We start from the raw sequence: 72,089 nt of genomic DNA on the forward strand, positions 1-72,089 counted from the left end.
TCTGGATAACATAGTTGGAACAGAGGCAGCTGCTACAGCCATGTTGGGGTGTTGTCCAAAGAAACAAGTTGAGGACCAAGATAAAGAGAAAACATGGAAAGAACCTGTATCCTTGAAGATATAGATGAGCTGAGGAATTAACCTTCCTTGAAATTTCCTACCCCTGGAGTTCCAGCTATGTGAGAGAATGTTTTGTCATCCTTTAAGCCATTTGAGTCAGGGTTTCCTGTTTCTTCAAGCCGAAAGCATCCTAGTCCAATTCCCACCCCAAAGAGGAGCCTCAGATTTTCTTCTTGCAATGGATCCCAACATTTCCATCCACTAAGAGCTTTCCCAAAAGAGAAGTGGTCAGCTTGGCGTGAACCTGGTATCTGGCCTCCTCTTGCTTGGTCTTCTCATCGGAGAGAATAGAAGGTGAACACCCCAGCAATCAACAGAGGATTTCAAAGTAAACAGTAGAGTTTGGGATTACCAAGATGGTTTCCAGATTATAACCCAAAGAAAAGTGGGATAAGGCTGTAATTATGGTAATCATGACAATCAGGTCTATCGATACGATGCAAGTAACAGGAAGCCCATTTCAGATTGGCTAGGCCATCGTGCCTGCTCTTTACCTCTCACCTCTCAGCTCCCAGATCACCCTTTGGCCCTGTGGTGCTGGAATGGTACTCTGCAAGCCGCATTTCACAGACTGTCCTTCCAGCTGGTTTTCTGTGAGGTTCCTCCAGCAAGAGGCACTAGAGGGAGATTTGGAGGCAGGAGAAGGGGAGAAGGACTTCATTTCTGACTCTCAGTTCCTGATGGTGTCTCTCCAGCAGGCGTAGACAGTGGGCTCACTTCCCAGCTTCTTTTGGCACTCCCAGAGTCCCCTTACCGTGCCCCTGAAGAGGGACAGACCATCAGCCCTGATCCCTTGGGAGGTGGTGTACCAGCTGCACTAATTTGCTCATCCACTGGGCCATGTGCTCTGGGCCATCAGAGTAGCCACCTTGGGGGTGTGAGTGTCCATCAAATCTTGCCTCCTCTCCCTTTAGTGGTCTGAGAGCTTCAAGAGTCTGAACACAAGCCATGCAGTTTTCCTCCAGGAGCCCAGCACAATCGCATGAGACCCTCTCTCTCCAAGCTCGTAAGCTCTGGCAACCACCCTCTCTCTTTTTCTGCTGGCCCAGGACTTATTAATCTCTCAGCATCCTCCTTTTGATCTCTTACTTGTGTAACAAATTCTTTTATTAAGTCCCTGTGTTTTGAAATATCTCGTGTGGTTTCTCTTTTCCTGACTAGATCCCAACCAATCTAGAAAATTTACTGGATCACGTAACCCAAAAGTTCAGATTGAGAACAGTCTTCAGGCACAATTTATTCCAAAGGGTCTAAATATTCCAGAGGGGCCCATTCTGTTTTCTAACATTTTCTCCGCACTGATCTCTTCTGTATGTGGATTGTTTTCAGAATGGCTACCTTCCAGGTAGCAAAAATGGCTGCAGCAATTTCATTCTTCACATCCATAAACATGCTGTCTCCAAGGAAGGGAGAGAATACCTTGGCCCCCAATTTCTAAATAAGAGCCTGAACTTCACTTTGCTTGCACTGGCTTTGGCCAGTTGCCCAGCCCTGAGGCAATCGCTGTGGCCAAGGCCCAGGCCCACTGACTGGCTTAGCTAGATCACACATTCCCTGCAGGCTGGCTTTAACAGGGAGCCCACAGATGGAAATCAGGGCTTCCTGGGAAGTGATAGACTGAGGCCAGAGAGATGAACAATTGTTCCCTGCACTTCATCTCAGATTGTCCAGGGTAGCCCCAATTTCATACTCCTTTGTTGTTTTTTTTTTAATATAATACTTTTTATATAGCCAAATATATGGTGATGACTTTTTAGCTACAACCCCAAAAGGACACTCCATGAACTTCATTAAACTTAAAAACCTCTGCTCTATGAAAGACACCATCGAGAGATTGAGAAGACAAGCCACGGACAGGGAGAAAGAAATTTGCAAAGGACACATCTGAGAAAAACAACTATCTAAAATTTACAAAGAACCCTTGAAACTCAACAATAAGAAAACAAACAACCCAATTAAAAAGTGGGCTAACAACCTTAACAAACTCCTCACTAAAGAAGACATACAGATGGGATTCAAGCATAGGGAAAGATGCTCCACATCATAGATTATCAGGGAAATGCAAATTAAAACAACAATGAATAGCACTACATACCTGTTAGAATGGCCCAAATTCAGAACACTAACAACACCAAATGCTGTCAAAGATGTGGAGCAACAAGAGCTCACATTCATTGCTGGAGGAAAAGCGAAATGGGACCACCATTTTGGAAAACAATTTGGCTGTTTCTTATAAAACTAAACATACTCTTACCATACAATCCAGCAACTGTGCTCTTTGATATTTACTCAGAGGAGCTGAAAACTTATGTGCACACGAAAACTTGCACACAAGTGCTTCTGGCAGCTTTATTAATGGTTGCCGAAACTTAGAAGCAACCAGGGTGTCCTTTGGTAGGTGAATGGATAAACTGGGGCACATCCAGACAATGGCATTTTATTTAGCACTAAAAAGAAATGTTATCAGGCCATGAAAAGACATGGAGGAGCCTTAAATGCATATTACTAAGTGGAGAAGACAATCTGAAAAGGCTACAGACTCAATGATTCCAACTGTATGCATTCTGGAAAAGGCAAAACTATGGAGAGGGGTAGAAATATCAGTGGTTGCCAAGGATGGGAGGGGAGGGATGAATAGGCAGGTCACAGAGGATTTTTAGGGCAGTGAAAATAGTTATGTTATAACTATAAGTAAATTATAGTTATGAATACATGTCTTAACACATTTGTCTAAACCCATAGAATGTACAAGCCCAAGAGTGAACGTTAAGGTAAACTATGGGCTTAGGGTGATTATATGTCAATGTAAGTTCATCATTGTAACGAATGTCCCACTCTGGGTGGGGGGAGGGGAGGATGTTGATAATGGTGTAGGCTGTGTATGTGTGGGGGCAGGGGTATATGGGAAAGCTCTTTCCTCTCAAATTTGTCATGAACCTAAAACTGCTCTGAAAAGATAGTCTTTAAAATAAAATAGAATATATATATATACACACATATAGATTCATACATCTTATATATACACAAACATATATAGACTCATACATCCATCTATCTATATATTTATTCCTTTTTCAAATCTCTTCACAAATGAGAAATAACCCTTTAGTCAACTCCATGTCCCAGTTTTGGTTTCAGAAGCGACATTCCTCAGAGCTGTGAGGGAAACACAGACCGATGAGTTCCGAGCCCCAAATAAGTTGTCTCCGTTCTTTTGTGGTCAGAGAAGTGATAAGGAAGATGTTGACCAACCACAATTTCCAGGAAATACTTTTTTATTTTTAACTTACATTAATTCACATTCATTGGAAACATAACCCGAGAGAGCTCATTTCTACCATCGAGCAGCCACAAGCTCGTCCCCGCCACTCAAGGGTCTGAAAGATCATAGAGAAGCCATTGTCCTCCAGAATCAACTTACAAAGCCACTGAAAGTCATTCAGACCCTCTGGTCCTCCTTAGGAGCCAAGTTGTTCTGTGCAATAAGACTGTATTATTTTCTTTTACTTTCCCCCCTTCTCTCTCCCTCTTTTTTTCACTGATGAGAGAATTAAGGCCCAGAGAGATTAATTGGTTTGCCCAGGGTCATACAGCCCCGCCAAGAATCTAAGTGAGAACACGGAGTCCCATCCTAGGCCACATCCCAGTGCAAGGCTATCTTGTTTTCCAGATGTTTCTTGTTTCTCTGGAGACTCCCAGGAGCTTCGGGACCCTTTCAAAGGCAGCATTTGAGCATCCTGAAATGTATTTTATCTCGTTATTATCTTGCACCTGCACTAACTCTGCCAGGGAATAACATCATCTAACCCTCACACGGCCTCTACCCTTTGCCAGGCAGTTTCCTAAGCCTTTTACAATTACTACTGTTTTAAAACAAAACAAAACAATTATTAATGTATTTCATCCTCAAACAGCCCTGTGAGGTAGAGGCTATCATCATAGACATCCACAGTGTACAGATGGGGAAACTGAGGCACAGTGAGGTTAAGCCACAGCCCCATAATTGCTCATCCAGTAAGAGTGAGCCCTGGGATTCAAACCCAGGCATCAGGCTGTGTTTCTGGAATGCTACATTGCTTTTGAGACTTAAAAGGAACAAAAGCAGACTTGTCAGAGGAAGGATAAAGTGAACTAAAAGAAGGATGGGGCAAGCAAGGGAGAGGGGCACAGGGGAGGGGAGCGGGAGGGAAAGCCTCGAGCATTGGATTCTTGTTCTTACCTCTCTGCAAGCCCATTTTTCACCCAAAAGTTATGCTTCAATATCTTCACTCCCTCTTAGTCAAAGTTCGAGACTAATTCTGGCCACTCAGAGGGTACCGTGAAGGACCATGTCACAGGGAAAGCCACAAAATCCATCACCAAGAGCGGACCCTTCAGACTCTAAAGGATCATCAGCGGGCACGTGCAGCATCCGAGCGGAGCAAAAGGAGTCCTGCTACAGGGAATCTGCGCATGCGCCGCCCTTGTGCAGCGCCCTTGTCCACGTGGGACACAGAGCTGCTGGATCCCGCTCGGACACTCAGCGCTGTGGGCCACCAGCCGATCCAACTCATCGGCAATGACTCAAGTGCAAGACACTCTCATCCCTTTCCCTGATCCAAACAAACTCAAACAAGATGCGGAAACTGAGTGCTTCCGTGTACATTCTGTTCCATGCCCCTATTTGAGCTCCTACTGAGTGCCCGGCACTGCTGTGGGGCATCGAACCTCTAAAATGCGTGGCACCCGTGTCCCTGAAGACAAACCCCACTGGTTAGAACTCAAGTGTTAAGAGCTGAATAGAACAGCTTGATCTTGCTTCTCTGTCATTTAGAAATTTTGAGCACACGCGCCAGCTCTGAGTACCGCACACCCTCCTGGCGGTTCATCCTGTTCCCTGGATGGACCCTCTGACCTGGTAAGAGGGCCTCCGCAGGGTGCCTCATTAGGCTTGGTCTTACGGAAGGAGCCTGGGTCTTTAGCAAGGCTTCCAGTGTCCTGGAGTAGTGACAGCCAATGCCCCAGGCACTCCATGTGACTCCCGCGTGTCACCCCAAGCCCTACTCAGGGCGGGTGCCAGGGCAGGCTCACCCTCGGGGCCCCAGTCTTGGTCTGGTGGAGACCAGGCATGTTTCCCCGCTGGCCTCTCCTTTTCTCCTCTTTCTCCTGCCTGCCTCTGGGCTGGAGAGTGTGGAGTTCACGCCCGTTCAGCCACACACTTACCCTACTTGGTCCCAAGTAGGGACCCAAGCCCCGCTCCCCGGAAGCACGTGCCTGGCCTCCGCGCACACATGCAGGCCAGTCCTGCAGCCTGCTGGACCCCCCACTCATCCTGCAGGGTTACGGCCCGGATACCAGCTCCTTTCCAAGCCTTCGGGGCAGCCCCCTTGCAGTTCTTGAAACAGAGCTCCCTTCAAAAGACGTTCAGCCTTCAAAAGAAAATAATAGACCATTTTAAGCAACAATTTAATTCTTGGACTTCGAATGTAAGGCATCAAAAAAACCAAAACAGCACATATGTGAAAAAGCTTAGTGAATATTGACAGTTATTTTCCAAACATGAAATAAATGGAGAAAGAAAAAAACAATCTCAACAATTTTAAAAATGTTGCTCCAAAAGACAATTTGAGACACTGGCACTCATTAACTAGTATCGGGTTGCTGTCGGCTTTGAATACTCTTTGCTCAGAGCTCATCATGCTGGATTCTGTAGCTTCCTTCAGCCTGAGTTTTGAAGAGAAAAGTCTGCCCGCTCAGTTCTGGGCGTTTTCTTCCATGGAAGCTTCTGAGGGACAGAGCAGAGGGTGGAGAGAAACAAGACCTCCAGTCCATTCCTGCCCCTTCACTCACTGGGGATGTGCCTTGGCTCAGGCCGGGTTCCCTCAGAGGGTGACCTCGAGACGAAGTGTGAGGGCACATAACTCATCCGAGCAGGGATGGCAGGGAATGCCGGGAGGGGAAGGGGGGGCAAGAGGTGGGGAAGGGAAGGAAGCCACTCCAGGATCCCTGCCTTGAGGAGCTGGTTACCACAGGAGGCAACTGAGGATTCATCCCAGCCGGGTCCTCGGGGAGACTGCGTAGCCTCGCCTCACAATGGCCCATTCAGAGGGTGAGGCCCCCCAGGGCCCTGAGCCCTCAGGCAGCTCCCAGGGGCACAACTCCTCACACCCTGGCTTGCCCACAGCCCGGGCTGAGCCACTGCGGGGCCAGAGAGAGCCCTCAGGATGGGGACCCTGGTGTTTATAGTAGGAAGCCAGCAGGATGGTGAGTCCCCGGGGGCAGAAGAGGCGGGCCGTAGCAGCTCCTGCCACACGCTGTCAAGGACACGGTCAGAGGAATAATAAAAACTGGAATGCTGGGCGCCTGGGTGGCTCAGTTGGTTAAGCGACTGCCTTTGGCTCAGGTCATGATCTTGGAGTCCCAGGATCGAGTCCCGCATCGGGCTCCCTGCTTGGCAGGGAGTCTGCTTCTCCCTCTGACCCTCCTCCCTCTCATGCTCTCTGTCTCTCATTCTCTCTCTCTCAAATAAATAAATAAAATCTTTAAAAAAAAAAAAACAAAACTGGAATGCTAACTTCAGTGTATGGCTGGAAAGCTCAGTGAGGTGACAGGTGCGAAACCACTGTGTCAACTTAAAAGCAGCATACAAATGTTCCATGTGATGCAAACACTGACTCATCAGCTCGTTGACTTGCCCCACATCCCTCATAGGAATCTCTGATCAGAGCCTGGGTCCCACAGAGATCTGAAGCCTTTACTCCGTAACTTTCCAAGGTGACTGGAAGTGACATGTCCTCTATTGGGTGGACTTTCTCTCCGAGTGAGAGGTGAAATCCCGCTCGGGATTCCTTCTCACTGTCTCTGAGGGACAGAGCAGAGGGTGGAGAGAAAAACAAGACCTCCAGTCCGTTCCTGCCCCTTCACTCACTGGGGATGTGCCTTGGCTCAGGCCAGGTGGATTTTCTCTCCGAGTGAGAGATGAAATCTCTCGGCTTTCAGCAAAGAAACGGGGGTGACTTGGATCGCTAACATTTTTTAACTCAACTTTTTGAATAGCTTATATATTTGCATGGGGCAAAATTCTGAAGAACAGATTGAGTTGTACCATGAAACCATCCCTGGCCCTCTATCTCTCTAGAGCGTGTGTGTGTTTGTGTGTGTGTGTGTGTGTGTGTGTGTGTGTGTGTTGTGTATTTCTATTTACATTGATGTGAACTGAATTCTGATTTTCCCTTGTTTCTTGAAACAAAAGATATCAAACAACACACGCTGTTCTTCACCTTGCTTTGTCATTGAGTGCTGCACCCGTGAGCGGCACGTAGAGAACTCTTTTTTTAAACAGCTCTGTAATAATCCCATATAACTTTTTTTTTTTTTTTGCAGAAAGCAATAATCCCCAGCAGTCAACAAGCCTGCTATGGGCCAGAACCATGCACGTGCTTTATGCTCGTGATCTAACTTAACCCTCACAGCCCCAGCAGGGAAATAGGAGCTGCAGGTACCACCACCATGCTGCTGTAAGGAACTGAGGCTTACCGAGAGATCCAGTACCTGGCCCAAGGTTAGACAGCAGCTAAGTGGCAGACCAGCCCTGGAGGGGAGCCCGGGCTTGGCCGATGTCAAGTGTGTCCCTTGCGCACCGAACCACCCTGCCTCTCAAGGCAAGACTGGAGACGGCCATGAAGGCAGTGAGCCATACAAAGTAAGATCGATACCAAATTGGGTATTTCTTTGGCAACATACCATGGTGCACTATGAGTGGTTTGTTTTATTTGGGTGAGTGTTTATATATAATTTCCGGCATTTTTGCCTTTAAGGATGCCGATGGAGGAATGAGGCATGAATGAAGGACTGGGAGATACTGCCTTTTTAAAGGACAGGCCCAGGGCGCCTGGGTGGCTCAGTTGGTTAAGCGACTGCCTTCGGCTCAGGTCATGATCCTGGAGTCCCGGGATCGAGTCCCGCATCGGACTCCCTGCCCAGCAGGGAGTCTGCTTCTCCCTCTGATCCTCCCCCCCTCTCATGCTCTCTCTCTCTCTGTCTCATTCTCTCTCTCAAATAAATAAATAAAATCTTTAAAAAAATAAAAATAAAAAAAAATAAAATAAAGGACAGGCCCAGGAAATTGTGGGTGCTGCTGGGGGGGGGGTGCAATAGAGCAGCTGGGCTGAGTGAGCCGAGCACTAGGGAGCCAATGGGAGGGGGTTCACTGTGGGGCTGGGGCTGTGCTGAGGCCAGGGACAGGCCTGGGGCTCTGGGCCAGCGGCAGAGTTAAGGGAAGAAGCTCGGGGGTGGATGGGGGGAGCTGGAACCAAGAACGGTGTGGAAGGAGGAAGGGTATCTGGAATCATCTGATCCAAGACCACTTTTTTCAGGTGGGGAGACAGACCCACCTGCCAAGTTCACAGTGAGTGGAAATGAATGAGAGGCCAGGTCTCCTGACTTCGAATCCAGTGCCCCTTCTGCTACCACTTTGAAGACAAAAGCAAAGAGGGGGTGTGGGTGGGGGGCGCGGGGGGGTTGCATGCATGTGTCTGTGCGTCTGTGTGTGTTTATACAGCCGTGGGCACGGGAGAAACATATCTGTGCATAAAACTCTGTGTTTGAGCATACAGCACAGGCTGAAGCATGGAGTAAGAGGAACTCAAGCAAGGAAGAAAAAAGGGGGAAATAAAAGAAATAAAACTCAGAAATCCTTCCCATGCACATGCAAGTTCCAGAGATTTCTAATCTGGAACTTTGCCATCTTCAATTCCATGACAATGTTTGACAATATTACTGGTGTTCGTTTGGGGGGTTGTTTATTTTTACGATTTTAGAGTTCTCAGACTCTTTGGCAGCTTCACAGAGCTCTCAGTTACTCACGGCCTCAGTCATTCCACGTGGGCAGGGACACATCGCCATTGTCTGCCCAGCACCCACTTGCCCCTTTGCAGGTAAAGTGATACCAAGTGATGTGGACTGAAAGTGGAGGGAGCTTCCCTAAAGAACTTTTGCTAGAAGCACTTTATCTTTCATATGGAAGTATTTTCTTATATTCATTTCCTACATTCATGTTACATTCATTTCCACTCTTTTTTGGACACAAATATGCTTTAAATATTTATAAAAATGATAGGATGCCTGGGTGGCTCAGTCGGTTAAGCATCTGCCTTCGGCTCAGGTCATGGTCCCAGGATCCAGCCCCGCATCGGGTCCCTTGCTCAGCAGAGAGCCTGCTTCTCTCTCTCTTCTTCTGCTGCTCCCCCTGCTTGTGTTCTCTCTCTCTCTCTCTGTCAAATAAATAAATATCTAAAAAAATTTAAAAAATAAATATTTATAAAAAAAGAAAGACCTTTTGCTAGAATTTTGGTGGAGGGACTGTTCTTGCCTCTGTAGTTGCTTAGCATCAGAATGTAAGCCTGGAGATGAGGAGGCCTCTTCATTAGAAGAACATCTGAAGGTGAAAGTAGAACACAGAGAGTGATTCCAGTTGATACCTTTTGAACACCTGGATCTAACTGTGCCTGAAGCAAGCGCACTTGGACCTTTGCATTATAGGAAGCATTAAATTATCTTCTGTGTGTGTATGATATACATTAGTGATTGAGAATCAGGCCACCTTGGATCTGCCACTTGCTAGTTATATAGCCTGGAGCAAGACACTTAACCTCTCTGGGCCTCAATATTCTCATCTGTAAAATGGTACCGTAATAGCATCTATCTCATAGGGTTGATATGAGGATTGAGTTAACATATGAGAAGCTTTAAACAGTGCCTAGCATATAGTTAGTATATTGGTTGCTATTTTCAAAAATCATTTGTATCAGTCAGTATGTCATAGTAATAAACATGCCCAAAGTCTTAGTGACTTAAAACCACAAATTTTCCCATTTTGCACATGCTACATGTCCACTGTGGATCGGCAAGCACCATGCTTATCATAGTTACTCAGGAATTTACACTGTCAGAGTAGCTGTGGTCTCTCGTGTGCTGGTCGTTGTGACAGAGGAAAACAGAACTTAGAAAGGGATACACTGGCTTTTGTGCAGGACAGGTACGCCTCACTTCCACTTCCATTTCATTGGTCAAGCCAAGCCACGTGAACACACCTAGTTTCAAAAACGACAGAAGGGCAGGCGCACCTGGGTGGCTCAGTCAGTTACATGTCTGACTCTTGGTTTCAGCTCAGGTCATGATCTCAGGGTCATGAGATCAAGCCCCACCTCAGTCTCCATGCTCATTGCAGAGTTGGCTTGAGACTCTCTTTCCCTCTCCCTCTGCCCCTCCCGTTTGTGATCTCTCTCTCCCTCTTTCTCTAATAAATAAATAAATCTTAAAAAAACAACAACAACAGGGCGCCTGGGTGGCTCAGTCATTAAGCGTCTGCCTTCGGCTCAGGTCATGATTCCAGGTCCTGGGATCGAGTCCCGCATCGGGCTCCCTGCTCGGCGGGAAGCCTGCTTCTCCCTCTCCCACTCCCACTGCTTGTGTTCCCTCTCTCACTGTGTCTCTCTCTGTCAAATAAATAAATAAAATCTTTAAAAAAATAAAAAATAAAAAACAACAACAACAACAAACAAGTGAAGGCCTTCCTGCCATGTTCCCAGAAGGGATAGCCCCACTGACCACCCCATTCCTACTAGTTATGTTGTCATTCAGCCCCCGGTCTGTGACGTTCTAGCCACACTTCAAGGCCCTATCAAATACTATGTCATAAAGCCTTTCCTAATCACTCAATACAAGATGAGCTTTTCTTTCTTTGAAACCTCAAAGCCCTTACTTTCTGGAGTGGGTTCCATTTCATGAATTTGAATTATCTCTTACGTGTTATTACCTAAATCTTTTGTGATCTCTTTAGGTGGAGTTGAGTCTTTTTCTATTTTCAGCATCTGGCAAACACCCTGAATAATAAAGACACCTGATTAATATATGTGTGATTGAGTAGCTACTTCTGTGAGATTAAATGTCCGTGCATGATAAAAGCCTTTGTTTTATGTACATCATCCGTAACTGGTATTTGCTGAGCCCTTGGTCAGTATGTGCTGTGCATAAAATATTTTCTTTGCATTAGTAATCTCATTGAATTCTCTTGTTAATTTCCTTCATCCCACAGATAAGAAACCGAAACTCAGAGAGGTCAAGCAACTTGCCCAAAGCCCAACAGATAACAGGTGAGCAGATTGGATGAGGACTCAGGTTTGTCCAAATTCAGAGCTCACACTCCTCACCTCAGTGATGCAGTTATAATAGGAACAGACATAGGCTTGCAATCAGAAGACGTGGTTTCTTTTTTAAAAAAGATTTTATTTATTTGCCAGAGATAGATCGAGAGAGAGAGAGAGAGCACACAAGCAGGGGGAGCGGCAGGCAGAGGGAGAAGCAGGCTCCCTGCTGAGCAAGGAGCCCGATGCGGGACTCAACCCAAGACCCTGGGATCATGACCTGAGCCGAAGGCAGATGCTTAACCGACTGAGCCACTCAGGTGCCCCAGAAGATGTAGTTTCAAGTGCAGGCTCTATCACTCACCTTGGCACAACACTGAACAAAACTGGCAGAGACTGGCAAGCTGCTCATTCTCTTTTCCCCCAGGCAAAGAGCTAGTCCAGTGCTTCTCAGGTGTCAGTGTGCATGTGACTTACCTGGGAGACCAGCAGAACACACCCACCCACCACATAATGCAATGTAAGGAATTCTATTATAGAAATATGCCCTCAGTAGAGAGAAGTAGGCAGGAACCTACCAGAGGTGGGGATGGAACTAAGGAAATAGTATCCCCGAAAAGCTTACCCTGGAGCTGAGTCTTAAGAGATGAGGAAGAATTGGCTGGGTAAAGAAAAGAAAGTGAAGAAAGAGCGTTCATTTCAGGTGGTGGGTTCAGCACGTGCAAAGCTAAGGAGGAGAGAGGGTCCACAGGGGCATCTGGGGGAATCGCCAGTGGCTAAATAGCCCCAAGGTAGAATGAGGGACCCCTGACGAGAGCCAGGGCTGGAGATGAAGAGGAGGGCAGATCCAGGAGGCATGGGCATTATGTGCAAGGATGAAGGCTACCACAAAGGAATCTCAAGGTGGGTGGGTGACAGTGTCAACCTGAGCCCCAGAAATTTCCCTCCAGCTGCTGTTAGAGAGACTGTATCTGAGGGGCCAGAGTTAGGGGCTGCTGAGGTTATGTTAGATGAGGAGGATTTCTGGGTCCCAGCAAGGCTCACTGCCCGGGACCCCAAAGCAGACAGTTGTCCCTAGGATTTAGATGACATACCCAGGGCATTTCCAGAGTCACAGGGCCACAGGATTGCAGATGGCCTTGGGGACACAAAGCAAGCACCTTGGAGAAGGCCCCCAGCATGTGGAGTAGAAGCAGAGGCTAAAAATTGAAGGGGAGGGTCCCAAGGCAGCCCCACCCTGACATCACTTCTCCCTCCCTCCCCAGTCTTAGTGATTTCTTTACTAAGCCACCGGCTTGCAACATTTCTCCTGGGGTGACACACAAGGCACTTGACCTTCACTGGCCACACCCATGTCCTTGATATGCCCAGGGTTCTACACATTTCCTGGAGCCACCAATACCTGCAATTGAGAGTGACATATACAGAAGAAGAACCACGAGCTCACTCTAATTTACAAAAGAAGTAAATCACACAGAATCCTTCCTGCCTTCCCCACTGCTTCCATAGATTACAAGCTTGGAGGTCAGGCAATCTCAGGTTCTGACCCCTGCACTTAATAGGCTGTGTGACCCTGGGTGGGTTACTTAGCCTCTTTGAGCCTTAGTATTGCTCATCTGCAGAATGGGTATGATAATAGAACTCCTACCACGAATGGGTTTTGTTGTTAGGATTGGATTCTATTACGGTACATGGTAAATAATAGATGATAACTACCTTATCATTAACGCTTTCTCATTCTTTTAGCAATGTGCCTCATGGTTGATGGGAAGACACCAGTGTCTGAGGATGCTATGCAGCAGATTGATGTATTAGGGAAAGGAAAACCATTTCATATACATGACTCTGAATTGACTTACCTTTATCCTTGAAAGTCATCACACTGTTTCTTTGAAAACGTACCGCAATTCACAATTTGATCTAATTCACCAGCCTTCCCCTCTGCTCCTAATCAGCAAAACTCTTAGGAACTAGTTGTTCATAGGCTCCATGCCAAAACTCAGCTTTAACTTCTTATTTTAGACCTGTCATCCTCAAGATCTGCTGAGTGAAAACCACATCCATGGTGGATCAGAAGGAGCTAGAAATGGCATCTTGGGTATTGCCAATAGGATAATTAGGTCCTGAAACAATCTTTCAGCGGCCCACACGCCTGGGCTCCATGTGGCCTGTGGTCTTGGCCTTTCCAAAAACGTGTTTCTTTTCACTACCCGGGGTGGGGATGGGGGGGGTGCAGAAATAACTTGATTAGGGCGCCTTCTAACAGTCTCCCCATCTGAAAAATGGGAATGCTGCCCACTCATCTCTCAAAGGATTTAATTAGTTCAGTTGTTGGCAGGTCCCCCAAAGATGAAAAGAGCAAGAGATTCCACTGCCTGATCCAAGCCAGCATCACCGAGCCAATAGCCTTCTAACTCATCCCACAGAGCCCACTCTGAACCTCCAGCATGTTCTCCCTACAACAGAGAAATCCCCCCAAAACGCAACCTAGCCTATCCCTCCTCAGGTCAGGAACTCTCAATAGCTTCCTGTGGCTCTAGGAACAGGATCCTTACCAGCTCAGGAGACCCATGTGCCTGGTTCTTGCCAATCCAGCAGCCACACTGGGCTCGCTCTGTGCCCATTCACACTAGTCCCCAAGCAGTCCTTGGAATGTGTGGACTCCCCATTCACCACTGTGTGTGCTGACATCTTTGCTGGAAGAGCACTTCCTCCGTACCCGTCCCACCTCTACTCACCTTCAATTCCCACTTCTAATATCCCTTCCTTTCGGGTCGGGGCGGAGGGGAAGGGGGCATCTTTGACCCCCAAATAGCTGCTGTGATCTCAGGGCTCCTTATTTTTGTCCCCTGGAGGCTTTATCACTGCCTCCCCAAGTGGAACATCAGCTCCATGAGGGCAAGGACTGTGTTTTGTTTCCTCCCTTTTCTCAGCACCTATGGCCCCCAGTGCCTGAGTGGTATCTAACAGAAAAACAAAAAACATTCTTTAAAAATAGCATTCCTATGTTAATGTTGGAGATCTCAGATGAAGAGCTGTTTTTACCAAGAGAAAAAGAGTAGGAGAGTTCGTTATTCCATTGATTTGATTGTTGTAGATTGACTTACTCCAATGACAAATGCAGATCTGCTTATTCCTCGAAAACATGATGATGCTGTTACTAAGGGAGTTACTTCTAATCTTAATGTTCCCTTCATGTCCCTCAAACTCATTCTTCCTTAGGAGCCACTGTTCATCAGTTCTTCACCCATGCAATCTCGGGTCTCTGGCGGTAATTTTTTTTTTTTTAAAGATTTTATTTATTTATTTATTTATTAGTGAGCAAGTGAGAGAGAAACAGCATGAGAGGGGAGAGGGTCAGAGGGAGAAGCAGGCTCCCCGCTGAGCCGGGAGCCCGATGTGGGGCTCGATCCCAGGACTCCGGGATCATGACCTGAGCCGAAGGCAGTCACTTAACCAACTGAGCCACCCAGGCACCCTGGCAGTAATTATGTCACAAAGAGAATCTTGGCTGAAATCAGATAGAATGGAGACTATCGGGGGAAAAAGAAGGATTTTTCTCTCTCACGTGATTACCATATGCAACCGTCTTGGGTCTGAGAGTGGGGGTGTTTGTAGGGAGAAGGAAGGGATGCCCTAAAACATGCTACCCAAAATTTCACCAAGCCTGGCAAAGTTCAGAAATGTTTAGCACAAAATGGAATTGGCTCCAGTAAAGTCTCGAAACTTTTAGGGCAACTTGACTTTGTCACGACATCCAACACATGATCAATGGGCCTGTGTCAGTGAACAAGGTAGTAGGGGCCAGTTTGGATGCTGTTAAACTTGGGTGGTGAGTCACATGCATGAGGACCATGAATTTTTCCTCAACGTTTTGGAAATGTTAAAAACCTGGTTCTTCACCAGATAGTTTGAAAAACACGTTATAAAAGATGATGTCGCCCTAGTCATGTTGTAAGGAAAAGCCAAGCCTTAAAGAAATTGAAACCAAGAAACATCTAAAGGCAGAAGCGCAAAGGAAAGCAAGGGAATGGTCGGTGTCCATTGCAGTGAAGCAGGGAAACATTCCCTGGACATGAATCTTGAGTTGGGTCTTAAAAGAAATTGTTGGTGAACAGTGAGAGACAAGGGGTAGGTGGGCATTTCAGGAAAGACGTAGCACCAAGCTAAGGCATAGAGGGCCCACCCCCGTCTTTTCCTGCCTCCACCAGCCCTTCCAGCTGGAGGCGTTATAGCTCAGCCTTTCTCACTCCAAATCCTCTCAGCCAGCTTCCAGATTTACACCTTCTCTCCCCTTCCTGTGTCTAATGTTCCTTTCAGACTGCACTTTGAGAGTTGATTTGTGTGGCCCGATGCCCCTTGAGATCTGGGGCAGCATTGCAGGGTTCTGCCCAGTGTCCCGGACTTGCCTACTTTGCCAATCCCTGCTTATGCCCCAGACAGATCAAAATAGTTCACATTAACTGAAGGCCTACTCTGTGCCTGGCACTGCACCTTATCATCCCAATAACCTAAAAGGTAACTTCTATGGTGAGTGTCATCTAGTCTCATGCCCATCTCCACCTAAAGTCCCAATGGCTGCAAAGCCCTACTTCTTTGACTATAGGAAGTGCAATATTTAGTGGGTTGCCGTCCCTATATATTGCTGGGAAAATTCGGCTGCTTAATTGTGCCCATGGATCCCTCTCGGTTGTCTCCTTACCTGAAGCTCACAGAACTAGGATTTTTGGCCTCAGGGCCTCACTGTTCCATGGAGGGGCCACTCCAAGCTGGCAGTCCCACCTCTATCTCCATTAGAACTGAAAATACCTATACCTCAATGCCAGAGATCTTGTCACCCCTGAAATAAATAGGAGAATGCTCCTTTTGTGTTCCACCCAATTGGAGCGGGAGTTAGGAGGGCCCACAGGCTGCTCAAGCTCTAGGGCTATGGCATTTATGTCAAAGTTTTTTAATTGCTGGGTGGGGCCAAATTCTAATATCAGCCACAATATATTACTGGGGCCATAGCTCTTCTCCAACACTCAGGCCTGGTTGCAAGGCCCATCTCTCCACACGAGACCACTTCCCTTAGTGCGAGTTCTTTCCTAGCCCTTGTTGATGCTTTGTACAAACTGAACTTGCTATAGATCTGAGCTAGAGGTCATGAATATAAAAAAGGGTGTTGCCTATCACCACCGGCTGAAATGGCTGAGGGCCAGATCCTGCCCCATCAAGATACCCTGTTTATATCTGACGCTGAAAGAAGCTTCTTAGGGTCTTGTATAGGCTCTCACATGGAGGGACAAGATCTGAACCCATGTCTGCAGGACTCTTTCCAGCGCATAGCTTTGTCTTCCCTTCAAAGCGGAGCATAGCCAATAATTTGGTAAATGGAGCCCTTCTTACTCAAGGGATTGTTAGCTAAATGAGGCTTTCCTGGACCAGCCTAGGATTCTGGAAATATTTTGGGCAAGTGTTCATGATGTTGTTGCTACTGCTGTTGATGATGATTTCATACTTGGATTATTCAGGCCACTTATTTTTTCTTTTTTCCTAGTATCTCTTTCCTCACAAGCATTTTATTTACCCAAAAGAAGGTAAAATCAAGAGTGGCCCATTTTTATATGGTTCTGGAAAATGCTTGAGGGAGGTAGGAGGAAAGGTTGAAACTACTGGCAACATGGTGTTATAGAAAGAGCGTGGGTTTCAGAATCAGACAGGCCTGGGTTCAAATGTGAGTTTGTTACTTACTATTTGAGTAAATGTTCAGAATTTCAAGGCCCTCATCTGTAAGACAGAGATAATATCATCCAGCTCTCAGGGTTAAATAAGAAAACCTATTTTTAAATCATCAGTCTTAAAGACAGGCTCTATAAATCTTAGTTTTTCTTACCTTGAATGACCTTTTCTGGATTATATGAGAATTTTAGCTATCTATATTTTTCTATTCCTTCTTCTTATGGACAACCCTAAAGCTGGCTCAAAAGTAGGCCTCGTTTCCATGGAGACATACTTAAGGTAAACAAATTTGAAAAGGGGAAGCACAGACACCCGTCCCCTACGCCCACTCACAACCAATGCACAGCCTCAGCAGAAATGTTTCCAAAGAAATGTTTCACAAAGCTTTCGGGGAAGGCACCAAGTGCTCTTTCAAAGTCTTTACATGCTTTTTCATTGTAGGGCTCTTGAAATGAACAATAATTTGAAACAGATAATAATGAACTTCACAGAGCAATGGATCAAAAGTGGAATTACTGAGCTCACCATTGTCTAATATAATTAGGCTGACACGCCGTTGAATCCAAATGCACGACTTCTCTCGCTCTCTCTCCTGTATATTCACATTTATTTGAAGAACTTTTAATGGGCAGAATATTACAAGATTCCTGGGCCCCACATGGTTTCAGTTCTAATCCAAGTAATTTACTTTCTTCTGAAATTCTGATTTTCCTTTCTTTTTTTTTCCTTTTCTCTTCTCTTCTTTTCTTTTCTTTTGTCTTCTTTCCTTTCTTTCTATCTTTCTTTCTTTCTTTCTTTCTTTCTTTCTTCCTTTCTTCCTTTCTTCCTTCCTTCCTTGGCATCAGTATTTTGTACATTTCAAAGGAGAATTGCTTCCCTGAGTGTGCATGGAAATATAAGCATATAAATCACACACCAAATCTACTTAAAAGAAGGAATAATCCCACTGACATTTCCCACTGAACAATGCCTTCTTAGGAAAAATGCTGCAGGTACTTTAGAAGACCAAAAGGTATCCAATCAAATGACTTTTTAAAATTCCACAAAATAATTTTTCTGCTTAAATAGCTTATTAAACATAGCAACAATTAGATAATAGATATTTCTTAATTAGTTTTAACTTTAGATCTCTCTTCTATCATGGCAGAAATCAGACTAGCTTTACAGGAATGTAAACATCCATTTGAAAACCCTAATAACAGAGTAGTCTCCTCTACTTTCTGTCTAGCACAAGGGCCAACTTTAAAGTGTGAAAATTAACTCATGTCTTACCCAAGACATCTGTCCACAAGATGTGACACCTAAAATGATACGGCAGGAACATAAGTCACCAAAGACAACAACTCATAAAATTACGGCTAACAATGGTAGACAGTTTTGTTGTTGCAATCCACCGCAAAAAAAGAAAGAGAAAAGGCATCTAATAAAGCCTTTATTAGTTGCTTTATTAGTCACTAGTACATGTAGTGAATTTTCCAAAAGCTCTAACAAAAGAATTGACTTGGCCCATGTTGCAAAACCACAGGCAGAAGATTCTGTGCTACCAAGGATGTACACCAAGGTAGGGAGAAAGATTAGCAGAACAATTTTCCCCAAATTAGATTGTCTAGGTGCCCCTGAGCAGTCAAGTCAAAGCAACCACCCTCAAGCGGACTCTGAGTCTTAGCTAGTGGGATATAAAGAGCTACAGCTACTGGAGGAAGAAGGCCCAGCCAGGCAACTGATGATTAACATCACTAGTTCCATCCGTCAACAACAGATCCAAAGAATAAACGAAGAGGGAGCTAAGGGAGACCTTCCCTTTGTCATGTGAACAAATCTATTTGATGAGATGTGAAGAGAGTTCAGCAGCCACAAAACCGTAGACTCGCTGAACATTGGAGCTGGAAAAGTTGTAGAAGAGAAACTGCAGCTGAAGGTGATGAAATGACTTGCTCAAGGTCACAGAGGAACCACTACCCCCCTTCACCACTTGTGACTTGAATGGAAATAGTCTTTTTCTGACACGAAAAGAAAAGAAAAAACGAGTGAGTACACTATGTGTCAGCAAAAGTTATACCACACGCAGCTAGATCATTGCCCAACAAAGGAAATGTGGATTCACAGAACTAGCTTCCTACTTCAAACACTATTTTTCCTGTAATTGGGTATGGCTGGGGGCAAACTCTGGTCAAACACCGCAAAGATAATGGGAAGCTCTGTGTTCTTAGACGCATCCACTGTAGGCCCAGTTAAGACATCTCAACCATTCATCGATCCAGAGTTGCTTGAGGCAGACCCAACATGGGCTCAGCGTTTTGGAAAATGCAGAGAAAGCATGACAGGATCTTTTCCCTCAAGAAAAATGTGGACGACTATAGGAGATCATCAGAGATCAAGTGCAAAGACTGAGTATTGACAAAATTCCCAACAGGAGTTCAGGAATGGGAGAAATCACAGGGTACTGGACAAATAGTCAAGGATGGCTTGATGGAGCTGATATCCGTGGGACCTTGAAGGCTGGGTGGGGTAGGGGAATAGGTTAGAGGAGGAGACAAGTTGGGGATATCTAAAACAAAGCGGGAACACTGTTTCTGAGGTAGAAATTAATATGGCTCCAGAGAGTCTAGTGAAGAGACGCAACTAAGTGGCCTACAAGTTGGGTTTAAGGATAGAATGAAAAACAATCCATAGGGAAAGCACGATGAATGACTCACTAAATCATCTGGCTGAGGCAACACAAAACAAAGCACCAGAGTTTGGACCCATCTCCTTGTCTCATTGGTGTGTTAAGAAAAAAATCAAATCTGCAATGTCTAGATGTACATAAGCCAGAATCATCCAAAGGTTATATCCTTCATATCATGAGTAATATCTTGACCTCTGCACAAAATACAAAGTTGGTTTGAGCCATACGAGGGATCATTGACCCTTCACACCACCACTCCTCAAGAGGAAATTGACCAGATAGTCTTAGAAGCCATTTTTAGGCCCACAGGATACTGACTCAACAAAATAAAGTATTGCCAAAACTACTAAAGACCCGGATAGCTATCCAAGTGCTTTTATATGCCTTTGAACATTCTTTCTCTTTGGCTTTAAAGGCGTTCTTAAATTTATCAACTCCTCCCAGTGGAAGGCCTGCCCATGGCCTTCCAATTATTACCTCCAATTTCTGGGGCGGGAAGGTAAACTGAGATGCAGAGGAATTATGGAGTCATCTAAATGGAAGAGTATTTCAATGTCAAAACATGGCACGCCCAGACGCCTGCTGTACACAAAGACTATTTATAAGTCTGATCTTACACTTGGATTTACAATGAAGTTTGAAGCAGAAAGAGCAAGATTCCAGATTCAAGAAAAATTACAGCTGGAAAAATAATTTTAAAATAAAAAAAACCAAGGAAGCCTTCCAAGAAGTTACTCAATCTGGGAATTTAAGGAAGATGGAGGTTTGGGTCCAAGAGGAAACTGCTTTGGGGGACATAGAGGAATGGAAACTCTTGCCTTCAGCCTATTTTTGTAGCCCTCTCTTCAGGCATACACACATCTGAGGAGAGAGAAGACATTCCTCTTCACTGCTTCCAACAAGGCACACGCGAGCAGAGACCTCTGGTCGCACTGTGCACGAGCCACATGCAAAAGCTCCAGGCATGGAGAGGCTGTGTGTGGGGGGAGAGAGGGCTACAAAAATAGGCTGAAGGCAAGAGTTTCCATTCCTCTATGTCCCCCAAAGCAGTTTCCTCTTGGACCCAAACCTCCATCTTCCCTGACCCTTGGCCCCAAACAAACATACACCCTCCTTGCCTATCTGCACAGCATGGAGCCCCAGGTCCCACAGGAGTTGTGTGTGTTGACGGTGGGAGTGGGCATTTGATGGGCAGAAATCCTCTTCCTCTGCGCTTCTTGCCTTGTCTTAAGTAGGAGAGAGCTTTGGATTCACGTTTAATAGCTGCTCAGTGTACTTATTTGCTGTCTGGAGGCTGTAGAGTTTCACTGTGGTTTGGTAAACACGTGGGATCGATGCTGCCACCCCTTACTCACCTTCCTGTGGCAGACATCACGGATCAAGCAGAGCATTCTTCTGCTTTGAGCAAAGACTCAACTTCAGAATCCTTCTCAACCCAATAGTCCAGGCTGTCTTCACCAATTACAGTTGGCAAGTGGTTTGCAACTTATTTGCCAGCCCCAGGGTAGAGAGAAAGAAAGAGAAAAGGAAAGAAGGAAGAAAGAGGAGAGCAGCATTTAACTCAGCACCAACTACGTACCAAGTAGGGGCATATCAGGGAGGGTGGGAGTCGGCCGTGATGCAGAAGGGTGTTCTATCATTGGCATTGCACAGTCATAATAAAAAACAGACGCCATCGGCTTTATGTTGTGCTTAAATTCTCCACAGACAATGCACTGGTATTGTCTGCACTGTCCCCGGACTGCTCCCACTGAACCCCTCTCCTCCTCGACCAAGAACTGCATTTCCACACAGCCCACGTCTGAGAACCTCCTGGTGAGGGAACAAGGAATTGGAGTAGGAAGGGCCAAGCTTTTATCCCTGCTCTACCTTTAGTTCTGAGCTTGTCAGAGGAATTACTTAAATGTCAGGTTTCTTTCTTAAGTTACCAACTAAACTGGACTGCCCTTACTGGAGTTCTAAGATTATTACAGCATTGATGGATGCAATTCATTATATACCCAATATGACTGTCAGATTTAGAGAAAAAAAAAAAAATAGAGGGTTCCTGGTTAAATTTGAATTTCAGATAAAAATATGAATATTTTCAGTATAAATCTTTCCCAAATATTACAGGAGACATACTAATACTAAAAAATTATTCAGCTTTTGGGGCGCCTGGGTGGCTCAGTTGGTTAAGCAACTGCCTTCGGCTCAGGTCATGATCCTGGAGTCCAGGGATCGAGTCCCGCATTGGGCTCCCTGCTCGGCAGGGAGTCTGCTTCTCCCTCTGACCCTCCTCCCTCTCATGCTGTCTCTCATTCTCTCTCAAATAAATAAATAAAATCTTAAAAAAAAAAAAAATTATTCAGCTTTTAGCATCTGAAATTTAAATTTAACTTGCTGTCCAGTATTTTATCCGGCAATGCTCGCACCCAACCCGGAGGTGGGGAATGGATAAAGGAATGACTCTTTAGAGAACAATTTGTCATGCTGAAAGGAATGTTTCTCAAAATGGATGATTTTGCAAGCTTTCAGCCACTACACACAGTAAGAAATACGTTTTGTACTTCCATTCAATGCATACATATGTATGCCAGTTAACAGAAATAAACATCTCACAAAACCTTTTCTGACAACAGTGCAGTCTGACAGTTTCTATCTTCTTCATTCTCCCATTTTTCATTTCTTTTTTTTTTTTTTTTTTAATTCCTGGTCTAGCCTCTCCCTTAATTGATTTCCTGATGCCCTAACGCAGAGGTCAGCAAACTACAGCCCAAGGGCCAAATCTAACCAGCCAACTGTTTCGTGCATGGCCCGTGAGCTAAGAATGGTTATGTCATTAAATGGCTGAGAAAAATCTAAAGGAGAATTATATTTCATGACATGTGAAAATTTCATGAAATTAACATCTCAGTGTCCATAATAAAGTTTTATTGGCACCCAGCCACACTCATTCACATATGCATTGTTCATGAATGTTTTCACACTATAATGGCAGAGTTGAGTAGTAGTGAGTTGAGAGTTGCATATTAAGCATGACCCACAGAGCCTGAAATACTTACTATTTGTGCCTCTACTGAAAAAATTTGCCTACCCCTGTCCCAGTGTCCTAATGTGTCTTCACCCATAGTTTGAAAAGCTCTGCTCTAAACGGTTTTGCTCTGAAAGCATCTATTTCTATTCGTCTGAGTGGGCAGCTTTTTCTAAGAATTTCAGGTCAACCTTATTCTTCTCAGTTCCTCATAAGACAAACCCAGATGAAGACTCTGGCCAGAAAATTTATTTTCGGCTGCCCTTAGAGTATGGGTTAGATTCAGTCAAGGCCCAGACTTAGCAAGAGTCACTTGAGGCATTGATGGCTCCCAGAGAAGGGAAGGATTATGAAGAACATGGAGAATAAAACATCAAGTTCTTGACCTTGAGCCATTGAGGCTCTTGACTCTTACTACAGAATTTAGAGCTTCCAGAGCAAAGGTTTGTGATTTGCAAGAGCTAGGTGTAACTGAATCTAAAGTGAATCTAAACTGAACTTAAACCCCAAGTAAGTGAGACATAAAATCCACTATACACAAGAGAATGGACAGAGAAGTGAGGGTGGTTGCTCTGGCTAGAGAAAGAGGAGAGGGGGTAAGGGAGCCGACAGGCTGACAGATCCCTGAGGGGTTGTGTACCTTGCCTTCTCCCACACTTTATGACTTTCAGAGGCAGGGTAATAGATCCTCAAGATAGATTTAGGTGGCACCAGGACATGAAAGAATGTGTACCTTGCTCTCTGAAAGCTACCTGGAGTTAGGAGGGACCCCACAGAAAAATATATGCAGCCAGCAAACTACCACCCAAGGGCAAAATTTGGCATGCTACCTAGTTTTGTAAATAAAGTTACATTGGAACTGAGCCATGTCCATTTGTCCACAAATTGTCTTTGGCTGCTCGTGCTACAATGGCAGAGTTGAGGATTTGCCTAACATATTTCCTATCTGGCCCTTTACAGGACATAGTTTGCCAACTTCTGTCCCATATACTAGGAATAACAGCCTAGACAGGGCACCAGGGTGAAGCAGGCAGAAGGGGCCTGAGAGAGCCCTTGGATTTTCCCATGACCAAAAATCTGTAGGACAGCATCTTCCCTTGTTTGCACCCTCCCCCATATGGACACAAAATGGCTAAAAGAAGATCAGAAGAACTGAGCAGGGGTTGAAGTTGGGATGAAGAGGATACATCAGAGATGGAAGGCTCCCTAACAATTGAGACCTGGGCAGGACGTCAAATATGGCCATTGGGTGCCAGTACGAATAGATGCCAAGGGCTACAGACCAGGCCTACATCAGATTTAAGATGCCTGTGGACCAGACCACCACCATCCCTTCCTCACCCACCCCAGCACCCCATTTCCTACACTTAAACAGTCCTAAACCTCCAGGATCTTAGCTGCAACCCCAGGAAGAAGGGAAGGGAATAAAATGTTGGATTAAATGACTGGAACCAGAAATGACTGCATAAACACCGAAGTGGGTGATTTTACTCTGGAATTCCCTCTATATTAAGTTTCCTGCCACTAGCAGAATGTGGGCTTAAACTAGAAATTAGGTTATAGAAAAAAGAAGAAAGTTACATTCCATGTACACAATAGGAAGAACAGGAAACTGACTTTGCCGCTACCGGAAACTGGAATTTCATTCACAGCAATTCAGGAGACCACAGCAACTGAAGTCCCAATGGTTCATGACTCAGCGACTCCATACTGAATTCTGTTTCTGTCTACTCCTCCCTAGAGAAAAACAATTTAAACCAGTCTGACTCTCTCATCTTCCCCCATTCTACCTTCGACTTCAGAGAGAAATCCTGGGCGAGCTTAAGTTCTCACCAGTAGGTGGCGCTAACACGGAGCGTGCCATACTCATTATGTGATGCTGAATTAGCCAGACACTAATTAGAGCTCCTTTCATTGACTCCTCTACTGCACACTCCCTCCGGTCTAATTGAACCTTGTTATTAAGTAGGCCCTGAGTAGTTTTACCTCTAGGCTAAATCTGCCTCTCCTGAGTGGTATAATGGAAAGAATTCCAGAGTTAGGAAACATGGGACATGGATTTGTGTTGTCCTACTAATTAGGTGAATTGGCCAAGTCAGTTAATCTCTCTGAGTCTTGGGATCTTCATCTTTAAAATCCATGTGTTGGAATTGTTGGATTTTTGTTTTCCAGGTTTAAAAAGCAATTCGATAACCACAATGAGATCACACTTTTCACCCATCAAATTAATAAATTTTGAGAAAAACTTAAGATTCCCAGAGAAAGACACTTGGACATAGTGCTGTGGAGAATGCACACTGGTACAGACTTTCTGGGGGGCAATCTGGCAATATGAAGTCCAAGTCCTAAGAATGTAAATATCCTTTGCCCACCAACTCCTGATGTAGGAATTAATCTTAAAGAAATAAGTACAGACATGTGCAAAGACATAGCTAAAAACATATTCAACAAAGCAGAACATTTCAGTTTCTCTGGAGACTCAGTGTATCTTTGTTAACTAGTTTCTGAATCTTCCTATAACTCTTAGAACTACATTACAATACTTGTATAAGGCAACAAAGCAAACCATTGTTTAATCATATAAAGAGAGAAACAAGTAGAGCCTAGGATTTCTTGAATATTTCTTGAATGACAGGTGCCATGCTAAATAGTTTTCTTAAATTCTGCCTTTAAGTATTCTTACAATAACCCTATGCAAGAGGTATTATTACTCTTATTTTACGGATAGAGACTGTGAGGTCAGGCAAGTGAACTTCTTGCCCAAAGTCACACAATGCTGGAACACAATGGAAGAAGAAGTGCATCTTCTGCTTTGTAAAGACCCAGTTGCCTGTGGGCTGGAAGAAAACTTTGCCTATAGTGGAGGTAAGGGGAGGGACATTCAGTATGTGGACATTAATCCCGACTGAGAATTGGATCCAGGCTCTTCAGAAGCATTAAGTTAGAATCGTAATTTCAAAGCTTCGGCCAATTCTTTGTGCTGCTAACAATGGAAAGCCAAACTGGTCTGTGAGAGATAAGGCTTTCTAGTTGGGGAGAAAGCACTTAACTGGACTTTTAACTGTAGAAAAAAGGGAAATTCCATCCTGGAACAGGAAAGCCTCAAGTTCTGTGTATACCAAAGTCAAAGGTGGGGAGTTGTTCTGATGTTAATGGATTTGGGGCTCTCTCTGGTGGGATGGAGGGACGAAGCTGTTGGGGTCCAGCATTGGGGGAGGAAAGAGATGGTCAAAGCGAAATTCTGTGCAGAGGTGAGCAAAGAGCAGGGTTGTACTCAGCAATATGTTGGAACCTGAAGATCAAGGAAGACCAGTAGGGACTGGGTGCGATGCCATATGGCCCAGGGCTTTGGGGTGGGGTTAGGGCCAGCACTGAACTTACATTTCTTCTCTGTGCACTGAAATTCCTTCAGATTTTCACTCAAGCCAGAAAGCCTCACGTTAGCACTGCCGTAGGGGCGATGGAAGGCACCGAGTCCATCTGGGCGGTCAGGAGCACCATTCAGATGGAGAATGACCACCAAAATTATGTTTACACTCCCCAAAGAGCCCTCAGTTTTATTTGCATATTTTAAAAGTATGACCCCAGAAGGTTGTAATGAGCTCAGGGACACATGAGTTGGATGTAGTGCTTGTGTTTCAGGGAATGAGACTCAGGCTGGTCTGCAGGGCAGCTGAAACCATGTCGTTGGATGCCCGTTAACAGGGCTCACCTGTTGTGGGGCCTCTGCCGGACCACGAGCACTTGGCTGCCGGCAGCAGGCTAGGTGATTACAGCATTAGATCATGCTTATAATGGGAAAAAGGCTTCTCTCCTCCGGCTGACTAATCAGCTTGCCATTTTTATTGCATGATCAGTAGCAAGAGACAGCGATTCTGAACTCTGTCAGCATCCTGGGTGTATGCTGGCATGACAGAAAGAACAGTTAGATTAGCAAAGAGAACAGGTGAAGGGCTTAGCGATCTTGCTAAGAGGGTCAGGAGAGCTTGGTCCCCGGAGGCACAGTTAGAGGCTGCCAGCTCCCGTTAGAATGAGAACCGCTATTACAGAGCCCCCATCCGCCAGGTCCTCTACAGACACTCTGCATTTGCCTCTTGCTTATTTTAATGTCAAAAGTATGTCATGCTCATTGTCAATCTGTATTGGTTCCCTAGGGCCCACAACAAATCACCACAAACTCGGTGGCTTAAAACTGCCGAAAATTATCCTCTCCCTCTTCTGGAGGTCAGAAGTTCAAAATCCAGGTGTTGGCAGGGCTGTGTGGGAGGGGGGATTCTTCCTTACATCTTCGAGCTCCTGGTGATTCCAAGGAAATCGTTGGCATTCCTTCATTTGTAACTACCTTATTCCAGTCGCTGTCTCCATCCAGCATGACCTTCTGCTCTTTTCCCTCTGTGTCCTCATATAAGGACACTTGTCATTGTCCTTGGGGCCCCTGCACAATCCAGGATGATCTCGTCTCAAGATCCTTCACTTAATTACATCTGCAATGACCCTTTTCCAAATAAGGTCACATTCAAAGGTACCAGGGATTAGGATGCAGACATATCTTTTGAGCGGCCACCACTCAACCCACTATAGTAACTAATGAATGAATTTAAAGGTGGGTAAAAGGAAAGGATAAAGTTTTGGAAAACCTTGTCAATGTATTTTTCCCTTTCGATAATCTCAGCTCTCATTCTGTAGCCCTTCCTCATTTGTTTCTCACCTCAGCAAATGTTGTGAAGCAGAAGAAAAGGAGGATAAAGGGTAAAAGGATAAAAAGACAGAAAGGGAAGAGAGAGTCCTCCCACTCCCAGGAGAGGTCAAGAAGGGGAGAGAGGAGGAGGAAGAGTTTCCATCTGGGTACCCCCCTTTCAGTTAGAAACCTAGGTGGGGAGGAAGTGAGGGGAATCAGAAAACCCAGACCAAATGGGAACTCCAAGTGCAAGAAGCTTGCTGCTCACCCCTCAAGGTATAGCTCCAGACCACTGGAAATCCCTTGAACAGGGTGCTGCCCAGAGGGTGGTTTAAAGAAGGCTGATCATGGGGCACCTGGGTAACTGGGTCCGTTAAATGTGCAATTCTGGGTTTCGGCTCAGGTCATGAGCTCATGGGTCCTGAGATCGAGTCCCGCCTCTGGCTCTGTGCTCAGCAGGGAGTCCACTTGAGATTCTCTCCCTCTGCCCTTCCCCCCAGTCGAGGGCTTTTGCTCTCTCTTAAATAAATAAATAAATAAAAATAAAGAAGGCTGATAGAAGGGTACACATGCACATATGGAGGAGCCCCCCTGGGTCCCATGGCCTGTTGTACTGGAGTTTCTGTGCAACTTCCAGGCGGGGACTGATAGACCAGGAGAAACCCAGAGACAAAGGGGACCGGAAGGCCTCTAGGTGCAGGGATCTCAATAAGGCGTGAAGACAGGGGCCCATGGACTTCTGCAGCAGGGCTCCCCAAATCAAGAAATGAGATTATTGAGCTATGCCCCAACAGGGATTTACGCCAGATGCCTACAGATGGAATAGGACCAGAAAAGATCACTTTCTGTCCCATCCCTCCTGGAGGGCAGCAGGGAGGAAGCCAGGGCAGATGGAGCTCCTGAGGGGAGAGGAAAAGAACAATAATGAGTTTAAACTCATTGTCAACATATGGCGTCAGCTGGAAAGCAAAGCGGCATGAAAAAGCAGTGGGTAATAGAGATGACAGAAGTGGCTTTAGTGGGTTGTGTGGGATCAGGGAGTAGGACACAACGCCCACCATGGACACACTCTTTTCTCGAGTTTATCCCCTTCCCTTGAGGTAACAAATTTCACTGGTTGGCTGTGGAGCATCCCACCCCTTTGCGCATGCTCACATAATCATATGCACATACAGATAGATATATGTTCATTTTTAATTTTTTTTAAGTTTACTTTTTTTAGTAACCTCTACACCCAACGTGGGGCTCGAACTCACGACCCCAGGATCAAGAGTCGCATGCTCCCCCCCACTGAGCCAGCCAGGTGCCGTAGATGCGTTCATTTCTTTAAACAACGGGAGTAGATTATGCCCAGCTACTTTTCTTAGGTGACATGACATCATAGTGAACGTGTCTGTGTGTGTATAGTAAATGTGTACGTATGTATAGATGTGTGTACGTGCTTCTTTTAATCCCATAGCATGCAATATCCATGAATCTTACCCCACAACTTGCTATCACCACCACCTTCATTGTCACTTTTGCCCTTTTTTTGGACCATCCTAAACAATGTTTCAATAGACACACTCGTTTTCTCATCTAATCCTCACGAGACCCCTCTGAGGTGAAGGTCTGTTCTGAGACTCATGGCGCAGTGACAGGCCTGGGCATGCCCTGATGGTTCATGCTCTTTCTTCTGTACCACAGACATCACATGCTCTTTCTTCTGCATCAGAAATATCACTCCCCAGGACTGTCCACAGTGTGTGGAAATCCCACCTTCAGGGATGTTAGTTTCCTAGGGTTGCTAACAAATTACCACAAACTGGGTGGTTTAAGAGAGTGCAAGTTTATCCTCTCCCAGTTCTGGAAGCCAGAAATCCAAACTCAAGGTGTCAGCAGGGCCACGCTCCTTCTGGAGGCTCTAGGGAAGGGTCTTTTCTTGTCTCCTCCCAGCTTCTGCTAGTTGCCGGCAACCCTCGGCCATCCTTGGCTTGTAGAAGCCTCACTCGGTCTCTGCCTCTATCATCACATCATGTTCTCCCGGTGTAGCTCTATGTCCAAACTTCCCTCTTTGGAGATGGACACCAGTCCTTGCATTAGGACCTGCACTAATCCAGTATGACCTCATCCTTAACTTGATTCCATCTGCAAAGACCCTTTTGCAAGGGTCACATACACAAGTTCCGGATGGACATGAATTTTGTCAACCCCGCACAAGGGGGATGTTCTTTTGAGTCCAGATGTGATTTCTTGAATACTCACATTCAAGTTCTAAAGTACAAATGGCTTGTTTGTCAAGAGCTAAAATGTCCAGCACCACGTGAATGTGGATGACAGGGTGTGCACGTTGCTGGGACTGGAATGTTAACAGGCACCTTGAGATCAACCCAGACTCTTGACTCCCTCCCCACTGAGCTCACACCTGTCACCAATCACTGTGTTTGGGTCCCCTATCCTCACTGTCTCTTCTTCAAAGGTTGGGCCACTGAATTCCTCACCTGAGGAGCAGGAACACCCTCTGGGAGGAATTTCTTCACCTCTAGTCTCGCCCTCCTCTAATCCATCCTCTGACCTTCAATCCCAGTGATCTTTCTGAGTTAAAATTAAGATCATGAAAAGCCTGTTCACTGCCTTCAGGGCACAGTCCAAGCCTGTTGGCCAGCACACAGGCCCTTTGTGGCCAGCAGATTGCTTCCCAAGTAACCTCAGCTCTTACCCTACCCCCAGAACCTTGTGTTCCATACTCCATGCCATTCCCAGAACCAACCTGCCCTCCCACACCTCCTTGGCTTTCTGTACTCTGCGCCCTATCTAAAAACTCTTTCCCTCCCTCCTTCACATGGTGTAGTGAGTTGAATGATGAACACCAGAAAGAGATGTCCATGTGCTAACTTCCAGAATGTAAGAATGTGACATATTTGGAAAAAGGGTCTTTGCAGCTATAATCAACTTAGAGTTCTCAAGACAAGATCATTCTGGATTACCTGGGAGGCTAAATCCAATGACAGGAGTCCTTATAAGAGGAAGGCAGAGGCAGATTTGACACAGAGACACACAGAAGGGAAGCCCGTGTGACGACAGAGGCAGAGAATGGATGATGCGGCCTCAAGCCAGAGAATGCCTGGAGCCCCCAGAACCTGGAAGAAGCAAGGAAGGATTCTCTCCTAGACACTTCAGAGGGAATGTGGCCCTGTCAACACCTTAATTTTGGACTTCTCACCTCTAGAACCCCGAGGAAATAAATTCCTGTTCTTTTAAGCCACGCAGTTTGTGGTAATTTGTTACGGCAGCCCCAGGAAATGAATATTCATGGGTTCTCCCCATGGATATGAAAGGCTCTGCTGGCTGCTGATGTCACAAGGCCACCTAGCTGAGAGGGTGAGTAGGAACTACATCCAGCTTACACTCAGCCTGCCAAGCTGTGCGCTCCGCATGAAACTGCCTCTTGCCCAAAGGAGTGCTTTTCTCTTATTCACACAAATAGCAGCAGCCCTAATTCCTGGGTGTTGTTCAAGGTTCTCTTCCTGGGTTGGTCCTCCAGGAAGCCTTCCCTGCCTCACACACCCTCCCTCAGACTAGTTTGGACAGACTAGTTTGGACTAGTTTGGACACTTCACCTGCTCCAATAGCACCTAATCATACATGTATCCTGCTGTAAAACAATTGTCTGTTCCCATTTCTGTCCCCTCCTCTGCACCTTGGAAGCAAGGACTATTCTTATCCTTCCCTTTCCCCTATACCTAGCACTTAATAGATGTTCAAAAGAGGCCTACTGAATGAATGAGCAGGAGCACACAATGGGGCTTTAGCAAGCTTGAGGCAGCGAGAAGGAGCAATCAGCAGGGGCAGAGGTGGGATGCTATTCCCAAAGGCGGGCTGGATATGGGCGATTTTATGCACATCACAATTTTGCCTAAACTAGCCATCAAAGAAAACCAAAAAATAGACTTAAATAGAGAGCATCACCAAGACATTAATGTTTTACAGATGCCATATCTGATATTGTGTCTTTATCTTTTCCCTAATTGAAGCATCAGTGCCTAAGGATGTTTCCATTTGGGCCAAGCACGTGTTCCACACATCCAATGGGATGCAGTGCACTGCATTCCATGCAGATACACACATGAGCTCATACAAGTCCCAGGGTGCTCATCTGGTCCAGATTTGAAGGAAACTATGTAGCTGGATGGAGAAAAACACATCATGTATCAACTTAATACCAAACAGATTTTATGACATACTGAAACTTCTTTTGATAATCAACTAATATATCAGAAGGGCTAATGAACCAAAAAAGTACCAGCTAATCATTATATCTTTGAGGTCTGGACAATGTCTGTGTGGGTTGCAGGGATGACAGAAAGGCAAAAAGATGCAGGGAGCTTTAGGGAAATTTATCCAAAAGGACTCCTGAGAGGCAGTATGTCTGTTGTAGCAAGAGGTATATTTTGCCAATTTATGAGCATAAGCAATTTTTTTTTTTTTTCTGGCGGAAAGTCAGGTTGGACTTTTCCAGAGATAAAGAAGGACAATGGCTTGGTCATTCTCATCCCTGCTAGGCATGAGCACCATGGATGCTACTGAGGAAGGAGTCAATTCTTGGTTGTCTCGTTTGGGAATATCTCAACCCATTGTTGAGATTGATGTGAATAGGCGCCCCCTCCCCCCAAACTATCACTTCACATAAAATAAAAAATTGGGAACATGGGATTAAAATGATAAATTAGCTAAGAACTTTTGGCTGCTAGCGAAAATCACTTGTGGTTGGAATAAGAAACAAGGCAATTGTAAAGAAGGATATTGGCGAGATTAATCCAACTTAATGGAGAGTTAATGCATCTTGGGAAAGGTAAGGACTGAGACAGCTCAGGACCCTCAGCAGCAGGAGTTGCCATTCATGAGACAGCTTCAAGTTCTGAGTGAACAATTCTAGGAGGACCGAAACTGGTTGACCCAGTTTGGGATTGGATTGAATTAGAATGGATTACTCAACTAAGGGCAGGGGGAGGTGGTCCTCATGCAAAGTGATCTCTTACAAGCCAGCGAATGCTCCAATTGGGGCCGACCATAAATACCTACTAACAGGGCGCCTGGGTGGCTCAGATGGTTAAGCAACTGCCTTCAGCTAAGGTCATGATCCTGGAGTCCCGGGATCGAGTCCCACATTGGGCTCCCTGCTCAGCAGGGAGTCTGCTTCTCCCTCTGACCCTCCTCCCTCTCATGCTCTCTGTCTCTCATTCTCTCTCTTGCAAATAAATAAAATCTTAAAAAAAAAAAAAAACCTACTAACATGTTGGGAGGGTTTTAGTGCACATGGGGATTTAATATAAGGTTTTTCCTTGCTCACTTTCTTTAGTACAGGATTTCCAGCTTGGTGTCAGGGAGAATGTAGTACTGTCCCCTGGGATGGGGGATGGCCTTTGGAAATCTGTAGAATTCTGTTGGACTGTCTCAATATCTGGGGAGGGATGGGAAGGAGAGGGGAGCACTACTGACCCTCAGAAGGCAGGGACCCAGGGAGCTCACCTTCTTGCAATAGCCCCACTGAGAAGCACTGCTTTAAAGTAATTCCATTCCATTCCTGGCTGAATCTGTATGTAACACGCTTCATTATGGTATAAGCAGAAAGGATATTACTGTTTGTATTTGCTTTTGTTTTGATTTAGGTTGCTATTTGGAGGTGTTTTTATTTTATCATATTATATTTTTTACATAACCAAACCATTTTGTTGGCATTATGTAAATAGACTTATCTTCTAAAATGTAAGAGAGGAGTGGAGGACATTTTTCAGAGGAAAACCATCCTTTCAGATGCCCTACTCACACCAGGAACTCCAGAAGAAGGTCCTCTCCATTTGATCTCCTACAGGAGATATTATAATGAGATTCTCAGTTATTAGCCAAGGGCACATGTCAAAGGCAGCAGAGCTTCAGTTCCTCATGCACATAAAGAAAAAGGAGGAATTTGAGACAAAAGACTAACATAGAGTCTTTTCCTATTACTGGAGAGGAGCAGTAATAGAGCCTTTGTAACAAAGGAATCACGCGATCCTTTTAAAAATAAGAGTGAATTCAGAAGTCAGGACTCTCTGTGCGGGAAGCTTCAGGGAAATGCAAGGAATTTTTTAAAAGGAAGAAGTTCTCAGAATAGGGCTGTAGGAAAATGTCTCCTGACAACTGGGGCAGCCATATTGGCGAGGGGCAAACGTGATTAACTTCATTTTATTTTCATACAGGAAACCATAGGGATAGCCAAGAAACAAGCTCACTATTTCTGGTTATTGGCTGGTTCTAGCTCTTAGGGGACACTCCCTTCCTCAGTCAGAGAGCTGTTTTTATGGCAAGGGACTCACATGCTTTTTCATTGCTACATTTTTCTTTGAATCATGGTTGGCAATTAGGCATTCAAATTGACTATATACCTTTGGGATTCTTCTGGGTATGCAAAGAATTCCCCCATCTGTTTTGCTCAGGATGTGGGCAGATGAAGAAGTAGTAACCACTGATAGATATTGCCTCTATTTGACTGGTGTTGGGAAAGAACCTTTGCAATCAGCCAAGGAGATATTCACCAGTGCTAAGAGGTGGAAAATAGAACTATATCTTTGGATCTCACCTACTTCTGCAACTGTCCCCAGGTCAGAGGGAGTTGGGGTGGGTGGGTGGAGAGTGGGGTGGGAAATCCCACCTTTCAAAGGTTAAAGACAGCCTGTGACTTAAACAGAGAATTAGGGAAATTGGTGGGAAAAAAAAAAAAAAAAGGAAGATTGTGCCATAAAGTGAAAAAAGAAAAAAGAAGGAATTCAAGTCAACAAATATTTATGAGGCATTAGGTGCTGTGCTAGATGAATCATCATCATAATAACAATTGTAAGAGCGGGTCATGCTTGCTGTCCTCTTTCCAAGTTCCAGGCACTGGTTTTTGTTTTTGCTTTTGTTTTTTATTGAAGTATAGTTAACATACAGTGTTATATTAGTTTCAGGTGTACAATGTAATGATTCAACAATTCTATACATTACTCAGTGTTCATCATTTTAAGTGTACTCTTAATCCCCTCGCCCACCTCCCATCTGGCACTGCTTTAAGTATATTATATGTATTAACTCATTTAATCTTCATAACAAACCTATAATATTTATGCCTGTTAATATGATCCCCACTTTAAGAATGCAGAAACAAGGCACCGAAAGGCTAAGTACCTTCCCAGGATTATCCAGGTAATAAATACTAGAGCTGGGATATAAACTCAGTAAGTCTTCAGAGACTGGGCTATAAATCACTATATTATAGTGTCTCTTAAGACATGATTTCTTTTCTCAAGAAGGTTACAGGGAGTTAGAGTCATCAACAGGTAATGCCAGTATTATTTGAACAGAAGATGATGGGTAGTTGTGGGGTGTTTGGGATGCCCATAGTCCAGTCCTGGGGACAGAGGTGGCTTCTACCAGAATCTTGAGGAGTGGATAGGAATAAGTTAGGGAGACAAAGAGGCAGAGGGAAACCAACCGAGACAACAGGAATAAAAAGGGTGTGTAAGGAGAAACAAGCAGTTTGGGGGTAGGGGTAATATAAAGTATGAGGAGGAAGATAGGTGAGGTACAGTTGGGAGCTTAACATGTTAAAGGCACACAAATCTTCATTTGTTGAATGAACACATGAGAGTCCAGCCAAACATGGCTCTGTGGGCCAAGTTAAGGAGTTGGGTGGCCATAGGGGGGAGTTTAAGCAAAGGAGTACTATGATATTAGACCACTTTAGCAACACTGTTAAAGATATATATCTGTATATAATTATTATTATTATTATTGGCTAGGAGAATGGCAATTTTAACTACTTTTCTTGTAGTTCTTTATAGGGAGGCCTTATGTCAGAAACTGGTTAGAAAGTGGCCAAAGAAGTTTGTCTTGAAGTTACACTTTTCTTTTTACTAAAAGTCAGTCTATTGGCCCAAAAGTGGTATTTTCTTAGTTTTTACCTTCCACAAATTAAACCATGACATCATCAGCCTAATTAATTTTAACTGATGCCTGGCTAGGGTTCTTCTCTTTCTTCTTTCATTCCTTTTTTTTAAAATTATTTCTTCCTTAATTCCTTTCTTCCTCCTCTTTCTACTTTTATCTTACTTATTTCATCAAGTGGCCAAATTGGCGTGAAACCACACCTCAACTTGACCACAAGGGTTATAATGGAGACATGAAAACCAGAAAGAGGCTATTACAACACGCCAAGCAAGAGAGTATGCTGAGGGCCTAAACTGGAATAATGTTAGAAATAGAGAAGAGGGGGCATATTTGAGAAAGAGTGAAGGGCTAAAATTGGTCAGCTGTGCATGCATGGGAGCTGGGATGGTAATAGAACTAGAGGGACCGGGATGAATTCTGGTTTCTGGCCTGGATGGCTGTCATTTACTAAAATAAAGCACATAGGATGACACACATGTCTAGGAAGGAAGATGATGAGTTTAGTTGCAGGCATATGGATTTGAGGTACATGTGGAAACATCCAACAGGAGGCAGATGCATCTGAAATCAAGGGAATGATGATAAAATTGGGAAAGTAAATTCAGTACTTATGGCCTAGAGGCTGTAATAACTAGTTTCAAAGGTGACCGCCATCAATGTCTTCTCTCGGGTAATGCACACGCCACTCCCCCACCCACAGGAGGACTCTGTGTCCCTTCCCTGGAAACTCATATGGACTTGTAAATGTTCTGACCAACAAATTCTGGAAAAGAGACATTCTGGGACTTCTGAGTTCAAGCCTTAAGAAGACAAGTAATCTTTAGTTATTTCCTCTTGGATCATGGAATGCAGCTGCCATGCTATGAGGAAGCCCAAACTCTAAACTCACAGAATCGTGATAATGAATGGTTATGAATGGTTATTGTTGCTGTTTTAAGCCACTAGTTTTTTAAAAACTTTTTAATACATGGCACTAGGAAGATAAATTGGTACCTGAAAGAGTGTAGTGCTACTTATAACAAAAACCTAATTTTATATATATAAATGTCATATATACATATATATGACATTGGCTTTGAAAGCTAGCAGCAGGTAAAAGCTGGGGGCTTTGAAAAGACATACAGACTGAAAAGGCAGTAAGGAAATTGATATTGAAGATTTGAGAATAAAAGACATGCGTTAGGGATTGGCAGAATTATTTAGAGAAATGTTGCCTACAGTAACATGAAAAGTAGACTGCCTGATTAATGATGGCCTGGCTAAGATTTCCAGGCAGAGTGACGGCTTCCTTTAGCTGCCAAAGATAAAGTACAAAAACAATGAGATGAGATTAAGAAGGAACTGTTTAGCTTTCAAGCAGAATTTAGAGGCAGTATTTCTGATGTAGAACCTGCTTGATGGAAAATTAAAACAATTTTGTATTTGCAGCTTTTTGGGAAAACAAGAGATCCTCAGGGTAAGAAAAAGCCACAGGGAGGGGTGCCTGGTTGGCTCAGTTGGGGGTGTGTGTGATTCTTGATCTCAGGGTTGTGAGTTCAAGCCCCACGTTGGGTGTAGAGATTACTTATTTTATTTTATTTTATTTTATTTTATTTTAAAGATTTTATTTATTTACTGCGGAGAGAGAGAGAGCACATGTGAGAGAGTGAGGACGAGCTGGGGGCAGGGGGAGGGCAGAAGGAGAGGGAAAAGCAGACTCCCCACTCAGCGGGGAGCTTGACAAGCGGCTGGATCCCAGGACTGGGATCATGACCTGAGCCAAAGGCAGACCCTTAACCAACTGAGCCACCCAGGTGCCCCTGTAGAGATTACTTTAAAAAAAGAGGGGGGAGGGTAATAAAAAAAAAGAAAGAAAGAAATAGGCACAGGGAAAAATCAAATCCAGAAGCTTCTAAGAAAACATAGCCTTTGGTAAAGATCAGAGCAAGGGTGTGGTAGTAAGACCCTTTGTTGACGCCTCAGAAAGATTTAAGGTAGCGCCTCAGAAGCTTCTCAACTAGATAAAAGAGCTTTGTCATGGAGAACTTCCTAGCCTTTCTGTCAGACGATAGGACTTCTGAGAACCTTAAAGATTTTTGCCCCATGGCACACTGACTTTGAGGATCCTATCTCAAGAAGATATGTGGGTATGAATTATAATTTAATACACTGGGAGCCTACAACGTTTTAAAAAGGAATTACGTCAGTTTAAACTCAACAAGCAGGGCTCCAGAGAAATGTTTCACTGGAGAATGAAAATGCACGACGTTTAGGTTACAGATCTGGAATGTGGTAAAGGATGGATCATGGGAAATGAAAAGAGATCCCTGGACCCTAAACTTCCTATGAGCAGGAAGCAGACTGAGAAAGCTCCTCAGTGGCAAACAGAGGGTATTTCCTCTAGGAAAAGAAGGGCAACTCAGAAGGTGAAGCCACGATTCCAAAGGGAGGATCCAAAAGCCATGGAAAACCATTCACAAGGAGCAGAAATAAACTCTTAATCAAGGAACATTCTCTCCCCCTGGAGTCAGAGGAAAATGACCACATGGGCTCAGCTGAATTTCAGAACTGCTAAGGACAGTGGTGTCAATGTGCCTCCTGTTCTTTTTCTTTTTTGAGTGGGAACATCCATTGTTTTATTCTGTCTCCTTTTGACAATTGTATGTCACTGTAAGATGGCTTGCTATTATGTCTCATAAATCTCCACACCCAAAACACCATGGCTGAAGCAGACCAGCAAATCAGGTATAAATCTTCATTTATACCTGATTGAAATGATGATATCCCAGACTTTGAGCAAATGCCGTAAGGGGATGAGAATTTTGAGGGAGAGATGAGTGCATTTTGCACGTAGGAATATTGTTCATTGTTGTGGTCAGAGAGTCAACCATGGTGGGTAATCTCCAAGTATACCCACCATCAATTCCTTCCCTCCTTGAATGTATATGCCATTTGTCCAAGAAAAACTAGAACTGGACTGTAGTCACAGAAGTGAAAACAGATTTTATTCAGGACTATTGCCCTAAGGGAAAAGAGACCTCAGTATGGAACCAGGTTCAATTCTGAACATGACATGGGCAAGTGGGAATCTATAGCCAAGGAGCAGGGTGGGGGTCGGTGGATGAAAATTGCCAAAAGGAAACGTTGGGGGTAATGGAAGATTCTGGCTAAACTGATCTAGCAGGATTCTTGTTGAAGATAAGCCAGGGTGATCAGACACCACCTAGGGGATGGTAGAGGATAAGGAACTGATCAGATACTGAGGGTGATCAGATATGGAAGATGAGGGATTCTGGCTAAACCAGCTTAGCAGGATTCTCACTAAAATTGGACAATGCAGATGTACACAAAAATCCAAAAGTCAGGCCTAGCTGAAAAGGAGTTCAGGGAAGCCTGAGGGGAGTTTGGTCAGTGAGAGAACCTTTGTCACACTCCCCCATCAAGAGATGGAGTTTATTTCTCCTAGGCTGGCCTCATGACTTCTTTAGCCAATACAATGCAGCAAAAGTGACATCTGAGACTTTTGAAAATCCGTTTTAAGAGAACTGGCAGCTTCTACCACCTTCCTTTTGGAACACAGCCACCATCTGTAAGGAAGCTCAACATCCATGAGGCAGGGACCATACAGAAGAATACAAAGACCCTCAACTGTCAGCCCTAGTTGAACTCCCAGTCAGTAGCCAACATCAATCACCAGCCACTTGAGGGAGGCCATTTTGGAACTATCATCCCCCTTAGCACCCTAGCCAATACTACAAAAAGCAGAGGAACCACCACTTAACCCACAAAATTGTGGAGATCTTAATTTATGGTAGTTTTAAACCACTAAGTTTCAGGTGGTTTGTTGTAGCAACATGTAACCAAAACAGATACAGATTAAAACTTTGGAGACTGAATGAGATATCTCCAAGAAAGCACATAAAAGAATCAAGCAAGAACAATCCAGAGAGAACAAGAATTCTAGGTGGTTAGAAGTGTCCCCAAAAGGAGACTGAGAAGAAGTGTTCAAAGAGAGAAGAAAGCAAGAAGCAGTAACATCACAGAAAGCAAGAGAGGACTCCTTCACAGTGTCAAATGCAGCAGAGAGTTCTAGAAAGAAAAGAGCAGATGTGGAAATCCGCCATCAGGTTTGGTAATGTGAAGCTACTGATGATGCACTTTGTCAAAGCAGCTTTAACAAAAGGGTAGAAACAGAAGCTGAATTACAGGGGGTTCAAGAGATTTCTAACCAGGAAGTTTTATTTAGTCATAGAGAGTAAAAACGAGAGGAAACAACATCTCTGTAACCAAACGTCTAGAAAGGAAGTAAGAGTAATAGCACATTTGGTAAATGGGAGTCATGGGGTCAAGAGAAGTATTATAATAACACATTTATGCTTTCCAGTCGGGCCCTAGGTTGCTTTGGCTTTTTACAAATGGTCATCTTCGGACTGATGTGTGGCTTCTGCTATTGAGTTTGTCCATATGGTTCTGCTTGAAAGCTAAGCAGATCTGAGCTTTATAATGGGCTTATCACGTGGTGCAAGGAGCACCGTTTTGGGGGTTCTGACACTGAGTTGGCCACTACTTACAGCAAGCCCTCTATTTCTAGACCTCAGCTTCTCCTCCACTCAACAAGTGTTTTTGAATGGAGGACCGCAAAGGGCCTTCCAGTCTTAGCACTCCATACATTGATTTCATTCTCAATTTCTACATGTGATTATAATGCTTTGTTATTGTTATTTCCTAGAAATTTATAGTGTGAATATGGGCAAAATCACCTAACTTACATAAAAGACTTGCACCTAATGCACACACAATACTTTAATTTTTAGCCCTTATCCCATGAGTTGGAACTTGGGTATACGGGGCTCAACTCATGAGCCCTCGGGGATTGAAGTCACCCAGAGCAGGTCATCTGGCCCAAAGTTGATGAGCTAAGACCTTCCCCTTGCTCATACCTCAGGGTCAGAGGTCTGTGGGCATGCCCAGGGATAAACCAGGCTACCAAGCAAAAAGGGAAGGGCCAGGTGGATTTACCAAGTCTAGTGTATTCCCTAAAGTGACAGGTACTCCTCAGTCTACATGGTTGGGGAGACAGATGTCTGTCACTTCATGTAGTGCAGAGACAGGAACATATCCCAAGCCTTTCCATAGCTCTCCCTCCCAAGGGTCAGTATTGTCAAGCATCCTTTTTTCATATTTAACATCTATTGGAGGATATTATTTCTGCATTCAGCTTCTTTCTTTTCTATTTCTCATTTATACTTTCATCTTTACTCTGTGCGGTGTCTTCATTCCCAAATACAATCAAGGACAAAGCTAGAGGGTACATGGTTCTTGTATAGTCAGGAAATGTATTTAATTGGTATTACCAAGTTTTCTTTTTTTAGAGGAAGAAAATAAACTAGAAAGTGAAATCTTATTACATCTCTCACCCCAAATCCTAATACTTCAATATTGATGTTATTAGTGTGACAGGAGGAGAAATAGATTTGTGGCAGGAAAAATAATTCTTCTCATTCTAAGGATGATCATCCTCCAAGAGTTCATGCTAAATGGGATGATGAGTGTGAGTATGCAGGCTGGGAGAAGTCTTTGTAGAACCAGGTAGTGTTGGTTAACGAAAAGGAAGAAAGAAGAGACAGAGGCAGGGAGGGAGGAAAAGAGAATTTTGGAGAGGTCAGAATGCTGGTTTCCATCAAGCTATGACGTCTGTTGGAGGGAGACAGTGGAGTAGCGAAGCAGCTATTAGCTGAAAAGAATACTACAGGCAGATCTGAGATGCTTTTTGCTCTATTTTATGCTTAAAATAGAACATGGCTCTTTGTCACATCCTCCCCAAACAAACAAACAAAAAAAATTGAATTTCAGAAAGTATTAGTAAGTAGCTGTAAAATATGTGTCAGGCCTATTGTAAGCCCTTACCATGTACTAACACACTTAATTCTCACAAGAACATTGTGATATAGGTGCCATTATTACCCTGGTTTTGCAGATAAGGAAACCAAAGCATGCAGATGTTAGATTAAATCACCCCAAGTCACCCTGTCAGTGGTATGTGTGGAGCCAGGAGTTGAAAGGAGGTTTCTGGACCCAGAATCTCTGTTCTTAACCAGCACAGTAAGGGAAAAGCTGGTGAAGGCACAGGAGAGAAATGGTAGAGGGTGTTCTGTCCCACAGCACAAGGCGCAGCAATAGAAATCCTCACTAGACCGTCTCCATAGGACGGCTCACGGCATGGAAGCTCCCTTCCCGCAGACAGAGGGACCCGAAAGAGAGTGAAAGAGTGAGAGTGTGTGCTCAAGAGGAAGCTACAATGAAAGAAGAAATAATACCTATTCTCCTAAAGCTGTTTCAAAAAATAGAAACAGAAAGAAAGCTTCCAGACTCATTCTATGAGGCCAGCATTACCTTAATCCCCAAACCAGGCAAAAACCCCATCAAAAAGGAGAATTTCAGACCGATATCCCTGATGAATATGGATTCCAAAATTCTCAACAAAATCCTAGCTAATAGGATCCAACAATACATTAAAAGGATCATCCACCACGACCAAGTGGGATTTATCCCCGGGATGCAAGCGTGGTTCAACATTCGCAAATCAATCAATGTAATAGAACATATTAATAAGAGGAGAGAGAAGAACCATATGGTCCTCTCAATTGATGAAGAAAAAGCATTTGACAAAGTACAGCATCCTTTCCTGATTAAAACTCTTCAGAGCATAGGGATAGAGGGAACATTCCTCAAGTTCATAAAATCTATCTATGAAAAACCCACAGCGAATATCATCCTCAATGGGGAAAAGCTGAGAGCCTTTCCCTTAAGATCAGGAACACGACAAGGATGCCCACTCTCGCCACTATTGTTCAACATAGTACTAGAAGTCCTACCAACAGCAATCAGACAACAAAAAGAAATAAGAGGTATTCAAATTGGCAAAGAAGAAGTCAAACTCTCTCTCTTCCCAGATGACATGATTCTTTATGTGGAAAATCCAAAAGACTCCACCCCCAAATTACTAAAACTCATACAGCAATTCAGTAATGTGGCAGGATACAAAATCAACGCACAGAAATCAGTTGCTTTCTTATACACTAACAATGCAACTGTAGAAAGAGAAATTAGAGAAACTATTCCATTTACAATAGCACAAAAAACCATAAGATATCTCAGAATAAACATAACCAAAGAGGTAAAGGATCTATACTTTAGGAACTACAGAACACTCATGAAAGAAATTGAAGACACAAAAAGAAGGAAAAACATTCCATGCTCATGGATCGGAAGAATAAACATTGTTAAAATGTCTACGCTACCTGGAGCAATCCATACCTTCAATGCCATCCCGATCAAAATTCCAATGACATTTTTCAAAGTGCTGGAACAAACAATCCTAAAACTTGTATGGAATTAGAAAAGACCCCGAATCGCCAAGGAAATGTTGAAAAAGAAAAACAAAGCTGGGGGCATCACGTTGCCTGATTTCAAGCTATATTACAAAGCAGTGATCACCAAGACAGCATGGTACTGTCACAAAAACAGACATATAGACCAATGGAACAGATTAGAGAGCCCAGATATGGACACTCAACTCTATGGTCAAATAATCTTTGACAAAGCAGGAAAAAATATGCAATGGAAAAAAGACAGTCTCTTCAATAAATGGTGCTGTGAAAATTGGACAGCTATATACAGAAGAATGAAACTCGACCATTCTCTAACACCATACACAAAGATAAACTCAAAATGGATGAAAGACCTCAATGTGAGACAGGAATCCATCAAAATCCTGGAGGAGAACATAGGCAATAACCTCTTTCACATTGGCCATGGCAACTTCTTTCAAGATACATCTCCCAAAGCCAGTGAAACAAAAGCAAAAATGAACTTTTGATACTTCACCAAGACAAAAAGCTTCTGCACAGCAAAGGAAACAGTCAACAAAACAAAGACACAACCCACAGGGTGGGAGAAGATATTTGCAAATGACACTACAGATAAAGGGCTGGTATCCAAGATCTATAAAGAACTTCTCAAACTCAACAATCAAAAAAACAAATAATCCAGTCAAAAAATGGGCAGAAGAGGGGCACCTGGGTGGTTCAGTCGTTGGGTGTCTGCCTTCGGCTCAGGTCATGATCCCGGGGTTCTGGGATCGAGCCCCGCATCGGGCTCCCTGCTCAGCGGGGAGCCTGCTTCTCCCTCTTCCACTCCCTCTGCTTATGTTCCCTCTCTCTCTGTGTCTTTCTCTGTCAAATAAATAAATAAAATCTTTAAAAAAAAATGGGCAGAAGACATGAACAGACACTTCTCAAAAGAAGACATACAAATGGCTAACAGACACATGAAAAAATGTTCATCATCATTAGCCATCAGGGAAATTCAAATCAAAACCACATTGAGATACCACCTTACACCAGTTAGAATGGCAAAAATTGACAAGGCAAGAAACAACAAATGTTGGAGAGGTTGTGGAGAAAGGGGAACCCTCTTACACTGTTGGTGGGAATGCAAGTGGTACAGCCACTTTGGAAAACAGTGTGGAGGTGCCTCAAAAAATTAAAAATAGAGCTACCTTATGACCCAGCATTTGCACTACTGGGTATTTATTCCAAAGACACAGATCTAGTGAAAAGAAGGGCCATATGCACCCCAATGTTCATAGCAGCAATGTCCTCAATAGCCAAACTGTGGAAAGAGCTGAGATGCCCTTCAACAGATGAATGGATAAAGAAGATGTGGTCCATATATGCAATGGAATATTACTCAGCCATCAGAAAGGATGAATACCCAACTTTTACATCAACATGGATGGGACTGGAGGAGATTATGCTAAGTGAAATAAGTCAAGCAGAGAAAGTCAATTATCATATGGTTTCACTTATTTGTGGAACATAAGGAATAGCATGGAGGACATTAGGAGAAGGAAGGGAAAAATGAAGGGGGGGAAATCGGAGGGAGAGACGAACCATGAGAGACTATGGACTCTGAGAAACAAACTGAGGGTTTTAGAGGGGAGGGGGGTGGGGGGGGTGGGTTAGCCTGGTGATGGGTATTAAGGAGGACATGTACTGCATGGAGCACTGGGTATTATATGAAAACAACGAATCGTGGATCACTAGATCAAAAACTAATGATGTATTGTATGGTGACTAACATAATATAATAAAATTAAATTAAAAAAAAAAAGAGGAAGCCACAGTCTATTTATAACCGGATCTTTTCCAAACAACATCCAATCATTTCTGCAAATTCTATTTGTTAGAAGTGACTTAGTAAGTCCCACCCACACTCAAGGGAAGGGGATTACACACAGGCATAAATACCAGGAGGTTGCCTACCACGCAATCCTAACCACTTTTGGTGAGCTGGAATCTCCTTGGTAGCAGAGAGAAGCAGCAAAAATTGCTAACAGCAGCATGCCACCACAATTGCTGCAGGACTAATCAGGTCCTAAGAGGAATAGTTTCTGGTGTCCTCCATACAGGAAGACCACCACTGGGAAATTAAGGCAATTGTGAATTCATCCACTTTTGTCAAATTTATACTGCCTGTGACTGAGTCAGCAAGAAACGTACCAGGTCTGCATTTATTCCAGAAGTTTTTGAGTCCACTGTCTCAAGTACAACTGTTTGTATTTGCACCACAGGATCTTTATAATCTCATCCTTTGTTCAGGGGACAAATCTCCCTGAACTCTTCAGCAAACTTTTCCCAAAATGATGTTACTTTGCATGTGACTTTTCTTAATCACAGCCTCCTTCATTTGCATGTGACTTTTCTCATGACAATACCATTCACGTGAGGAGGCAGCACCAGGAATGCTCCTCGATGAACTCCAACTGTGTTCTTGGCTCATCACACCCTTAAATACAAAAGAATGTAAACATTCAACAGCCTCCCCTGCTCCTCTCCTCAGCAGTCCCACAATGTCTTGCTGTTTGGTACAAGTTTCTCTAAATTCACTTACTTAATACACTGTATACCTGTAATCTAAATTTCATGCATTTCCCTTGTCTAATGAAATACTTGTCCTCTAATAGTTCCCCAAACTCAGCCTGTTTGACATTTTCTTCTCCAGAACAGGTATCTTCAAAAACAGCTTTCCAACTTAGGTTAAAAGGTAAATATCACAAAGTCCAATAAAAGTCACCAAAAAGCAATAAAATAATATCAGGTTAAGCCAGATGATAAGCAAAAAATTTTCTTTACATCCTGAATCTCCACAGCACTTCTTGTCTACTTCCCAGTTCCATCAAAAGTGGTGGACTTTCCTACTCCTCGACAATTAGAACTTAATTGTAAACTGCCAAATCTTTTTTTTTTGGGGGGGGCGGGTGTCTGTGATCTAAAGCAGTTCTCCCCTCAAAGGCTCTGAAAACTGATAACTATAACCCCGATAAAATTCCATTCTTGTGCTCCGCATCCCACCTAAACCACCATGTTCTAGCAGTCAGATTACAGAACTGTCAACTTCTTGGTCGTGGTCTTCCGTATTTTTTAAATTGATACTTAACTGGTATTTAAGTTGAAGTCAACTTAATGATATAAACTGGTATTTAAGTTTAAATCAAAAGCAATGGTTTCAAAAGCTTGAAATCTCCTGACTAAAAATGCATTTCCATTCTCAAACAAACAAACAGAATATCTATGGTAGATAATCAAGGTAATAAGCTCTGCAGGACACAAAGATGAATTATGGTTATTTACTTTTAATTTACTTTTAATTTACATTTAACTTTGGTCCTCCTCTTTCCAAAACATGTGAGCACCATGAAAACAATGTAAAATGGTGTTCCATGAATACCTGTGGAAGAGCAAATGAGAGATTCAAAATTAGAAACTCAGAGAATGCAGAAGTGAGAGGTCATTTCTATGTGTAAAAGTACATAGTAAAGACCAATAATTTTCCCAAAAGGAGAATCATGGTCTATGAACTTTATGTCATTTTTGGTGAAGTCTAAGGGGGATGTTCTATTCTCCCCCACAATGGAGCCTGGGAATTGAGCTGATTATTGAATAAGGCTAGAGAAAAGAGAGGAGTCTGCCTTCCAACCAGCCAGCCCTTGGAAGAAACAATCCCTGATTCTCACCCCACATATGAAATGACTGACTTACAGTGTCTTCCTGGAGAACAGAAAGAAAATCAATTCTGTCAGATGAGTCTGTCCTTTCGCATTGCTCCCAGTGAGTTATTTAACACAATTAGATTTCACACATGTCAACACCATATGTGAGGAAGTACATAAACTTGTATCAAAGAGACTTTAGCCTCTAGAGTATACTTTAAAACTAATGTATGAAGGATATTACTATTCAATAGGATAACTACTATTCAAACTAGGGAAAAAAATAGAATACTATAATACTATGACTAGACAAAATTTAAACAACCCAGGAAATATCGATGCCTTGTCTGAAAACACCATAATTAAATGTCTAATTTAAAAAAACTGACTTATAATTCCAACCATTTCTTCTCTTACTCACAGGACTTGTAAGATCAATAATAAAATGCAAGTTTTTACAACCTCATTATAGTTAAATTACAATTACTAACAATTGCCTCTTTCTTCATCAAAATAATGTTTCATCCAATAACTACTTCAAGTATCAAATCAATTTAGCCAAGGCTCCTCTGTTTCCATGCTGCTAGACGCCCACCACACCAGACTCAACTATTCATGTTTGCAATCTCCACTCCACTGAATGACAATGAAAGGATGCTCTTCCTTTCACTCCTCTCCCAGGGGCAAAGAAATAAAGAAATTGTCATTCTGGTGCTTCAGCATGAGACATGATTTTGGGGGGGTAGTTTAAAAATGAATTTGGTCTTGCTGTTTTCATGGAAACCAGGGACTCCATCAATAGTTCTGAGTTGTTGAAATTCCTCTGGAGTAGAGGCCACTGATGACATTAAGGGCCTATCCAGAAAGAGCTCACATTTATAAAATGTCTATTGTATACTAAGTACGCTACATGTGCTGTCTTATTTAATCTAGTGTTGAAAACACCTAACAACTATGTATTATTTACCACCATGTGTCTTGCACTGTTCTTTGGAGATTAGTGGCATGAAGAAATGAGAACATACCACTCAAAGGCCATATATTTTATTTTCAAAACAATATTTTTGGGGTGGGTGACTCCTATGCCCATTTTACATACAGTGTAGCTTCCAACTTGGATTTAAGTAATGTCCATCTTGCCGTGCCTTGTCAAGTAATCTAACAGATGACTACTTGCATGAAGGAGTGAAGAACTTTACCAGAGAAACCTCATACTAAGGGAAGTTGAGCACAGTGATCCTGACCCATTTACAAATATCCCATTGAAGGGTCAGTAAAATGTGGTGTTTACCATGGATATCCTTGAACCTGCTTATAAGGATTCATGTCTGGGTTCTAAGGGATATAAAAGCAAAACAAAACAAAAGAAAACATAAAGAATCATTTCTCTAAAAACTGTGTATGCCCATGGGCCGTAAGCTGTAGGCTTTAGAGCCACCTCTCCTTGGCCCAGGTGAGAGGGTCCTCCACCCAACATCTGTTCTTCTCTTTTCTTCTTTTCTAGTGCAATCCCAACTTTGTTCAGTTGTCCACTCTTTTTCCTTGAAGGGGAAGCTTACTCTGGAGAAACTGGCCTCACCCCCAGTCTGAGGGGATGTGCTTGACTGATATAGATGTAAACCCTTCTCCCTTGCCATCGTTGACTCAAATGTGAGCAAAGGGTGAAATCCAGTTTTGCTAGGGTCTTGTGGGAAACTTTGCTCACATTCCTTTAAAAGCATGTGCAGAAGCAACCTCCTCTCTCTGGGCATTGTCATGGTGGGCATATTCTTGAACTGCTTCTGTTGTTTTGTTACCAAATTCAAAGGAAGCTAAAACACTGAGTAGAACAAAGCCAAAAGAATCACAAGAAAACAGAGTTGAAGCCTCTGGAATTCGTCAACCTGAAAAGTGCTTTGGCAGAAACTATCCCTTCCGAATTTATTCTCCTCATTTTCCATGTGAGAGAGCCCCTGTTACAGCTGGGCATGTGACCATCGAGAATAAAGGTATCTTCTCCTTGCAGTTTGGTATGTCTGCATGACTAAGTTCTGGCTGATGGAACATGAGCAGATATGTCATGTGGCAGCTTCTAGGAACCTTCCTTACAAGACAGCTGGTTCATGGACAACCTTACCCTTTTCTCCTTCCTGTTCTTGGAGCACGAATATGATGACTGAAGATCTAGCCAACATCTTGATCTGTGGTGACAATGTTTACCCCTTTCAGAAATGACAGAGTGGTAAGTGGGAAGGAAACTCGAAGAAGATGAAAGTTTCTCCAGATTTTGTTGAGCACAGTTATGATAGAGGCCCTGGCTTTCCTATGTCTGGCCTTATATGTGTGTGAGAGAAACAAAGCTCATTTAAGCCACTGTTAGTCTGGGTCTCTGTTTCTCACTCTAACTTAATGCTCACTGGTACATATGCCTTCTTATCTTTGGACTTCTACTGAACTCTCTAGCAAGACAATAAGTTCTACTTGCTTGATCCAGGTTGGTTTGAATTTTCTATTAATCTGCAACCAAAAACATCCTAAGTAATATATAGAGTGAGCCAGTCTCAATCTCCACTTGGCTACAAACAACTTTATAGCTTTGACACCTCGAGGCATGCAGTGTATTGATGACTGCACCAGGACAAATATGGCATTAGAGAGGCGGTGCCCGTCAGGAGACATTGCTGCCCAATGGTAGCCTGAAGTGATGATGCTGTGCATTAGAGGTGGGAAGCTGAGGAGAAAGATGTACTCCACATGGTAGTCAATATAGTGGATTTGTCTGGGAGTTAATGTAAGACACTTCTGAGACTCTCAGAAATATTTAAGGAATATTCCATTGACTCGATGGAATAAAAATTAGTGGAATAAGCTTTCTCATCCTTAAATTGAGCCCTTTTGACCAATAGGGATATAAAGGAGAGAATAGAAAAAGTTGAACTCCATATAGATGAGGAAATAAGCTCAGAAAAGTAAAATAACTTGCCCAAGTTCATGTATATAGCCCCACAATTTGTTTCAACACCAATGCCTTATGAAAGGATATTTTTATGTCTTGCTTTTCTCCTAATACTAGTTACTGCCTTCCTCTAAACAAATGCATCCTTTTTTTGCCAAGGATTCCTTAAGAAAAACAAAACCATATTTACAATAACACCCATTGACCCAAGATAAGTGAATATGACCTAATCAAGAATATTGGTGCCCAGAGGTTCCCTTCTAAATATAAGTTCTCTTATTCTATGATCCAATGCTTGATTTTCATTATAAATTTTAAACCATATTTTTGAGACTCAATCCATATAATTTTAATTATGCATATATTCTTCCAGCACCTTAAATAAGAATAAATAAGACTTAATTTGGTATTGGAATAATCCAAATAATTTTTACTGCTGGATTGTTCAGTTGTTAAAAGTTGCCTTTCCAATTTCAACCAGCTGACCTCAGCTTTGGAACATGTGTAAATTAGTATCGTGACAGAGAGAAGAGAGCATTTTTCCAAGGATTGGCCAGAAAATGTGTGATTTTTTTTTCTTTGCCTTCAGGCTGTTGGCTTACCAGTTGCAAGGGTTAGATCTCAGGAGATTCAAAAGCTTGATTTGAATAAACAAGCAAAAATTTGGATACTTATCAAAACTCTGGCAAAAGTAGGCCAGAAATGGACCTGATTTTCTAGTGAGGTTTCCAGTATTTCCTGTCTCCAGTAGGACTGACCTATCTTGGGAAGAGCCTACTAATGACTGGAACCAGCTGGACATAACTGAAGAACACTCAAAGACTGAAAAAAACAAGAGAAAAGATAGTGTGTGTGATTTCAGCCTGCAAGAGAGATGGAGAAAATTAAAACATGGTACTGAAAATAAGTATCAACTACTTGACTTGTCGTTTCTTGTATTTCCCTAGAGAAAAAAAAAAAATCTGAAAGATTTTATCCTTCCTGCTGTCAGTACTGCCTCAGCAAAGAGATCTACCTCATGGACCTCAAGCCAGCAAACCAATGCAATGGCTTAGTACCAAGGAGGGGAAATGGCTATTTATCTGCTTTTGGCCATTCCTAAATTACTGTGCATCAACAAGTTGGAAGAGGCTACAATACAGTCTATGATTAATAATAGCTGATAATGAGTTTTCCTTTCCTGAGCCAAACAGGACTATCCTTAGTCATTCCAAAGAGGTGGGCAATAAATCTGTTTAGAAAAAGATGCTGAAGAGCCACTGAAGAGCGAGGATAACCGTCTGTGATAAATGCAATTGATCAAAGTACAACATCCCTTCCAACCTTCTTCTGATGTGCCTTCCTGTGCAGAAAAGGTTAGTAAGCTAAACAGTATCCCCCGGGCTTCCTTGCAGCTAGAGTTCTAAGCATCATTTTGATTCCATTACTGAAATCACTAGTGCGAGATTTGAGGTAGACACCAAGATGAATGCTACCCTTCTGCTTCTGCCATTTCTGTAGGCAAACACCACGATGGCAGAATCAGCATGGCCCCAGCAACCAGTCATTAGCTTTGTGTGAGTCTAGTGGCAGGACCCAAGCCTTCCATTTTCTAAGTAGGGATTCTACAGCTGGCAAGTTATGAGAGGTTCACTATGGCATATTCTTGATAACGTTGGTGTCCTGACTATTGTATGGATTTCTGATTATGGTGGTGGGTGGTACTGGAGCCAGCAGCTGTAGAAGCAGCTTCCTGATTATGGAAGATTTTGTAGCTAATTTGGTGTTCTTGTTCTGCGGCATGGCTTGAGTATTGTTCCTAGAAACTCAACTTCCCAATGGTTATCTAAGCCACTGAATATTCATTAATAAATGCCTTTCTGTTTTAAATTGACTAGAGTGTGTTCTGTTTTCTGCAACCAAATGCTAACTCATGCATCTCCTCCACAAGGTGGGTCTACAGAAATCCCAGCTTCTTCCCAGTTTCTGCACATGGACCTGAATGAGGAGTGAGGGTGGAGTAGAAAACAGAAGGGGTGTTCTCAGGAGCTGACTGATGTAGGGAGATTTTTACCCAGGATATCATTCTCGAATTGAGTTGAGAAGGAGAGAGAGACTCAGAAGCCAGGAAATGGAGCCAAGTTTAGAGTAGTAGAGAAATTAAATTCTGTGTTAAATGGGAGTGGCTGAGATAAAGATAGAGACTGAGGATGAGTTGGAAGGTCTGTAGCAAAAGAAGCTGACATTGTGGAGCAAGAAGAGAGGTGCAACTCTGGGTACTCCCAAGTTCTTCGAGTTGCTATGAATTTAGTTAGAAATTGGCTCAAATACCCATTATACACACCCTAGCAAATCTAGCATTCCTCCCAACATGCCAAAGTGCCTTGGAAATGAGAGGTGACTCATATTTTCTTTAACCCTCTGAGGTTCCTGCTTCTACTGTTTCTCCACCTCTGTTCCCTGTTCCATCCTCCACAAGAGGATTTCCCCAAGGTGTTGCCCTCAAGCCAACCCTTCAAACACTTCAGTTTCCAAAGTGCCACTAGTTTAATATTGTGTGTAGCAGACTTCACTCAAAGGTTAAGATATTACATCCCTGCTTATTACAGAAAACCATAAAGTTAAATTTGAGTCCCTTTCTTTAAAGTCCCTTGGTCAATTTGACCCTCAAAGAATTCTCTTTGGTTCTTTCTTCCACTTGGTTCCTGCCTCATCCTGCCATGTAGTCAGGACCCTCCTGTTCCCTCCACCCAAATCTTGTATATTTCTCTGTTGGGCAGTTTTAATGTTTATTACCTTTCTCACTCAGCCTTGCCTGCCCAGATGGTCTTTTCTCCAAGCAAAATGGCTCATTGAGACAGTTTGTCTCCTAAGAGATGCTTTGCCACTAGCTCATAAATCAGGGTAGGAGGTGGATTTGCAGACATAGTAGAGGGTTTATATGAAGCAGAATACCAGAGGAGAGATGAGAGTAGGCATCCTGGCTCACACAGAAGTGGTGATTCACCTTGAACCCCTCCCACTGAAATGGGGGGAGACCAGCAGGGATAGGTAATGGCATAAGGGACATAAGAAGGAAGACTGTTTCCTCTCTCATTCCTGGAAGGCTGGGAATCTGGTGGGCTGGTCTTTTCTCCTTTTGACTCAACCTTGGTACATCCCATGGTGGTAGAATGTGGTAGTTAAGAGTCTGCCCTGAAGAGTCAGCCTGCTGGAATATATATCCCTACTCCACTACTCACCAGTTACATGGCTTTCAGGCAAGTTTGTCTGACACTCTGCATTTGTCAAGTGAGAACAACAATAGCACCTATCTTGTAGAGCTGATGGGAGAATGAAATGAGAAAATGTATGAAGTGCGTAGAACAGTGCCTGAAATATCTTCAGTGTTCAGTAAAAGCCATCTATTGTTATGATAACAGAAATGTCCTCCTTAAAAAAAAAAACAACAGACTAGGATGGACACATCTAAGATACAGCACAAATCAGTTGGGCAGCAGAGTAAGATTAAGGGATGGAGCCCCCACTTGGCTATTTAAATACACTGTGGATGCTGCTTAGTCTGCCCGAGACTTAGTTTCTTCATCCATAAACTTGGGGTGATTATACCTACCTCATGGGGCTCTTCTGAGGATAAAAGACAATAATGTTTATAAAGAGAATAGCACAGTGGCACTATTAAGTTACTCCTTGTCCAGGAACTTGGACTGATCTCTTTTATTCTCGATTTTCCACAGCCAGCCTTTGGGGATAAAAACAGCTGCAACAATAAGCTGTAAATGTCTCCCTTGCCTTCTTTTTTCTGCGCTGTCTACTGTATTCTCAGTTGATTTTACAAACAGAACAGAATCAAAGCAACAATAGATATATCTTCATAATAATAATGCTTATAACCAGCTAATTGAATAAACCAGACCTACCAGAGGGCCCACAGAATTCATTTTATTCTTTCTCTCCTTGCCCATTCAATGTGCTCTTTGGTCTTCTTCCCTACTCTGGGGTAAAATCTCAGGTGAGGTCCCAAACTTTTCCCCATTGCTCTTAGATACTAAAAGGTCCTCAGGTCATTTCAACTATAAATAGAGACCAATTCAATGTAATAATAAAATAATCAAAACTACAAGCTTTCACAACTTGAATGGGCCTTGAGGGCAGTATGCTAAGAAAACTAAACCAGAGAAAGAAAAACACTGTGATATCACTTAATTGTGGAATTTTAAAAAGCCAAACTCAGAGATACAGGGAGTATAGAGCAGTGGTGACCAGGGGTCATAGGGGAAGGGGAATGGGGAGATATTGTTCAAAGGGTACTAACTTCTAGTTATAAGATTGATAAGTTTGGGAGGCACCTGGGTGGCTCAGGCAGTTAACGCCTCCCTTCAGCTCAGGTCATGATCCCAGGGTCCTGGGATCAAGCTCTGTGCTGGGCTCCCTGCTCCTCGGGGAGCCTGCTTCTCCCTCCCTCTGCCTGCCACTCTCCCTGCTTGTGCTCTCTCTCTCTCACTGTCAATTAAATAAATAAAATCTTTAAAAAAGATTAATAAGTTTGGGAATCTAATGTACAACATGGCAATTATAGTTAATAATACTATTATCATACACTTGAATGTTTCTAAGACTAGATCTTAAATATTGTCACCACAAAAAAGAAATGATAGTGATGTGACAGGATGGAGGTGGTAGCTAATCCTATGGTAGTAATCATTTTGTAATTTATAAATGTTATGTGTCAATCATATCTCAATAAAGCTAGTTGGGGGAGGAGGACTACAAGTTTTCACCTTGCTGACACTTTACCCATCCTTCAACACAGGCTTACAGTAGGTAAGAGGATGTGGTAGATTTCTCTATCCTTCTTACTCCTCCTCCCCTCCCACTTACTAGTTGCTGGTTAGGGATCTTCAGGATCCAGCATAGGGGGATGGTAGGAGGAGAAGGTGAAAGAAAGGGCTTACTTGTGTGGAGCAGTTGAAAAGGGGCATTGGTGCTCTGTGGCATGGCAGATGTCCACAGCTAACTCATGGTCTCCTGGAGCTCTGTTGCTGACCTTTGGAAAACTTCCTACTAGGCACCTCCAAATCCAACTCTTTTATTCTAGGCATTGCCTGTCCGCCAGCTGGCTGCCTAGAAGTCTCCCCTCAGCCCTGATTTCCAGCAGCCGACCCTTCTTTCAAGGTAAGTGGACAACTGTCATTTTCGCACCCTCTTGCATGTTTACGGTTCCCCACAGTCTGAACCCCAGCTTCCCATGGAAGAATCCACAATGCAACATTTTCCAGTTCCCTTGGTGCTAGGGCATGGACATGTGACCAAGATTCTGCTGATCAGAGGCACCACATGAGGCTTTCAGGCCAGAGTTATTCATGTGAGGAAACGGCAGGCAGACATGGCTTCCCTGGCACTGATGTGAGTGACTGCAGGTACAGCTCGGTCCTGGAGTCAACAGAGAGCCAGCGGCAGCTTTCTCCCCAGGGTGAGGTTCTGAGACTGGTTTCCCAGAGACCAGATTTAAAACCTGTTGCAAAGATTCTGTAAGTCACTAGCGCCCTATACTAAATCTCTCCCTGTGGTTCTGACTGGAGGGGGTTCTATCATCTGTAGCAAAGAACTCACTGAGGTAAGACCCTCTAAAGGCCGTCGGTCCAGCTATCTTTGAGGAGGACACCAGACCAGCTTCCTTTCAGGGGCCACATGCCTAGGGTTCACAATTACTAACAGAGCATCTTACTCAGATACCATATTCACCCTGCTGCCGGAGAAAAGGCGATCGACCCAGCCCCAGGCTTGTAGACTCCTTGTGAGAGTCACATACCAGCCCCTGCGCCCCTAAGCTCCAGGAGACTCTTACGCATCTCTGCAACTAGCTCTCCAAAAACCCTCCTCACTTGGCATATGGTGAAGAGAATGCACTTCCCTCCCACCTCGACGTAATAGGCACAGAAACGCCCAGAACCCCATGATGTACCCCATGGATTTCTTCCCACCACTCCCACTCCTCGGTCTCCTCACTTCTTTCTTTTCTCCATCGATTGCCCAGGCATGGCTCTTGGGCTAAAGCTGGCAGAAAAAGCTTTATAATTTCTCAGCATATTCCACACAGTTGGTCTAGTGCCTTATCAGTCATAAAAGGCTGCACTGGGCAGGCACTCTACTGTTCTCAGCTTTTGAAGCTTCTGAAAAAACCTCTAAGATAGAGAGAGTCCCTTTTTAACATCCTGTTAAAAATAAACAGGCACGTAGAACGGAATTTTTAAAAATAAAACCATATCAAAATTAGCATTTAGTTCGAGATTCCAAATTTTCATCAAGTTCTCATTCAGTATTATTAACCAAGCCAACATTTCCTGTTTAGGCTATCAGCACGAAGAACACACATCCATTCATGTTGACAGGCTCTAACAGACTGACTCATGCGGAGGCATCAACAGGCTGCACTGAGCTGACAGGTTGTCAAACCCATAAACGGGGTGGGATGATGTCAGAAGGCCGGTCCATCATTGCTGCCTGCAGCTTGTGTTCATTACATGGAATGCTAGGCATGCTGTGAAGAGCTGGAAACAGAAAACCTTACCTGTTCTTAATCTGTATGGCTTACATAGTCCTGAGGGGAATGGGTTCACACACTATTTCTGTAAATTTTTTTTTCCAGTCTGCTACTGCAGGATCTTTAGCTTTCCCTATATCCAAAATTCCCTCAGTTGTTTCTGCGAGGCCCTTGAAGACATCTGGTATGTCCTCACGAGACTGTCTTCTCAGAGACCCTGGGTGCACATCATTTTTTCCCTCTATAGCCCTGGATTCCTAGAAAGAACTACAGCAGAAGCTTCTCATGCCCACGAAGGTGCACCACAGAGATGGCAAAGATATGATCAAGCCACACAGGGTTCCATACAACTACTATATGCCGGACCTTCTGCTGTTGCCAATGCCACCAGCCCCTGTGGCCACAGCCATAATGTCACGGGCTGCCAAACCTACCCCAAACAGCTCAAAGTGGCACCAGAGTACTTCACCTTCTCTGTCACTAAGGACACTCTCTGTCCCTCCTGGGGTGGCACTCTGCAATTCGGGTTCCATGTGGATGTGACTTGGGCTTCCAGGTCTCACATAGGTCCTAGATAAACTGCCCTTGAATAGACTTGCAAGTGTCCCCATATCTGAACCAGAGGGAAAGCTGAAAGATCCTAAGAGGCAGGCTGCAAGATTCTGAACCCAACACATCTGCCGTGGACCATCTGTGGGGCCTGGGTTCGCTTCTCTGAGGCACCAGAGGTACCAGGAGGATGCACTACAGAGGTATCTTTGTATAAGCCCAGGCCTAGGTACACCCTATGGTGAAAATACCTTTGACTCTAAGAACACGGACTTCCCACAGATTCAAAGCCAGTCATTCTTCCAGAGGAAGTCATATGTTTTCAGAGGAAAAACCAACTAATCAAAATTTTACTATTGAATTTGCAATACCCACTAAATGTCCATTGAGGTAGAAAAGTTGATTTCTTAAAGCGGAGGACTGCCAACATTGCTCTACCTAACGAGGCAGTCTTCCAGAATGGGGAGAAGTATCAATGACATTCTAGCCTCAGCACTCCTGCCCCATGTGACTACCTCATTCCCCATCTTCTCAAACATCTTCCATGATCACAAAGTGGTGTGTGCAGAGCCCTTAGCCCGACCGTCCTCCTCTGGTTTTTCTGGCCCCAGATATCTTACTTTACCGCCCCTTGCAACCCCAACTTCCCCAATATTATCTGAACTCTCATTATACCTAGCAAGACCTGGCCTCTCTACATACGATATAATATATAACAGGAAATGATGCAGCCCATGTTGGCCAAGTTGGGAAAAGATTCAACTCAACATCACACACATGTACTGACAACTTGCTAGGTGACAAGTATTAAATAATGGATATGAGTCAAACTGACTTCACGGAGCTTACCATCTAACCCAAAAGAGCAATGTAGCAGAAAGGGTTATGGGCACAGACTCTGCAGAGAAAGTTGGGCTCCTCCATTTAATTAATTTTGTAACCTTTAGACTAAAGAACTTCCCTGGATACATATACTCATCCTTCAAAAGGAGACAAGAAGAGTATCTAATGCTTAGTATTGCTGTGAAGAAGTGACAAGTCAATGCACATAAAACACTCAGAAAAGTGCCTAGCATTATTAGCATTCATAATAATTATTAAGGAAGATAGCCTATGATAGAACAAAATAAATTATTTAGCAGTGTAGCAAAAGCACACACAATAACTATACACAATTCCATACCCCTTATTTGAGCCAAAGCTGTGTCCACAGCTAAGATTTAAATATACATTCATCCATGTGTATTTGTTGATTGCCTACAATGTGCTAGACATGGTGCTGGACCTGAAGGATGCAGTGATAAGAGGAAATCATAAGGACTCAGCCTTGTCCTTAAAACACTATTTAGTCGGTTGTTAGACAGGTCTAACAAATTAGAGACACAAGTCTATCTACCAGATGTGTAGTGTGCAAAAGAGTTCATCCTTCAGCATTAATCAACCACCCGGTGGGGCATAGGTTACTAGTCAATCTGTGGTTTGGTTACTCTCCAGCCAGCTGTGGCCAGGTTGGTAGGATCATGTGTTACAAACGTGGCTGCCACCTCCTCCCCAGGGCTGTAGGCAGGGGTTTCCTCTAAAAGAATGGGTAGACTGGGCCCACATGTTGGCATTGTTTAATACTAGCAGGCAGGTGCAGAAGATCAATCAGGTTTGTAGGGCAATGTGGTTTCCAGAACAGAGTGGTCATTCATGCCAGTCCAAATACAAGAGAAGAGATGGAGTACTTGATTGGTCCACTTTTGTAATACTAAGTCTCCCAACCTCTTTATGTCCTATGACTTCCACTGCTGCTTAGGTTGATTCATGTATTTTGCCTTAAGGGAAGGTCTAAGTAAGCTCATAACCTTGTTCATCTCCCCAGATTTCCTTTTAAACTCCCAACCCCCCTCCAAAAAAGTACTCCTTTGTTTAACTCCTGTCCATAGCACAGGGACACTCCCCATTAACTGCTCTTGAAAACTTGACACTCTTTTCCACAGTTTTTTTTTCTTGCCCCTTCATTAAGTCAGTTGCCAATGACCTTGGAAGGTAGTCTAGTGGAGTCCAAAAAGCATTACTTTTGGAGTCCTCCAGACCTGAGAATAAATTCTACTTCTATCACTCATTAACAGGTGATATTTAACAGGTTATTACTACATTACTCTTAGTCTTTACTTCATGACCTTTAAAATAAGACTAATAATTCCTACCTTATAATATCATTGTTAGATTAAATAAAATATGGTACAGAAAGCCCATAGCACAGGGCTACACATAGTGAGCACTCAGTAACCATAAGCTCTTACTCGGTACCTCTGACAGGTATTTCACATCTATTATCTCATTTTGTTTTCTCTGACACACCTTAGCATAACAATAATGATCTCCCTGTCTTCCATTGTTTCCCACCTCAACCCATTATATACCCAGCTGTCGAAAGACTCTTCCTAAAAACAGCTCCAATCCTGTCATTGCCCACATTGGAAATCTTTAATGCCTCCTCCAATGTCAACTCAATAAATAAAGTTCAGACTCTTTAGCTTGGCGTTTAAATTTTTCAGATTTAGCTCCCCTTCCTCTCTCCCTGTGAAAGCCTCTGACATACTCAAACTGGGTAGCTCACCCATCCCCTGTGCTTTTTTTTTTTTTTTTTACACTGTTCCGCCTGCCTAGAATGCACTATCCTCACTCCTTTCCATCAAAACTCAATCCATCTTTCAATGCTCCATTTTATTTTCACCTCACCCATGAGGTCTTTCTGAATCACCAGGTTCAAATCAACTTTCTCACTGAATTTCCACGGAGCATTTGAACACCTTGCATGAGGTATTGCTTACCTTCTATATTACAGTGGTCTTATCAATGTAACAGCTTCAACAATTTTGTGATACAAAGCAGATATTAAACAAATATATTCAAGTAATGGACATGGTATGAAGCCTTAAAATGCCTGAGAGTTTCATATACCTTTTTCTTCATAGCTTACATGTAAAATACCATGTTTTGGATAATAAGACCCAACCACCCTGGCTGCAAATGATTGAATAGGGCTTTGTGCCGGAGCCAAAGGCATCTGTGTTATAGGCGGGTTCTCTTTCTAGGAAAGTTTGAATTTGAGCCACATAGAAAGAGAGTCATTGGAAGAACTAGCATTTGAGAAAACCAAAAAAGCCATGGGCGATGCCTGTAAGCAGGCATCACAGGCAGTGGATGAGCAGGAAGCATGAGGTTGAACAGAGAGTAGGCAGAGGTGGAGCAGAAATCAGCAAGAGTAGTAGATGCAGACTCAGTCCTGTAGAAGCAACAAAGGGACAGCTGAGTCACCAGAGAGATGCATCCCTAGAGTGGCTGCTGGGACCTGGAATGATGTGCAGTCCTGAGCAAGCTTCCGGATCTCCATTAGGAAAACTTCAGCTGATGTTGCCTTTCTGTACTTCTAGCTAAGCATCCTTACAGTAAACCCCTATCACCTGGAACAACTGAGTCAATGTTTGCTCTTAACAGTCTAGAAGAGCTTTCCATAGGACACTGAGACATGAAATAGCTCTCTCTGTGCCCCTGTTTTCTCTTCAGAGACAGATTGAGTCTTCTCTGTCTTGCCCCATAGCACATTAGTAAAACACATAAATGCTTATGGCCTTTCATACTGTTCAGACAGTAAGTTTTTGAGACCTAATGGTCTTCATCCTGACCTTGGCAGCTTACTGCTTGATACCATCTTGTTTGAAAGTTCTGGCTTATCCCTTTATCTCCTAATGGTCATATGTCAGCTTCTTAACCCAATAGGTTACTCAAGACCATTATCTCAACTTTATAGATGAGTCAGTTGAGGCATGGATAGATTAAAGCCTGGCAAGCGTATTGTGGTTTAGAAGCAAGCGTGTAACCTAGAATTTCTGAGATGCCCCAGCTATTATTCTCCCCTAATCCCTATGTGATTAGACTGAGATGAATGAACATGAATTTAAGAAAAGAAAAAGAAAAATACCATCTACCATCTTCAAAAGTGGGTAGTAACTGAAACAGCAATTTAACAAAATGATTGGCTTCCTCCTGGGAGCCCCTTGGAAACCTACAGAAAATGATAGATTCCAAGCACTCACCTGAAGCATCAAACTCTGTGGGCACAAGAAAAGATTTAATCTGATAATGTCACGGATCTGAAGCCAGTTGCTTTTTCACCTCTGAATTTTACTTGGTCAACAAATTTTCTCTTGCCAAATGCTCCTTTGTAACTTGAGAACCCAATCGACAGACACAAGTTTGCACCCAAATAATTGAAAGCCCATAATGGAACCCACGGTCAGGATAGAGAATTAATCCTCAAAACAATCCTGAGTGATCAACCTTATCATTCCCATTTTAGAGAAGAGTTAACTGAGTCTCAAAGATGCTAAATAAATGGTCCATTCAAGAAGTAGAAGATCAAAGCCTCAAATCCACATTGGCTAACTCCTTATACCCCCCTTCATCTGCTACTACTTAATCCTGCCTTTTTATATCCTGCTATTTGCAGAAAGCTGGATGTTGCCTATATCTCAGTTTTCAGACATTTAGATTCTGTAAACTATAGTCATGGCTAAAAGGAAAAAAAAAAAGAATTATTCTGAGTTGACATAGATACTGTGATGTGCTAAGCTTAGCATAGTAACTTAAATAATCATCAATTCACATCCAACTCAGACAATAGAGATGAACGTTAGCATCCAAATAAATGTAACATCACACACCCAGAAGCAATCACAACTATATATAAGAATTCTAAGTTGCCTGGAATGAGCAGCCATTTGCTTTGTTCGTTTGTTTGTTTGTTTGTTCTGTTTTGCTTTTATCTCCTGGGCTACCTTTTTTCCTTTTTAGGTAATAAAACCACTCTTCTGAGAGAAACCCATGTCGTTATTGACATTGAGCCTCCTCACCTGGCTAATCAAATCACTGCCTCCTCCTAAATACAATGACTGATTGGTTCAGGCATTAAGCTTGACTCAGGCAAGGCCAATCAGAATTGTCTCTGAAATTTGATATGTGGACACATTTATGAACTATTAGACAGAAAGATGCAAGCTCCACTCTTCCAGCAACCATATTTTTAGAGTACAAAGAGCCCACTTAAAATAAGTTATTACAAATTAACAGAGCCAAGAGATGAAGGGAAAGATGGAGGCAATAAATTATACCTATTAAGTCAAACTCTGACTGCAAGCAAACAAAATCATCCTACCAAATACGATACCAGATCCCATATTTTTGTAAAAGCTGGTGAGTGGCTCAAATGTTTCTGGCAGGGAAGACAGTTAACAATAAAAGTGTGGATATTGCAGGCTCATACAGGGTAGAATTGGGTGTAAATTCACCCATTTCATGTGGAGATTTTTTTTCTTTTTTTGGAGAAGGATTGACTGATCAAATGAGAAAAACATAAGGAGAAAGTAAAATATCCTGAAGTAACCATCATTAATATTGTGATATACACACGAATTAATAGGATGTAACAGGGGATGGCAAACTTTTGCTGTAAAGTTCCAGATAGTAAATATTTTAAGCTTTGTGAACCATATGGTCTTTACTGCACCTGGCCATTAAAGCCATAGACAACACAAAAATGAATAGGTATGGCTGTGTTTCAATAAAACTTTATTTACAAAAAGAGGTCATGGGCCAGATTTGGCCTGTAAGCCGTAGTTTACTGACTCCTGAGATATAGGATCAGCTGCTCTAATGAAAATTCAAAATAGTAGCGACATGAACTAGAAATGCATTTTTCCCTTAGGAACAGTTTGGGCATTAATAATTCAGGGCTGCTATGGCAACTGGAATGTGTCAGAGATCTGGACTCCTTCTACCTTGTTGCTCTGCCATCCCTAGGATGTTGCCCTCATACACATGGTCTGAGATGACTACTGCCATGTCTGTGATCCAGGCAGCAGGAAGGGAGAAGTGGGGGAAGGAAAGGGGAAAAGGAAAAGCACATTCCTCCCTTTAAGGGTACCAGCTAGGAATTATACAGGAAACTCCCACTCACATCCCATCGGCCAGAACTTAATCATATGACCACATTTATTTGCAAAGGAGGCTGGGAAGTGCAGGCTATATTCTGGGCAGCATGTAGGTAGCTAAAAATTAAGGTTTGTTTGTTTGTTTGTTTTGACTATAGAAAAGGGGGAGAGCGGATATTAGGGGACAACTAGCTGCCTTTACCACCATTTTCCTCCTGTCTTTCTCTCTAATGCATGTATGCATGTGAGGATAGTCTTCGCATCCCCCTGCCCCCATCCCACAGCCTGGAAAGAAACCCAGGAAAAAAGGAGTGACTGGAACAGGTGGCTTCATTGTCAATTTAACAGAACAGGTTTTGTAATCTAACCCAGAGTTGGAAGGTGGATAAATGCTCTTCGAGGACAGTAAATTAAAGTAATATTACCGGGAGCTACATGATTATCTTGTCTAAACTAGAGGTTTTTCAGGAAGAGACTAGTTTTAGCAGTGAAAGATATGTGCACTGTTCGGTTTAGATGCCTGGAGCAAAGCCAAGAGTCATTAGGAGTGCGAGTGGGAGCTCCCAACCCTTTTATCTTGGGACTCTAGTTCAAGTCTTTTCACTAACAGGAGAAAGAATAGCCTAGACTATGCCTTTGACTTACTAGCATGTTCCAGAAGCCGGACCACTACAAGACACAAAAGAGGATATGAGACTTGGTGAATTCTGAGAGAAGCACATGGTGTCCCAGAAAATGGGCTGGGGTGAATAAGACAAGACTTAGTTTGGGAGGGAAGAGTATGAAGACAGAGAATAAAGCAAAAGAAGAGGGAGCATGAGGACAAGACAGAGCATCTGTGGGGGGCACAATTTGGAGCCTGACATGGAGTGTCCTGAGGTCCGGGCACTGAATGCCTCCCCCCCCCCCATTTTGGTGGGAAGGGGATGGAGCCAGTCTGGGAGCACAGTGGTTGATTTTTCTACACCCCTGATTCAGAAAAATTTTAATGTATCCTTCAAGCCCTGAGTGAAAGGTGCTTAAACTTTCCCTGGAAGACAGATTTGCAGGTAATTGCTTTGGAGGGGGGCAGACAACGTGGTATCTGGAACAGGGTGAAAAACAATCCCTCCTCTTTAGTTAGGCACCCTCTTGGATCACAGGGTGACTGGTGATTCCACTCATGACAACAATACAACCAGAGGGGCAGAATGACAGAAGTCCTCCTGCCCTCACCCAGGGCACGGAGGGAGACATAGCTGTACTTTACAGTGTGTCCATCATACACGATACATATGTATATAGATATACTGTCTGTATGCCCCAACCCCACTTCTAGATTTTAAAGCCCCTAAGAATTGGTGTTTTATGGGGCGCCTGGGTGGCTCAGATGGTTAAGCGTCTGCCTTCAGCTCAGGTCATGATCCCAGGGTCCTGGGATCAAGCCCCACGTCGGGCTCCTGGCTCAGCGGGGAGCCAGCTTCTCCCTCTCCCTCTGTCTCCCCCCTTGCTCATGCTCTCTCTCTCTGTATCTCTGTGTCTCAAATGAATAAATTAAAAAAAAAAAAAAAAGAATTGGTGTTTTATGTATCCATCTTTGAATTCTTGAAGGAGCAAGCACTAGTCTCCCATATGTGTTGATTTCTTGAATAAGAGAAATCACCCAACCTGCAATTCCTTAAAAAAAAAATCTATTAAGCACCTACTGAGTACCAGGCACTAGACATCTAGGATACCAAGATGAAAATTCATAGTCCCTGCTTTAAAAGCTTTTAGCCTAGGAGGGAGGTGGACACTGAAGTGGACATCTGTTGTTTTTTGGCTTTCAGCCCTTAACCCCAACTTCCTCTTAGCATATCACTCCCTTGTTTGGGAAATCCCCCATACTGTGTGTTTGAGATAGTCAGTACACTCTCACACCACAGAAGTCAAAGTTGCTAGCTGCTCCTCTCTCTCTCCCTTTTCCATTCCTGCTGCAGCCCCAGGATGAGCATATGACTAGGCCCAGCCAATCAGATGCTCTCCCAGGACATGGAATCTTGACGGTGTGATAAGAACCTTGAGTATGGCTGAAGGTTCTAGTCATCACGATGTTAGTGGCAGATCCTCTGGTTCTTGCCTATTTTCTAGCCCTTGTCTTTCTTTGATCTTGAGGACCCCCTATTATTATTCCAGTACGTTTATTTCTTTCCCTTAAAATTTCCAGAGAGGTTGGTTTGGTTTCTATGGCCAACAACCAAATCCCTTGCTGATGCAGAAGTGCTAATCTTTTGGATGCAAAGAGTTCTAGGTCTCACCAAATACTATAAACCCTGGTCCAAAATCTTATGGAACTTATATTCCAGTAAAAAAAAAAAAAAAATGCAATAGTGAACTGATGAGCAAAATATTTCAGTTTATGATAAAAATTACAAAAGAATGAAGAAGACCTATTTACTAGAGACCCAAAATGATTCTAGAACCCTCAGCCCAGAGCTGCTATTGACATAACTACTATCATCAGCTTCTTTCACTTCCATCACCAAGTGAGTTCTGGACTCCCTTTAACATACCTTTTCTCTACCCTATAGTCTCCACTTACTTAGAGTTTCTGATGCCTTATAATTTAAACTTTCACGTCATCACTTCTCCAGTGTCATGGGTTGAGTCCCCTGGGAAGCAGACCCTGAGATGGTGATTAACAGGCCAGGAGTTTATGAGGGAGTGCTCTTGGGATTCCCACCTGTGGAAGGCAAAAGAAACTGGTAGAAATACATGCGGAGAGAAGCTGAGCTGCAGTGCTGTCTTGACTTGCATGACCTACTCATTTGCTGGGGGCTTTCCAGATTTTAGCTTCTGTCCCTGAGACTCTCTCTATCCCAGGCAAACCGGGACAGTTGGTCATCCTAGTACTGACAAAAGCCTCAGCCAACTACACAGGTCACTCTGAAGCTGAGATGACACACCAAATTTTCCCAAGCAGCCATTGGAAATGGGCTTCCCTGGGAAGGATCATGCTTAGTGGGGAGAGGGGAAATCTTCAATAAAGACAATTCCCCAAAAAAAGCTAACAACTGAGGGTTGTCTGCTGGCAGCGCCATCAGCAGCAGGGGGAATAAATCCTTCATTCCTGAATGGGATCTAGGCAGCACATCACAGCATCCACTACATCGGGTTCTCTGTTTGTCATGACCTTTCAGCTTCAGTTACTACTATTCATTGCTGGAGTCTCTCCCAATTCAAATCCCTGACTGTGAGAATCTGATTTAACCTGGCCCACATCACCATCTAGGGACTGGTTCCCCTTGTCCGTTCAGCTATGGTTAGAAGCAGGATTATATGGTAGAAAGGTGCCCCGAGGTCTATGGACAAAGCTAGAGGAAATCTTGTTGGTGAGCATCCCCATTGTCACGACCCCAACATAGCAACAAACAGTTGTAATGTGCTATAGTGAATGGAGCATGTAAGATATAAGCATATAAGATGGAGTATTTAAGTGTATAGTGGATGGGATACATACACAGTTTGTGTACTGTCCAAAACACTTAGCTCTGCCTAATAGAGCCCAGAAACTTTTGCCCACATATTTGAACTAGGACTTGAAGAATGAGCTAGGACTGGTTTTTATCCAGCATGTAGGGAGAGGAAGATACTCCAAGCTGAGAAAATCATAACTGTGAAGGCACAGAGGTGTGAGAGAAATTAAAGCAGCCCTGAAGGGGTTGGCCTTCCAGCCACCCCTGTACTCACTGCCTCTTAACCAGTGCCTGAGAGGCATTTTTGGCAGCTACTCCGAGGGAAATATGCCACCCATTGAATCATCTGGGGCACTCCCTGTTCCCACCTTTCATGAGCTGGTGCCAGTGGGTTCTCTGGGCCAAATCATGCCCCACCCTGATCCTGTTTGACTTGTAGGCTCTGCCAGGATCCCCACAAGGGGTGGCCTTGCCTGAGGCCCCTGCTGCCCTTCACACTACTGCAGCGGCCAGGTCAATGCAAACACCGGTCCCTTCTCGTACTGTCAGGCTTCCACTGATGTAAACTGGGCCTTGGGAAGTGGGGGAAGCATATGGCTTTGGTTGCCAACTTGGCTCTGGTAGGCAGCTCTGCTTTTCCTATTACAGTGCTAATGATGGAAGGGTTCCCAGGAGAGGTGTAGAGGTTCCCATCTACAGTTTCCAGAGGTGCTAAAGTTTGCTGACTTCTAAAGCATCACACAAGTACAACAATGAGAAGACATCTACAACAATGAAAAAGACATCACCATCAGCAAGTGTGCAAGATAATAATAATCGCTAACACTTATTGAGTACTTACTATGTGCTGTACAGTAGTTTATAGAAATTAATCCCTATAATCTTCATAGAGCTCTATAAGATAAACACTATTATTATCCCCATTTCTCAAACAAGGAAATAGAGACACAGAGAGGTGAAGTAACTCTGCTTGGTATTACACATCTTGTAAGTGGATTTGAGCTCAGGCATTCCCTCCATTTCAATTACTCTATTAGCCCATATTCTGATAATTTAGCTGGCATCTTATAAGATGATGTCTGAAAATGCTCTACAATATATTAATGCCAAGTTCTTTCAGTTGAGACTTTCAGTCTCAATTCAGTTTCACATTAGTTCAATGAGGAAATCGAGGAGAGTCTTGTCATTTCATTTTACAGATGAGTAAATGGATGCTCTGAGAAAATGAAGTGAATTAATAACCAGTGAGTGGCCGGATTGGACCTCAAATAAGTGTTTTGCTTCTCAGTCTACCCTTTTGTAAGTCATTTCAAAGGGTCCTAAGGGCAATTGTATCCAAAAACATGTAATGAATGTATGCACCCCAAAAGGATCTCAGAGTAGCTACACATTAGTTTCATGTTTGTGTTTAATATAGTGGGCATTTTCCTTCAACAGACAAATGAATAAAGAAGAAGTGGTCCATATATACAATGGAATATTACTCAGCCATCAGAAAGAATGAATACCCAACTTTTACATCAACATGGATGGGACTGGAGGAGATTATGCTAAGTGAAATAAGTGAAGCAGAGAAAGTCAATTATCATATGGTTTCACTTATTTGTGGAACACAAGGAATAGCATGGAGGACATTAGGAGAAGGAAAGAAAAAATGAATGGGGGGAAATCAGAGGGGGAGATGAACCATGAGAGACTATGGACTCTGAGAAACAGACTGAGGATTATGGAGGGGAGGGGGATGGGGGGATGGGTTGGCCTGGTGATGGGTATTAAGGAGGACATGTACTGCATGGAGCACTGGGTGTTGTATGAAAACAATGAATCGTGGATCACTGCATTGAAAACTGGTGATGTATTGTATGGTGACTAACATAACATAATAAAAAAATATATAGTGGGCATTTTCTAAAATACAAACATTACATGAAAGGGAAGTCAAGTTTCTGTGGAAAGAGGTCTACACTGGAAGTCAGGATTATTGTCTGGTTTATAGTTTTTGTTTCATCATGAATGCCAGTGACCTTGACTAACTTACCTTTTGGGACCTCATTTTTCTCTTCTGAAAAACCAACAGGTTGGGTTTTTATGAACTGACTGGCCCTTCCAACTCTTAGAAATATCATGATGGTATTGTAAGACTGGGCTACCTAGAAATACTCAAATCATCTTAGTCTCAAAGTGGAGTTGTTGAGGAACCAGCATCTGTGTAGTGACAACCAGCCCATTCACTCACAGGGGTTCCCTACCTGGCCTTAGTATGTTCTGACTGGGATGGAGCGTTTCTACTTGGGCACCACATAATTTTTTTCTTTAACACTGGAGGCAGAGGAATTATTTTATAACAATCCAAAAAAAATCTGCAGGTTTAAAAGAATTTTTTAAGTTTTATTTATTTAAGTAATCTCTACGCTCAACATGGGGCTTGAACTCACAACCTCAAGATCAAGAGTTGGATGGTCTTCCAACTGAGCCAGCCAGGTACCCCTCAGGTTTAAAGAGTTAAAATAAATCTACACTTACACCTTCTTGAACAGGTAAGTTAAGCCCTATGTATTTCATCTCAATAGATAGAACACAGGGGTTGGGTGCTTGCTGCCCATCTTTCTTCTAGGGAATGGTTAAATCTTCTAACCTCAAGTAATTGGAGGTGGAGTCTCCCTGCTGGTCTGTTTTTGTGTTATCCTCCTATTTGGACTACATACTTGTCCACCTGGGTTTGTCAACTTCTTTTGTTGGTAGGAACATCTCCGATGTTCTAGAAGCATGCTGTTCCTCAGGTCTCCCCTGCCTGGATTCAATCCTTATTTTTCAAGCTTACAGTCTCTGCTGCTATTTCTGTTCTTCTTTTCACTAGTTTTACCTCTGTATTTTCATATTCATGTATCCCATTCCCCCCCCCCCCCCCGCTGTAGATCAGCGTTTCTTAAACTTGAATGATGTACTACGCCTTTTATCAGAAGAAAAAAAATTCTTGTGGCTTCCCGCCACCACCATTTGCTAGGATTGAGTTCTTTTTCTTTTTACAGTACCTGAACATGTGAAAATATAAAAATAGGTTTTAAAAAGTACCTAGGTTTACAGCTCTCATATGATGTATCAGACCCAAACAATTTTATAAATGAAGTACAAGCAACACTGCAAAATCTTAACGAACAGAATTAATTTACTGTAGCCAACAACGCCATTCTAAATGGCTGCAATTAAATTCCTGCACAGAATGTGACTGTGGCATGGACTGCCATGGCCTGGACTCTTCGGGGTTTGGCATGCCTGTGTCTTCACGTGCCACGTGAGAACTCCATTCTCCCATCCTTTTCTGCCATCTAAACCACTGCCAAGTTTTCATTTGTCCCACATGCTGACTGATCCTCGCTTATCATAAGCAAATCATTTACATATTTTTAAATAAAAGTTGAATATATTTGAGGTGTACATTATGTTGATTTGCTATACACACACACACAGAGTGAAATGACCACAGTCAGGCTAATTAACATATCTTCTCTTCACATAGCTATCATTTGTGTGTGTGATGAGAACATCTGAAATCTACTCTCTAAGCAAATTTCCAGAGTTCAATGCGTTATTATTTTTTTTAAGTAAGCTCTACGCCCAACATGGGGCTTGAACTCACGACCCCAAGATCAAGAGTTGCATGCTCTACAGACTGAGCCAGCCAGGTGTCCCTCAAAGCATTATTATTAACAATAGTCATCATGCTGTGCAGTACAGCTCTAGATGTATTCATCCTAAATAACTCTAACTTCGTACTCTTTGACCAACGTTTTCCCACTTCCCCCACCTGCCCACCCTTGATAACCACCATTCTCTCTGCTTCTGTGTACTGACTTGTTTAGATTTCATATATAAGTGAGATCATGCAGGTTTTCTTCTTTCTGTGTGTGGCTTATTTCACTTAGTATAATGCCCTCTGTTCATCCAACTTGGTGCAAATGGCAGGATCTCCTTTTTTGAGGATGAATAATTTTCCATTGTGTATGTGTGTGTATATATATCACAATTTCTTTACCCATTTATCCATCAATGGAATTTTAAGTTGTTCTCATATCTTAGCTATTGTGAATAATGCTGCAATGAATATGGGAGCACAGGTATCCGAAGGACTAATTTCACTTCCCTTAGGTATATACTCAGAAGAGGATTCCTTGGATCATATAGTAATTCTATTTTTAGTTTTTTGAGAAACCTTCATATGTTTTCCATGATAGCTGTACCAATTTATAGTCCCACCAAAAATGTACAAAGGTTCCTTTTTCTCCATACCCTCACCCATATTTGTTATCTATTTTTTAAGATAGCCATTCTAACAGGTGTGAGGTGATATCTCATTGTGGTTTTGATTTGCATTTCTCTGATGATCAGTGATATTGAACACATTTTCATATAACTGCTGGCCAGTTGTATGTCTTCTTTGGAAAAATGTTTATTCAGGTCCTTTACCCATTTTTAAATCAGGTTGTTTGGGTTTTTTGTTTGTTTAGTTTTTGCTGTTGAGCTGAATTAGTTCCTTATGTAATTTAGATATTAACTCCTTATCAGACAGATAGTTTGCAAATATTTTCTCCCAATTTGTAGGTTGCCTATTCATTTTGTTGATTTTTTTTTTTTTTTCTGTGCAGAAGCTTTTTTGGTTTGGGGTGGTCCCACTTATTTATTTTTGCTTTTGGTGTCCTATTTTAAAATTTATTTTTTTTAAAGATTTTATTTATTTATTTGACAGAGAGAGACACAGCAAAAGAGAGAGCACAACCAGGGGGAGTGGGAGAGGGAGAAGCAGGCTTCCCGCTGAGCAGGGAGCCCGAGGCGGGGCTCGATCCCAGGACTCTGGGATCATGACCTGAGCCGAAGGCAGATGCTTAATGACTGAGCCACCAAGGCGCCCCAGTGTCCTATTTTAAAAATCATTGTGAAGGCCAATGTCAAGGAGCTTTTTCCCTCTGTTTTCTTCTAGGAGTTATACAGCTTCAAGTCTAGGTTTTAATCCATTTTGAATTGATTTTTACATATGGTGTAAGACAAGGGTCCAGTTTCATTCTTCTGCATGTGAATATCCTGTTTTCCCAGGGCCATTATGTATTCCTGGTGCCCTTGTTAAAAATTAGTTGACCGTGTATGCTTGGATTTATTTCTGGGCTCTTATTCTGTTCATTGTCTTTATGTCCATTTTTATGTCAGTACTATACTGTATCATTTACATATTAAGCTCTCTCTCTTCTTGGTTCTTTTCTCATTAGCCTGCAATATACAGGTTTAGTGCCATTGTAATAAAGACACAAATATAGAGGATGGAAGTGTGGCATTACTAAGTTACTAGGTTATAAGGTGTTTGCAGTGTTTTTCAAACTGGGTCACAACCTAATAGTGGGTTGATTTAGTGTGTTGAAACAAACAATTTAAAAAAAGATATAGAAAAGAAAAAATATCAAAATGTGTCATATGGTGTCAGAATACGTATTGTATACAGAAAATTGTTTCATACATGTGCACACATTAGTGACCAATCCAAAGAGAGGCAAGTTTACCACCTCTGGAGCAGGGTCCCACAAGCCCACTGTAGTAGACTGCATAATGGTCCCCAACAACAGCAGGTCCTAATCCCTGGAACCTGGAAATGTTACTTTATAAGGAAAAATTGTCTTTGCAGATGTGATTAAGTTAAGGCCCTTGAGATGGATAGATTATCCTGGATTATCTGTGTGGGCCACACTGTGTAATCACAGGTGTTCTTATAAGAGAAAAGCAGAGGGAGATCTGACACAGATAGAAGCACGGTTCTGTAATACCTTGGTTTTGACCCAGTGAAACTGATTTCAGACTTCTGGCTTCCAGAAGTGAGAGAATAAATGTCTGGTATTTAAACCACCCGTTTGTGGCCATTTGTTACAGCAGTCACAGGAAACTGCACTCCCCCTCTTCTCACCTCCGCTGGTTGTTGCATCCTGGGTGGGGGAGGATCCCAGAGGGGGAACCAAAACAACAGAGAGGTAGGTAGTGGTGGTGACACTTAAAAGGTTCAGAGCTATTTGCCAAGTGGCTTGGAATGTTCCCATTATTTTCATAACTGGTGCAGCTACACTGGCCTAGACAGGCTGCCCGGCTGCTCTATTTATGTGAGTGTGAATATCAGGGTATGGAAACCAGGTCATCATGTAAAATGGATTCCTTCTGTGAGTAGATGCCAAAAAAAAAAAAAAAAAAAAATGATTGACGTCTGCTGACCAGAACCCAGATTATGTTTAGACTGACTTTTTATAGGATGTTACCAATATGAAAACACAAAATTTAGAGATCCTCCAAAAGAATCTGTGGACTCCCAAGATCATCTGCAGACACTGAAGGACGGACCC

The sequence above is a fragment of the Phoca vitulina genome, unplaced genomic scaffold, assembly GCF_004348235.1.
Source record: "Phoca vitulina isolate PV1807 unplaced genomic scaffold, GSC_HSeal_1.0 scaffold3, whole genome shotgun sequence".
NCBI lineage: Eukaryota > Metazoa > Chordata > Mammalia > Carnivora > Phocidae > Phoca > Phoca vitulina.